This window comes from Tiliqua scincoides, chromosome 4 (genome assembly GCF_035046505.1).
Source record: "Tiliqua scincoides isolate rTilSci1 chromosome 4, rTilSci1.hap2, whole genome shotgun sequence".
Lineage (NCBI taxonomy): Eukaryota > Metazoa > Chordata > Lepidosauria > Squamata > Scincidae > Tiliqua > Tiliqua scincoides.
The window spans coordinates 181,882,771-181,954,143 of record NC_089824.1 but is presented as its reverse complement, the minus strand read 5'-3'; the positions used below and the strand labels follow the sequence as shown (position 1 = coordinate 181,954,143).

The 71,373-nt window shown below is 44.0% G+C and overlaps 3 protein-coding genes across 3 annotated transcripts; 2 read left to right on the top strand and 1 right to left on the bottom strand.

Moving 5' to 3' along the window:
* Nucleotides 1–38,138: 38,138 nt before the first annotated feature.
* On the top strand, nucleotides 38,139–40,165 carry LOC136648554 (adenosine receptor A3-like). The gene is made up of 2 exons (XM_066624670.1): nucleotides 38,139–38,473; nucleotides 39,565–40,165. Exons 1-2 carry the CDS (start codon nucleotides 38,139–38,141, stop codon nucleotides 40,163–40,165), a joined length of 936 nt encoding a protein of 311 aa, XP_066480767.1.
* Nucleotides 40,166–44,908: 4,743 nt separating this feature from the next.
* On the bottom strand, nucleotides 44,909–53,401 carry ATP5PB (ATP synthase peripheral stalk-membrane subunit b). Its single transcript, XM_066624781.1, has 7 exons — nucleotides 53,291–53,401; nucleotides 53,164–53,206; nucleotides 51,444–51,589; nucleotides 50,480–50,643; nucleotides 48,483–48,608; nucleotides 46,733–46,912; nucleotides 44,909–45,047 (listed from the first exon to the last, which is right to left on the bottom strand). The coding sequence occupies exons 1-7, from the start codon at nucleotides 53,319–53,321 to the stop codon at nucleotides 44,976–44,978; spliced, it is 762 nt and encodes a 253-aa protein (XP_066480878.1). The 5' UTR covers nucleotides 53,322–53,401; the 3' UTR covers nucleotides 44,909–44,975.
* A 2,267-nt stretch (nucleotides 53,402–55,668) lies between these two features.
* Nucleotides 55,669–68,015, top strand: WDR77 (WD repeat domain 77). The gene is made up of 10 exons (XM_066624979.1): nucleotides 55,669–55,829; nucleotides 57,824–58,009; nucleotides 60,105–60,246; nucleotides 60,329–60,378; nucleotides 63,107–63,177; nucleotides 63,413–63,467; nucleotides 64,535–64,606; nucleotides 64,705–64,813; nucleotides 65,155–65,223; nucleotides 66,297–68,015. Exons 1-10 carry the CDS (start codon nucleotides 55,697–55,699, stop codon nucleotides 66,457–66,459), a joined length of 1,050 nt encoding a protein of 349 aa, XP_066481076.1. The 5' UTR covers nucleotides 55,669–55,696; the 3' UTR covers nucleotides 66,460–68,015.
* Nucleotides 68,016–71,373: the final 3,358 nt, after the last annotated feature.

Here is a 71,373-nt window from a genome sequence, read left to right as displayed (position 1 = left end):
TGCTTCCTCTTGCTCTTTTCACTGTTACCCATATGGGTGTCTGTCTGCAGGCCTCTTTGACATTTTTCAACCATGTCTGTACAGCTATACACCACAGAGACAGGAATAGAACTTTCAGCTTGTACCTGCACTATATGCAGGAATGAGCACAAGTCCTTCTAGTGTTCACACTACAGAAAGTTTTTTTAAAACGTCATGGACAAAAATGTCTGGATTTTGAAATAGTCCGGATAACAGGTAATCTACCTGTATACTGCATTTAAAAAAATTATTGGGGATGTCATGCTTTTCTTTGGTAAACAGAAATTATTTGATTTTCCTTGTTTACAGGAGGGAATAACTGGATTGGGATAATGGTGTTGGGGCTTTAACCCTTTGCTTCCATCTTTTTTCTGATTGGGACTCCTTGCAGCTGCTGTCCATTTGGCACCAATGGGAGGTTTCTTTACAGGTGAAATAGGAGCTGCAAGTTGGCATCTGGACTGGAACCACAGCAAGGTCAAAGAGACCCATGCTTTGGTCTCATCTCAGTCCCATATTGCATACCCCCCCCCCCCCGCTGCTATTTAACAAAGAAAAGTTAAGCACAATGCTCCCAGTGATACATTTAAAGTAACATATAGTTTGATCCCTTCTTGTTCCCTTACCTGGAGGAGACTTCTGGGGCCTGAACCTCCCCTGTGGGATAAAGTGTGCACCCCATTGGCATGGATGCATTGCCTCACAAAGAGTTACATAGGACTGGGCTACACATCTACAATTAACCCAGGGCATTCAAAATATTGGCCTCAATTAAGGAATGGCTTAATTACAAACATAACAGCCACCATCTGCACATTTCTTGGATGTATTCAAACTGAATTACAAAACAGCAATGCATTGTAAGCACAGTGGTTTTGGTTACTTCCTCTCTTTTTTTTAAAGAGTGTTTCACCTTTTGCATGCATTCCCAGCACATATGCTAATAGCAGCTCAATGTGTAGAACAGGTGAGCTGGCCAAAGAAGGATACACCTGAGGAATAATCACAGGTGGTCTGAAACACTTTATGGTAGGCTATTCACTTCCCAACCTCCCAAAGGCTGTAATTCTATTCACACTTACCTATTGTAAGGCCTATTGAGCTCAATGGGACATACAGTACTTTTGGGTAGAAGTGCAAGGTTGCACTGTAAATAGTGCCCCAAATCAGAGGCAGGCTACCTCTGATTGCCAGATGCAGGGGAGGGCGCTGGAGGCAGATTGTGTCTGCTGTCTTGTGTGCTCCCTGGGGCATTTGGTGGGCCACTGTGAGATACAGGAAGCTGGACTAGATGGGCCTTTGGCCTGATCCAGCAGGGCTCTTCTTATGTTAATCCCATCACCACCTGTAATCTTTTTTCAGCATCTGATTGATTGCTGTATTAGAAAGGGATGTTCTCTGAGATTAGAACATACAGATTGATTGCTGTATTAGAAAGGCATGTTCTCTGTATTAGAAAGGGATGTTCACTAGCCACTCTGGCTACTGGCTCTGAGGGGCATGTTGCCTTCTTGTATAGTTTACCCACTTCCATGTATCATCTGAAACTCTTTGAACATATGCCTGTTCAAAGAGCCATTGTTCCATCAAACTCAGTAATACTGTTAACACTGACTACAAGTGGCTCCCTAGGGTTTCAGATGGGGGTCTCTCCCAAACCTGCCTGGCAATGCCAGAGATTGAACCTAGGACTATATGCAAAGTATTTGCCATCCTCTTTGCTTTGTGATGCACCTTAGTTATTTTTCACATTTTTATACCACCCTTCCTCCAAGGAGCTCAGGGTTGTGTACATAGTTACTCCCCTCCTTTTGTCTTCACAAGAATGCTGTGAGGTAGGTGAGGCTGAGAAATAGTGACTGTCCCAAGGCCACCCAGGAAGCTTCAGGGGTCAAGCAGGAATTTGAACCTAGATCTTCCAGGTCTAAGTCAACTTCTGGACAATTACACCATTCTGGTTTTGCTTGCTCTGTAGTGGGTTGGAAGTTGAATGCCTCCACCTCTGAGCCAGCAGGTTGGGCTAAAATGTCATTTTGATCTTATTCAAACAATGACAGGACATATCTCTACCTATCAAGAAAACATTTTATAAATTGGCAGAACAGTTTTATTTGGGAGGTGCAGGGGATTATGATAAATATCTCCTATTGAGCTTAAGTCAAATACCAAATAAACTCTTCAGATTCCTGCTGACATTTTCCTCTCTCCTCAACCCCCTCCCCAAATAATCTCTGGAGCAAGATTTAATGAGTCTTCATGTGTGAGTGGCAGCTGTCAGGGCCCCCAAGGAGCATTTGTTTGCTGCCTCTTGTGGAATACATGATAACAGGTAAATGGAAAGGCGTTCAGAAAGAAATTGAGAAGTAATTTCCTGTAACATTATGTAGGAGACAAGCGCTCCAAAGCTATTATCACTTGATGGGTTTTGTGACTACATCTGAGCAGCTAGCAGAAGAATTACTGGGGGGGGGGGGAGTACTGTGACAGGAGCATTAGAAATGAGCTGGAAAAAGAAAGACAAACTATTATCTTCTTTTGCTTGAGTCTTCCAAAAGAACCATTTGTTTATCAGCATGCCAGATGGATTTGTATGGATATGACATTCAGACAGAAAGGAAAAAGATATTCATTACTTTAGATATCAGTATGGTTGGCAACCTTCAGTCTTGAAAGACTATGGTATAAGCCTACAGCACCCAGTATTCCCAGGCAGTCTCCCATCCAGGTACTAACCAGGCCTAACCCTGCTTAGCTTCCAAGATCAGACAAGATCAGGCATGTGCAAGGTAACAGTTGCTGTCTGTTCTTCTGTACTTCTGTACTGCAGCGAGTCATGGACACTTCACTCACAACAGGAGAGGAAACTGAATGCTTTCCACATGTGCTGCCTCCGACGTATTCTCGGCATCACCTGGCAGGACAAAGTTCCAAACAACACAGTCCTGGAATGTGCTGGAATCCCTAGCATGTATGCACTACTGAAACAGAGACGCCTGCGTTGGCTCGGTCATGTTGTGAAAATGGATGATGGCCGGATCCCAAAGGATCTCCTTTATGGAGAACTCATGCAAGGAAAGCGCCCTACAGGTAGACCACAGCTGCAATACAAGGACATCTGCAAGAGGGATCTGAAGGCCTTAGGAGTGGACCTCAACAAGTGGGAAACCCTGGCCTCTGAGCGGTCCGCTTGGAGGCAGGCTGTGCAGAATGACCTTTCCCAGTTTGAAGAGACACTTGGCCAACAGTCTGAGGCTAAGAGGCAAAGAAGGAAGGCCCATAGCCAGGAAGACAGACCAGGGACAGACTGCACTTGCTCCCGTTGTGGAAGGGATTGTCACTCCCGGATTGGCCTTTTCAGCCACACTAGACGCTGTGCCAGAACCACCTTTCAGAGCGCGATACCATAGTCTTTCGAGACTGAAGGTTGCCAACTACTAGATATCAGTAGCAGAGGGCAAACAAGAACTGAGACCTCCTCCTGGTTCTGTTGATTGTTCTTGAGCACGAAGGTGATATTACTTAAACAGCACTGGGGCACAGCAGACAAGAGTGAGCCTTGAGACTTCTGAAATAGAAGAAGAGCCTGCCATGAGATCAGGTGGAATGCTGGGTCCCTGTTGTGTAGAACCAAGTGAGGAATCTCAGGAATGAGTAAGTCAAGTCTTCCTCTCTTCAAGGAGGGGATGGGATTAAGTTCCTGTTAGAATGGAGAACGAGACAGATAGTAGATGAATCACCTTTGGGGTATATAAAGTTCTGCTTTACATAGGTGAACCTTCTTTTGGGTATATAAAGTTCTAATTTGATATGAGAACTTTTATATGTAGGTGGGACCCATTGGTGGATATGGCAGGGCTTCAGTAGGAGGTCGATTTCTTTGCACCCTGTTACCCAAAGCAACAACTTGATATGGGAGACGGCTGTGCTAATTTTTAACATGTTCAACTGATACTTTTAATATAGCCAAACTGCGATGCTGAGATTGACACCATACCTTGTGTATAAGAAAATGAGCCCAGCTTTTCCGTTCCTCCTTAGTCTCACTTCTCTCTCCTACCACCACCACTGCCTACTGCACCACCATGGAATATTGCTTGCAGGTCCATGATTGTTATTAATTAAATAAAAATTAAATAAATAAATAAATAAATATTCCATCTTCTGTGAACAATTATGAGGGCAGTTCACAGCACATAATAAAAAAAAACCCAACATAACCATAAAAACAAAATATAAGCAACAGTAAACAGATATTAAAATCTTTTTAAAAAAGAAATTTAAACACATCACATGGATTTCCATGTTGCAGCTGGGTAAAAACGACTCTCTTTCCAACATGTCACCAAGTTTCCGCTTGGAAGCAGCACAGATCGGGGAAAGAGTCACAGTTCAATTCTTAATCCCCCATGTGAGCAAAATCACAACACAACACAACCAAGCAGCCAAAGTTCTTTGCAGGGATCTTATCAATGTTTGTCTATATGAGGTCTAGGTATCAGTTAATGGGCACTGTAGCTTTTAAGAGTATCAGGCTTACCAAAGTTAAGAACTGTAGAATCAGGCTTGTTAAATTTCCACAGTTTCAGCAGAAGCTGGTATGAGTAGTTGGTCTGTATTTTATTTATTTATTATTTTATTTTTCACATTTTTATACCATCCTTCCTCCAAGGAGCTCAGGGTGATATACATGGTTCCACCCCTCCTTTTGTCCTCACAACAACCTTGTGAGGTAGGTGAGACTGAGGTTTGGTAGGTGAGGTAGGTAGGTCTGCCAGGTCTAAGTTCAGCTCCCGAACCACTACACTATTCTGGCTGTATGATCTCCTTAGGAACCTGAGTAATCCTAGGCCTAGGTGGAATAAAACCAAAAGACACCCGCTGTGCCTTTTGATATTGATCGAAACTTTGTGCATAGGGATTTTCCAGTGAGCTGCAAGCAATAAATATAGAATTATAGGGAGCGACCCAGTGTGTTGCTGCTACTCTCATGTATTAAATTATTACAATGAGGGCTGCCAACAGATTAAAGATGTTTTAGTTGACCATATTCCTTAACAGATGACATTTAATCAATTAATTAAATTAGCATATTACCAAAACCTCAATATATGTGCCTTTTGGGATCTGGAAGGGAAATAACTTTCAGATTAATAAACAAAAGCCACTACTCCCTGTCATAAGGAAAGGTCACCGCTAATCGTTTCTTTTTTGTTCCCTATTGTAATAACACAGATCAAAAATAGCCTCAGAAATCAAAAGTAGGCCCTTAACTCGCAGCCCACCAATTAAAATTTGCCCTGACTGATCAACAAAAGCTTTAATTGATTAACCTACTGATTAAAGCTTGCAGCCCTCATCAAAACAGAACCATAGCTGATTAAAGGCTGTAATCAGATGATGGTGCGCTCATTGCAGAGGTGTCACCCTCTCCGGAAAACTCAGTACAGCTCATTAGCGGCAGGACATTTGGTTACTATACATTCAAGAGGCAGAGTGCCCTTTCAGCAGCCAGGTATATAGATGCATCTTTAGCATGACCCACGATGACATGCTGAGGCTTAACATTCAAGAACATGGTTTCATGCTCACCACTTGAAAAGTTTCTGAAGCAGCACTTCTTGGAGTTCAACTTCCTTTCAAGGAAGAAAGACCAGAGACTTGTGTTTTTGTAATATTTGCTTTATTGCCTTCACACATCCCAATAAAGCATGAGACAAGCAGATTTTGGGATGCTCAGAGCCTGTCATCCGGGCAATACCAATAGGCTGTCACCATACTGCTTCCTTCAGGTTACAGACAGGTGAGGCGAAATGCCAGCCTCCTACAACGCCTTGTGGTTGGTTCAATTCCCAAATATACATGTTGAGCATCTATGGAGGCAAGCAGCATATGCACAGTTGCGACACTGCCTTGCCTTACATTTTTAGAAAACGACATGCTTGTCTTTGTTTAAAGCTCAGTGAGCTTTCTTGGAATTTATTTATTTAGCGTGCAATCCTGAGAACTACTTGCACCAGCCCAGAAGGGTCGCAAATATGCCATAAAGCACATTTGCGTCTCCTTGAGAGTAAGCTGCGCTGATGCATGGAGGTGCACCAGCCTGCGGAGGCTGACACAAGTCTCTGTGCTGGCTTCCTTGGCCTGGCTGACGCAAGCCTCTGGGGTGGGCAGGGAGGAGGCGGGAGGGAGGCATTCCTGGGTGGGGGAGGGTGGGTGGTGGGCAGCCCTGGGGGCGGGCGGGTGGAGAGCAGGAGGCGGGGCTGGGATCCAGCAGTTATGCTGGATCCCAATCCCCATTCCCAGGGACTTTGAAGCAACTTCAAGCCGCTCTACTCTCCTTGGACTTGTGCTACCTCAGGAGATAACACAAGTCCGAGGAGACCCATTAGGGCCAGGGCGCCTTACCCAGGAGTAAGGGGAAAAGTTTCCCCTTGCCTCTGGCTGAACTGCTTTGGACCCGTATCCTGCTCTAGATACAGCGCAAGTCTCTTGGCTTGCCTGTTCCAGCGCAGGATAGGATTGCACCCTTAGTTATTTAGTTCGTTAGGCAGTTATTTACCACCTTTCTCTGTTTTTACACAGTATTCAAGGCAGTTTACACAGGCAGGTGAATCCTAAACCAACCTTTTTCAGTGGGGTTTTTACAATATTGTACTATGAAAGGAACTCACAGAACCCTCAGTTCACCAGGTGTTTCCCTTCATAGTGTGGTCATCTCTTTTAGCTCTGTGTCATCAAGTTTCTGCTGGTAACTGTCAATCAAGCCCAGGCTGGTTCTCCAAGCTCTTATCCATTTTTGCCAGTTGACCTCTCCACACTTCCCCACACTCTCACTATGGCAGCTCATCAGTAATTCTGTCCTCTCATAATGAATTATCGCAACTTTGTCAGCTTGTGTCTCCCCTCCAGAGACTGGAGAATCTGTTGGGTATTTTGGTTTTCTTTTCCCTCTGCAGAGAAGAACATAAATGTTCTTTTGGTGAGTCTTTTTCATGTAAATTTTAAAACTTGTGGAGATTTTGTCTCCTCTGTTTTTTTTCCCAGTGACTCTCGCCTGTCCTTTTTCATAACATCAAGGAGAACATCTAGCTTTGCAACAGATGGAACATTCATCCCCCATTCAAAGAGGAAGATATCGCCAAAGTCCATACATTCAATCTGCAATAACATGAGAGAAGAGTGGTGGAAGTTCTTCCCAGACAGGTAGTTTGAACCGGGTTTTTGGCATGAACACCCCATTCTGCAAAGTCCCAGTTTGCACAGTTTCTCCTCCTTGAAAAAGTTAATGAAGCAAAACACACAATCCAAGCCTCTGACACTCTGGCCAAGGGCCTGGTTTAACACTGGGTTCTCTGCATGGTGAATGGGGCTTGCTGTACTACTGCATTGCTCCCTCAAAGAGAATGTCTGAACTGAGTCATGCAGGGAGAATGAGCAATTTGCCCCAGATAGAAAGATACAATGTTCAGAAGTTGGTTGTTACAACAAAAGAAGTTCATATGACCCATGATCAACGGCGGTGCGACCTGGAACACTGCCAGATGCCATCTTGAGTCCACCACCTCTGTGCTAGAGAAAAACTCCACAAAAGCTAAAATCCTTACCCTGCTCCTCACTTACTGCTATGAAACCTGGAAGTGTGGAACGTCTAGTTTCATGTATGGGGACAATTGCAAACTCTCTTACTTTCCATGTAAATGAAACCAGCAGTCTCACACTTCCAGGTTTCACACTAGTGTGCAAGGAGCTCAGTAAGAAAGGGAATGATCAGCTTCCTACTTGAGTGAGTGGGAAGCAAATCAGTGAGGCATCCATTGGCAGTAGGTTGGATTGAGGTAGTGGCAGCAGACTCGAAGTGAAAGACACCCTGAATCAAACACCTCTCAATCTGCCATTGATGCAACCCACATCAGGTGACTGCATTGATGGGCTGGCTCTCCCTGTGATGAGGGCCCTCTATGAGGCTCACAGATTATTGTACCCTCTATGAGGTTCATCTGTAAGAGAACCTTCTCCTGGTTGCCTATCCCTAGGAAGCAGAGTTCCTTGGACTGAGAGATCCCCCTAGTCTGCCAGCCTGTTAAATGAGATCTGGCTCATTTAGCATTGTCAGTTTTGCCTTTTTTTAAAATCTCACTGCTGTTGTAGCTTTCTCTGCTTCTTTTAGTATTGTTTTCATGTTATATTTTTGCTCTTTGATACATTTGATTTCATATTTGCTTGCTTTTTATATCTACATAAGCTGCCTTGACTTTCCTTGTGTCATATTATTTATATATTACACACACACACACACACAAATGCACGCACTGGATAGGTAAATTTATTTCATTTCATGGTAATTGGAGAGTTGATCTTTAATTAGAAAGAAAATACTTGTGCTTCATTTCCATTTTTTTGTAGGGCAAGAGAAGCATATGTGTATGCGATGAAAACATTATTTACACTGTGTTTAATTAGGGTGTTTTTAGAAAACATCTCATATCATAAGAAATAGCAAGCCTAGTTCAACAGAAGACCCACAGTTCTAGAATTACCAAATGAGTGTAAATATACAAGAATTCCCTCTTCTTAACAAGGAAAGGAAAATCATGCATTTGTTCTTTGGGTACAGGTGTGAACGTTTGCAGTGGAGGGTTGGAATTTCAATGATGCAAGCCCCCAGTGACACCTGCTCTCCATCTGGTACAGAACAGAAGTATGCAATATAGCCTAAGGAAGGATTGTACTTTCCACTTGATTTCACTGGTGTGACATAATGCAAGAAGACAAGGACCCATTCATCTCTGTGTGATGTGTTGCAATGCGAAACATCAGCTTGTACTAATGGAAAAGGAAAAATATGGCCTGAGGAACTGGAGAGGGTGTTAGCTACCTGCTGAGATGTAGGTCAATAGTGTGCAAAGCCATTTGGATGTTCTTGGAAGCACATACCAACCGTGTAATAGAACATGCTATGCCATCACCTTTCCCTGACTCTAAGAGAAACTTCATGGTCCAAATGAACATGGATAAACAAATAAGTTTATCTAGCAATGAGCAACTGCCCCCTCCCAGCTTGAACCTGATTGGCTTAGATAGAAACAACCCTGAGCTATTCCTCTCAATATAGGAATATCTTTTGATTCACTTCCAAGCCAATATGAATTTGGATTGTCCGAACCAACTACCCCCATAAGCAGGTTCAGCCCAAGACCTCCTGATACCTGAGGTGCCAAAAGCTGCCCCGCTTATCCAATAGGCACCAGCCTCTTTTCCTTCCACTGTCCAATGCTCTAGCTCAGCTCTCTTCTCCCCTCCACATCTCCTCTTCCTCTCGGTCTCCCTTTTCCTTTTCCAATCCAAGGAACGTAAAGAGGAGTCATTGTAGTCATGGTAGGTAGTTACAAGTCTTGGTAGGTATTTACAAGTATGTGGTAAGGTATGTGCAAGGTAGAGGTAGGCTGCCTCTGAGTACCAGATGCATGGGAAGCACAAGGTCACAGGTTGTGTCTGTAGTCTAGTGTATTTCCTGAAGCATTTGGTGGACCACTGTGAGATACAGGAAGCTGGACTAGATGGGCCTTTGACCTGATCCAGTGGGGTTCTTCTTATGTTCTTATGAGGAGGAGCAGTGGAGGCAAGTAGACAGACAGAGATGGGCACCTCCCCAACACGCTGCCTGAGGCAACCGTTTCAGATGGTCTTGTGGACGGGTGTAATGGAAGATCAGAAGATCATCAGGTGGATAATGTGGTGTTGACAACGATTCCATGTTTTGATAGCTGTTTGAAAGCTCTGGGAAGGGCAGGTTTGACTCCACAGCTGTAATCAATCAAGGCCAATGGAGACCTGGATGGACGCCTGAGCTTCATTTGACCTTGATGGGACTTTGAATGAGCTAACAAGGTAGCTCACAGCTAAGCTGCATTTGGACTTAACAAGGGGCTGCAGGATAAAAGGCAGCTTCAGAAGGAGCAGGGCTACCTAGCCAGACAGAGCTACCTGACCCAGACCTATGGGAGATGGGGAATGCCAGGACCCTGCTGGAGGATGCAGAAGAGAGGACTGTCAGGACCCTGCTGGAGAAGGCACTCTGCTCAAGAGATGCTGCTAGAGAGGAGGGGCTCTGCTGCAGAAGACTGGATTGGGAAGACTGGACTGTGCTTTGGAGACTGGATTGGGCAGACTGGAGGCTTCAGACCTTTACCCACTGAGTTAAGTGGAGTTTTGGGGAGGGGAAGCCTCTGGACAAGAGGACTTGCAGGGAGTGTGTGTGTTTGTAGCAATACATTCTTGTTAATTGCTCAACTGATAAGGAGTCCTGTTCATTTTGTTGCATACCACAGCTGTTGTTCTTGGAAAAGGAGGGTGTTAATTAGCCAAAAAGTGGGTATTAGAAGGGAGTTGGAATATTTGGACAGGACAATGGGCCACCTCACCCATGAGTCAAACCCCCTTTCTATCACCCACCCACCAATACTCTCCCCCCATACTCCTAAGAAGTCTAAGAGGATTTCCTGCATCAAAGAGGGGTTGGACTAGATGACATTGTGGGGTACCTCCCAGCTCTATGATTCTGTGATTCACCCCAAGCTTGCCACCTTCACCTCTTCCCCCGAGCAGCAGGTGCAACCTGCACTTTTCCCCTGATAAAAGTAAGCAGAAAGTGGATCACTTGCCTCCTTCCCTTGCTCCAGGCACAGTTTCTTCAAGCAAGTCCATTCAAACTCCTTTGGCAAAATTCCCTTATATCAAACCAGAAGTCCTGCACTACAGCAACTGAAGAAACTGCATGAGGCTGGGTTTTTTCATAATTGTGTAGAGACAGCAAACACAAGGCTACACCAGGCAGCATCCAGATCACGCCACAGCTGGTTATAACGGTGTTAAAAGTGCTACTTTAGGACAACCCCATTCCTGCTGTTACTGACCAACTACCCAAAACATACTTCCAAAGTTAGGAAGTTTTCCCAGTTCCCATTTTCATCTGATATTTAACTAAAGGCAAATTGTGCACACATAGAGAGTTGGCAAATAGAGAACCAAATAGGTGAGTCCTTTTCCCAGAAGAAAAATGGCCATGACAAGATATTGCTGGCTGTGGCAGCTGGCACAGAATTGTTATCACTTATGAGCAAGTGTGTAAGAGAAAAAGTTATTGCTGCTGTATGTGTGCGTGCCATGCTGTTGTTTCTGCACAGAGGAAGAGAATTGAGTGAAAGACTAAAAGGGGCCAAGTTGTAAGCTAGCACAATATATAGGACAGTAGACCACATACCTGATTACCACTTGTGTGGTGTGGAAATTAAGGCAGGCTCCTTAACTTACCATTTTCACAGGGCAGAGATATGCATGAGTGACTCTGTAAGCATCTTGACTGTGTCTTTAAACCGGGGATCTTTTTGGATCTTAAGAATGATCTTTCAAATGCCTTACAAGTTTTGCTTGTGCTTACAGGACGGGAAAATACCAAGGCATGGGCAGTGCAGATGGCTGAACTTTCTCAACTGTCAGAGCAAGGGTGTCCAGGCTCTCCAAGAAAAAATTCTAGCAGTCAACCATTCTGAGTGTTATAGTTCTTCCCTGGGAAAGAATACCATCTCCCTACATGGAAACTGCAATGCATGTGCAGGTCCCCTGTACTTACAAGGAGCTAAGCTCAGTTAGGAGTGGAGGCTGTGGCTAGGCCTGCCAGTCCGTCTCCTGGAGGATCTCTGCCCCAATTCACTTGTATAAAACTTCTGTTCATCTCATTCCCATTCTGCCTTTACTACAAGCCTGCTCTATGTCACCCAAGCAAACAGTTTTTGAAAAGCAACACATTGTCAGGCTATTAATCTCTCCCAGGCCCCGCACTCTGCAAAAATCCCTAGGGAGCAATGCAGAAGTTTCTGCCATTGTTTACAAGGCAAATCTTTCCAGGGAGGGACAACTTTTGCCAAGTTCTCCAAAGTGTTGTACTGTATTTGCTAAAAAGGGAAGGGTATGCTTGCAGTCTCATGGTGTCACAGTACCTTATCTTGACACAGAGCTCTGACTGGAGTCCCGCCAGGAGGAATCTTTCATGACATACACACTGCAAGTCATCTTACAGCACTCTTAGCAGCCTCTAAAGAGCTGATGTGGAAAGATAACTTCATTCTGCAGTCTTTTGCAGGCTTCTGCGCCAGTTCAGGGCCCAGCTTCTTTGGAAATCAGAGGTGAATGAAAAGCAAAGCCAGTGACTTGTGTTCGTTCTAGTTGAACTACCTTTCCAGCATTGTTCATTGATCCCATTCACAGAACTGCCTTGTGTCGTGGCAGCTGTGTTTCAGACTGCCATTGCTGATGTCTACCTGCTTCACTATGGATGGAGGTGCTCATATGACTGCTGTCTGATACACAAAGCACTCTGTGCCTGCCGGATTTTGCAGTGAACCACAACTGTTGCTTTGAGGACAATCAGGAATTACTGCTAAAATCTGAGCCATGCAGATTGAAACAACCTGTTGTCCTATTGGATGGTGATGGTTTATCATTTGAAGGAATCCACCATGCTCTATAGCTGCTATGCCTTCTTAACCTGAGGAAAGAAAGAAGGAAGGGTGCCAAGAACATGCCCATTTTGGGTAGAAGTCCTAGTGAGAATTACCGTAGTTTGGTCATCAAACGTCTTATGATTCTAAGCCAACACACATATTCATAGGTATGCATGGAAGGTATATGCATGGAATATATGCATGGAAGGTATGCCTGGGCCAAAAAAATGTGGCTGTTGAGAGCCTCATTAGTAACTGGAACATTAATCTTCCAAAACTGAGAAACTAACAGTCCAGTCCTATCTAACTCCCACCTACCGATGAAGCTGCACCACTGGAACGCATGCTGCATCCTGCAGGGGTAGTCCCAGAGGTCTCCTTTGGGTATGGGAACATATATTCCCTTACTCAGATGTAAGCCTCCAATACTGCAATGGGTCTACTTGTGCCTGAGTCAGCGATTTGGCTGGCAGAAGTCAAAGTGGACCCGGGAAGGAGGATCAAAGCTGGGAAAGAGGATAGGATATCAGCAGCACTGCTGCTGATACTGCCCCCTCCCCGGCCTCAACACAACGTCCTTCCCACCCAGGTCCCTACCCCAGTCATCTTGAGAAAAATAATTAGAAATTCTAAAAGATGCAGAAATGGGGGGGGGGGGGTTATTTGATCTAGAGGAGAATACTGTGGAAAACTAGGAGCTTAGGAGCCACATGTAACTGATATTGGTTGCCAGAGTGTGCTGTCCAACTCAATCCAATGGTCAAAGAAAGCACAGACATTACAAGTATCCAGTGACTTATTCTCCAAAGGAAGTCCAAAGCCGGGTCATGCTGCAGCTTCAGGAACTTCTCGTCACTCGAACTGAAGTACATAACAAGAGATTGTTCTTGGTGCTCCTTTGCAATCTCCTTCACTCCCATGACTTTCTCATACCAGATGTTTGTACAGGGCCAAAAATGAAATGGCTTTGGAGCCCTGCATGACTATTTCAAAAAGTCCAGCTTCACAAGGCTCATGCACTGTCATGAGAACAAATGAGGTCTGAACCTAGTCAGGATGGTATAGTGGTTCAGGAGGTGGACTTAGACCTGGAAGATCCAAGTTCAAATCCCTGCTCAGCTATGAAACTTCCTGGGTGACCTTGGACCCATTATTCTCTCTCAGCCTCACCTACCTCACAGTATTCTTATGAGGACAAAAGGAGCTATGTACACTGTCCTGAGCTCCTTGGAGAAAGGGTGGTATAGAAATGTAGGAAATAAAATAAATACTTGAAGCGTCATCTGTCAAAACAGTTTTCCACGTCTTAGCATGCATGGAGAGACTGCTTATTATCAAACAGATCCTGATGTATCATGTGACAGTCTGTATGAAAACAAAGGGACATAGTGATCAAAGTAAAATATAACGTCACCAGTATCATTAGTGCATTGAGCAAGAGCAGTGTGTCTCAAACTATGAGTTGGGACCCACTAGGTGGGTTGCAAGCCAATTTCAGGTGGATCCCCATTCATTTCAATATTTTATTTTTAATATATTAGACTTGATGCTACCACGGCATGTGACTGCTTTGGGGGAAATGTTACAGGCCTGTACTTTTAACAAACTACTATGTATAATCTTTTAGCAATTATAGTAAATGAGACTTATTCCTGGGCAAGTGTGGGTAGGATTGCAGCCGAGGATTGTGAAAAATTTTCCTGCTTCATGATATCACTTCGGGTCATGACATCACTTCCAGTGGGTCCTGACAGATTCTCATTCTAAAATGTGGGTCCCAGTGCTAAATGTGCGAGAACCACTGAGCTAGAGAGAAGGTGTAGCTAAGAACCCGAGCTGTTTATCAAATGCCCCTCATTTGAATCTCACCTCTGCCATGAATTCATGACCTTGGGCAAGCCACAGCCTCCCATCCTCAGTATGAAGGTAATGCTATTCACCTTCCAGCAGTTTGTAACTATTACAACAAGGTAATGCATGGGATGCACTTTGAATGCTCAAAAAAGCAATATGCAAATACTAAGTAATAAGGCTGAATGAAAACTCTCCCAGATGCAAAAACTTAGCAGGATATATTGTAAATGCAAATATTCAGTGTCATAGAACAGCAATTCTACAGTACTACAAGGGCAATATCGCATTAATAATGTGGTCCATCCCATGGAGAAGTCCATTTTCAAAATTCTGGTAGGAAAAAAAAATCATGTCACTCTCATCCTATGACTAAGAATTCTTTGCACTGGTTAGCTATGCAGGGAGTTATCCTAACAAATACTTGTCACAGAATATGCCCCATATACACCCGTTACTACAATTCACAGCTTGAGTTATTTCTCGAATGTGATTCATTTGTCTTTAATTGCCTGTTCTGTTGAGAGAAGACGTGAAATGACTTGTGCATACAAATATTCCACTATTTTTAGTGTTCCGTATCCTTTTCTGCCACCCTGAGTGTTATGCTCCACTTACATCCACTGCGACTCTCTAACATCGAAAGATGTCATGCGACAGGAACATGAGAGAAACAAGGGACAAATGCTTGGCTGGTGGAACTCTTCCAGAGGGGTAAGTTGTGTTTGTCCATAGCAGCAGAAATGAACAAAGAAGTCACCTGTACACCCTGGTTATTCTTTAAGTTGCCAGAAAACTTGCCAATTTGTTGGAATCCAGTCCACAAAAACATCACGTTCAATAACTTTGTTAGCTTTTTAGGATGCCACAAAACTCTTTGAAGTTTTTTTTAAAATGGAAATCTGGTGTCAATTAGTGGAAGTCGAAAGAGAAAAACTCAGTTATTGAAATCAATGAAGCAACACCCATCCCTGGCACCAGCTGTAACTTTGGCTGGATGCTCAAACAAAGCCATGTGTCTCAATTCAAGCAGGGCGTTGGGGTACAAATTACATTCTTTTAGCCAACACGTCTTATCTGCTTTCCTGTAAGTGCAGCTTGATACGATGGTTGGAAAACGACCTACAGGATCTGGAAAGAAAAACTGGGGTCTGTCACACTTGTCCCTGATAATTGGGGCAACTGCATATTTTTCCCAGGTTCTCTTTTTACCGTACTCTACTATAGGCTTAATTAATTTGCTGCCCTGACTGTTCTATTTAAAGGAGGCAGAGCCAAATTACAAACAATTACACATCTCTTTAGCTGCAGACCTCTAGCCATACTTAGCCAGCTTTAATGTCATTGTGATAATTTGTGAGTCGGAGGGCTAGCAGCATGTGGACATGTTGGATTCAGCTTTTGCTAACTGTGTTTACATGTTTAGAATGTCTTCTGCTGATGTAAATCACGGGTGACAGTGCAACCAATGTCAATGGGTGCCTTTTTTATTCTTTGTTTGAGGCCTGAGTCATCTGGTTTCAAAACTTTTTTGTCTACAACACAGAAGTTTGAGTGATGTTAACTTGGGAACAGCTCCCATTTAATATCACGGGATAAGTTCAACCAATCACTATTATTATTATTAATGTATTAGTGTTGTGCCTCCAAGCTTCCAGTTTTTTCCTCTCCCTCTGCAAGCGTCCCCACGTGGCACTTCCTGCTACTACTAGGGTCCCTGAGTTAAGAGGGCTGAGGGACGTCAGTAGGGAGAAGGGGTTGGGAAAGGTGTCTTGCCTTCCCACTAGTTCCATGACCACTACAATCCAGATGTATCTCATAATAATTAACAATAATAAAAGTATGCATACACCATTCAACAAAATCAGCTCTCAAAGCTGTTGACATAACCAAGGAATAAGGAAGTGATTCCCTGTCCAGAAGGTGATCCCTTGTCCCTGGCCAGAAGGGATTCACACTCCAAAACTAAGATGCTAGAGAAATACCAACCAATAACCACTGAAGAAGAGGCTCTGCTGGTGTGAACAGGAACACTGATCTCTCCTCTATTAAATATAAGAAAACCATCACTCAAAAAGTGTTTCCCAGTCCAGTTAGTAGGTATAATCGTTCTTATAACACGTGTCTATAAATGACCCAATCCTATCCAGGCCTTGCCCTGATAGAACCACTCTGAGTCAGAGAAAGGCCCAGGCTGCTTGTGCAGCACCTGCTGCAGTAGCAGCTGGTCCAGCGGTGGACCTCCCCAGCCCCATGCCCGGGGCAAAGATCTGTGATAGCGCCCTCGTGGGCTGTAGCCACCCCCAGCACAAAAATCCACCTCCCCTACTCACCTGAGACTCACAGAGTCTCATGCGACCCAGGACTGTGTCAGGGAAGCCTCTCTGAGGTTCCCCAATACTATAAACAGTGTGTTATGTATGCACGTTATGCAGGATCGAAATCCTGCATAACTGATTGGCCCAAACTTATGGCTGGCCAATTGGGTGATGGATCGAAATCCTACCATCCAATTGGCCCTCTAGTTAAGGTTTCAACTGCACCAATCATGGGGAGTCTGGGCGGAGCTAAAGGCTATAAAAACCAAGGGTGTTTGCCTTGTGTTTCATTGCCAGGTTCTGTTCTGAAGATGGAATAAACATATTGAGCTGTTATCTCTATGCCTTCCTTTATTCGCATGGACCCACTATATAACACTGGTGATGAAGGTGGGATTTGATTCCTCTATGCTTAACAACACTAGAACCAAGAGCTGATTTGCTTAGAGCTGATTCATCACCGGGGAATTGTTGCCCCAGACGAAGAAAGAAGGACCTGCTTCCATAAGCCTGCTGAGCTGCCACAATGACCACCTGAGGTCACATCGAGGAATTTGATCCAGTGTCCCCAAAGCTATGGGACACTTATGCAGAACGTCTTGAGTTCTTCCTTGAAGCCAATGCAGTCAAAGATGCTGCCCTAAAGCAGGCCACCTTGCTCAGCATCTGTGGCTCTGCCACTTTTGAAATCGCCCAGAATCTTGTGGCACCAGAAGAATTAAGGGCTACCAGTTATAAGGACATTGTGGCCCTCCTGAAGAATCACTTCTCGCCCCAGCCGTCCCGAATTGCACGCCGCCATGCCTTCTACAAGCGAGATCAGGCTGCCAGTGAGTCTGTTCCAGCTTATGTGTCCATACTTCATCATCTTGCACGAAGATGTGAATTCCAAGACCTGGAAGAAATGCTTCTCGACCGGTTCATATGCGGCCTCCAGGATGAAAGGATTCAGAGGAAGCTCTTTGCAAAGGAAGAGCTGACCTTTCAAGAGGCTGTCAAGGAGGCACTGGCGTTTGAAAAAGCAGAAGCAGCAGCAAGGGAGATTCATGCCTCTTGCAGCCCAGCCACAACTCGAAGAGCCGAGGCAGTCCACCATGAGGACATGGCCTCAAACCGTTTGGAAGAAGGGGAGGTACTATGAATTAATCGAGGTATGTCAAGACGCAGTGATCGCCAGGAGCCACAAGCACCTAGACCCGGAGCCCGGCAAGCCTCCGATGTCTTCAGCCAGGGCCCTTGTGCCAGCTGTGGGGAACCACATGAACGTCGGAGTTGCCGGTTCCGTGATGTGACTTGTCGGGCCTGCGGAAAGAGGGGCCATATTGCCCACGTTTGTCATAGTAAGCCTTCTCAGGCTCGGAGCCAGAAAGTTCTTCAGGGGTCTGTCAGCCAGGAAGAGCTCTACACTACTTCAGTACACCCCATCCAGAGCATCCATTTGCCAACCAAGGAAAAGATACATGTGACAGAAATTCAAGGATCTCCCTGCATAATGGAAGTGGAGTCTGGATCAGCGCTCTATATTATTTCTGCAGAGACTTTTTGGTGCCTTTGCCCTAGAAAGGGCCCCAGCCTTGAGCCAATTGGACTTTTGCTTACAGATTTTCAGGTCAACCGCATCCCCATTCAGGGTGCGGGTAAGTTTCAGGTTCATTATAAACACTTTGATGGGCTCCTGGATCTGGTGGTTGTCGAGGGCCATCGCACCAGTCTCCTCTGACTTGCGTGGTTTAATCCTCTTGGCATCCAGGTAACTTGGGTCCAGAGTATGAGCAAATGAGACTTTGATGCTGACGGCATTCATCCTGTGCCAGACAGAACTTCGGAAAGACCACCGACTTCCAAGATACGAGAGGCCATTCATAGGTTCAGCCTGAGTGACCAAGTGTACGTCTGGAACTATGCAAATGGCCCAGCATGGATAACAGCAACCATCATTAGAGTCACCAGACCTGTCTCATACGAGGTTGCCATCCAGGACGGCCGGACTCTCCGCCGTCCTGTGAACCAGATGCACCACCACCTGGCTGACTCAGCACCCGCCACACCAATTCCAGTCCCTGGTAACCAGCATCAGGTTTTGCCACAGACCGGAGAGGCTATCGTTCCTGATGTGTTACCATGGGAACCGGAGACCTCCCTGGACTTATCTGAGCTACCTGATGTCAGTGCACCTATGGGGAATCCCTCTGCCATAGCTGTGCCAACCCCAGAGCAGACTAAGGAACCAGAGGTCCTGATACCAAAGCCTCGCTGCACCTTGTGAATGAAGGCACAGCCCCACCACTCTGAGGACTATGTTTGTTAACCTTGAACTGTACTTTGGTGGGGAGGGGGTGTTATGTATGCAAGTTATGCAGGATCAAAATCCTGCATAACTGATTGGCTCAGATTTATGGCTGGCCAATCGGGTGATGGATTGAAATCCTACCATCCGATTGGCCCTCTAGTTAATGTTTCAATTGCACCAATCACAAGAAGTCTGGGCGGAGTTAAAGGCTATAAAAAGCCAGGTGTTTGCCTTGTATTTAGCTAGGCTCTGTTCTGAAGATGGAATAAACTTATTGAGCTGTTATCTTTATGTCTTCCTTTATTCGCATGGACCCACTATATAATATGTGCTTCTGGGAAAATGGAAGCACAGTTTACAACTCCGTCGGGAGCAACAGAGAGACTTCCACAGGGTCCTAGCGGCTTGCACCTGGGGCATTTGCTCCATCAAACCCAATGGCAGGTCCGCAACTGATCTGGTCTGGGTTGCCAGCGCAAACAACTGGAAGCTCTACACATGCACCTCCAGGGTGCCAAGCACTCGCTGGAGCAAGAAGATCAGTGGAGGGTACAAGCCGGTTCTGGGGGGAGGACTGCTTTGGGGATAGGGCCAGGCCGGGGCATGTTGAGGTCAGGCTTGGGGGTCAATATCAGTAGCAGTAGTAGTGCTGATACCCTATGCCCCCAGCCCAGGCTTGATGTGTTCCCTTGGACCCACATGGATTAATTGCAACCAAAGAGCTGATGCAGATTCAAGTAGGCCCACTGGGGACTAGGCAGTGATGAAGTAGGTAAGTACAAATTTTTTTTAAAACTTTTTTACTTATTTCTCCACCATTGCCTGGTCCAGGTCAGCCCAAAACATGCAGAGGGGGCTATGTCAGCACACACTGGGCCAGCCCAGGTTGGGATCAGGCTGCATGTTACTTGCCTTCAAAATACCAAGACTCTCCAGTTAGGTGATTCTGTTCATACACCATCCAGTCATTCCACATGTTTTCCAACCCAAGATTTTCTTCTTTGGGAACTTATGAAAGCTTATAATTTCCTCTCCTAATTATGGGTGCAATGAGGGAACACTCAACCTCTGTTGGGATGCTCCCCTGACAAGTATATAAGGGCTTGTTGATTGGGACTGGGGTGAGGGGGAGACGAGACACAAATGTCCAAATGTGAAGAAGTCTTCCTGCATCTTATCTTCTAATACTTTACATTATGTAAGTGTTTCAGACCCCATGTAACCTGAAGGACCATGGGTCATATGTTAGTACACACCACACATGTTGCAAAACAAAACAAAACAAAACAAAAAGCAAAAATGGCACTAACACGCATGTTACACTCTTTCAGCAACCTCAGCAATCACAGTTGTTCCCTTCCCAACTTGATACCAAAGCAGCTGTTTTGATGATATCCTGGAGGCAGCTTTAGATTTGTGTTTATGCACTTGTTACGATCAAAGAATGAAAATATTTTCTGAGAACCTGACAGCAGGATTAGTGTGTGTGGTGATTTATTGGCAGGTAGTAATTAATGGGATATTAGGAAGTGGAGTACTCTATCACAAACCAACCTTTCCATTCAGCAAGCATAGCCAAGTGCCACAACATCTGTACTGCAAAATGTTCAAGGTTTGAAGAGTTTCCCCCCCTGCATATTCAGTGTATTTTTCCAAGGAATACACACTTGTTATGAACTTCTCATGGGGTATCAGAATATTTTTCAACATGTTCAGAACATAATTTTTTCTTTTTGGGGCTTTCACATCAACTAGTGTTTTCATGGTTACTTGGACTGGCAACAAGAATATATTGTGTGCATGTCTTTGGTTTTGGTTGCCTTATGCCAGCAGTTTCCCAAACTTACTGGCATCACAGCTACCTTATTCTATGGCAGGGGTGCCCAAACCCCAGCCTGGGGGCCACTTGTGGTCCTCGAGGACTCCCAATCCAGCTTGTGGGGAGCCCTCAATCTCCAATGAGCTTCTGGCCCTCTGGAGACTTGCTGGAGCCTGTGCTGGCCCAATGCAATGTAAGGGCGACTGCTCAACCTCTCGCGTGAGCTGTGGGACGAGGGCTCCCTCCACTGCTTGCTGTTTCACGTCTGTGAAGGAAAGGCCGACCTTGCTTTGTGCAAGCTCTTTTATATACCTTGAGCTATTGCAAGATCTTCATTCATTCATACAAGTGCCATCTCTAATACATTCATTTATGTAAATTTATTCAAATTTGAAATGTAAATTAATTCTTTATTTCCCCCAACACAGTGTCAGAGAGATGATGTGGCCAATGGTGTCACTAGCAGGGTGCGGGGGGTGCGGGCCGCACCAGGTGACGCTCATTGGGGGGGTGACGAACTAAAATCACCGTCGTTAGGAGTAACCACATCATATTATATACCATTGGATGCGGAATTTTGAGCAGAATGCATTGCAAAGACCAGATTGAAATATCTCCTTTCCATCAAAAGTTATGGCCAAAACACTGGAGAACAAAAAAATGCATGGATCCCTATGGAAAGTGAAAGTGAGCTGTATCACGCATTTACTCACAGGTAGGCGACCTTGCCTTAGTTCATCAGAAAGGACAGGTTGAGTGGAATCCAACAACACCAGAATGGTCCTCATCCAATGAATGCAGCCCCCAAAACACCTGAGAAGGAAGTCCCTCTTTCAAAGCAGATGAATGTATTGAGCCCTATGGAAAGCAAAACTAAGCCTCGCTGTCGCGTTTACCCGCGAGAAAGCAAACGTGCTTTGGCTGGTGTGGAAGATCAGGTGAAGGAGTGTGCAAGGCTACCAGAATAGTTCTGATCCTATGCACCTGGAGCTAAACAAGTGCTCCAGAAGGCAGTCTCCCCCCCCCTAAAAAGGATCAAAACAGAGGCTGCAGCTGATAAGGGGAATCTTTTTGAGACTTGCAAAGCCAGGTGGATCCTGACAGTGATCTGGTTTAAACAGAAGTTCTTAAATTGAACTGGGCACTGGGTAGGGCTGAAAACCTTACTGGTTTTGGAGGGGGGTGTTATTGCAGGCAGGCTACAGAGGAAATTCACTTGGTGAACCAGGGCTGGCTTCTACTTATTTAATTATTTGTTTTACTTTAATTATTTATACTTATTTATTTTAATTTGCCTGATGACGTCACTTCCATCATGACATCACTTTTGGTGGGTCTCGGACAGAATGTCACTCTAAAAAGTGGGTCCCAGAGTTAAATGTTTGAGGACTGCTGCAATAAGGTGTTAGTAAGTTAACACCCTGCGGGGGGGTGTGTGACACCACTAGTGACCAAAATAATAATTTGTAGGAATAATACCATCATGTTTTAATCAATCATATATATCAATCAATGCATAATTTCATGCAGAATGTGTTCTATCTTTGTTCTATCAAAAGGTACAGCCAAAAAACCAGTGGGAGTGGAGTGATAGTACATCACCACGCCCACCACCTGGGGTATTGCCCTGCACACTGCATGGGGGGGTGACATGCTGGCATCCTGCACCAGGTGATGTGAACCCTAGTGACGCCACTGGATGTGGCCCTCCTGCCAAAAAGTTTGGACACCCCTGTTCTATGGTATCCTCTTCCTGAGTGCCACCATCTTGGATTGCACAAGTTCTTGCAAGATCTCTCGCTATTCTTACGAGATTTCATGCTATTCTTGCAAGATCCAAAATGGCAGCACCTGGGAAGAGGGTGCAGGGAACATCCCACGATGTCCCTGTGAGTAGCTCGCCGCTCCCTTTGGAGCTAAGCCTCACAGTTTGGGAACCACTACATCCACTAATGGCCAGCAACCCAGTGTCTGTGCCATACTGAAAACAGTTTGATGTTTTATTTCGTGTGGGGCTAGAGATAAACGTGCTCCATGCTGTACCAGTCCACCAGGCTCACTTCTGGAGCTTGTCACCATGTGTAAAGCCTGTCCCTGAAAGCTTTGTATTTACCAACCTCAGTGATGCAGCAAAGAGCCTTGACTGATGTGGAGATGCTGCCTAGAATCAGATGTTGAACCAGGAGCTTAAATATACACATCTAAATGCCACATGAAATTAACTGAAGGCCACTATGTTCCTTCCTGCAAGGCTACAACTGACAGGGAAGGATTTTCCTTCAATCAACAGTTTGTGAGATGTTGTGTAAGAGGAAGGAAACGACTGCTCCATCGTCCCATCCAACTCTCTGATGTTCAAGCTTGTATACTCATGTGCTCAGCAGTCTGCACTGTTCCTTTGTTAGGGAGTGATCGTTCTTCAGCCCAAACATGAAGTAACTAAGAAAGGAAGTGGGAGAAAGAACCATATGTAAATAAATTTGATATCCTCTTTTCAGAAGACAAAATTGCCAGCAATTAGAGGAAGCGACAATGTGAGGTCTTACATAAGACAATCCAGAACCTACAAGCCTTAGCCCAGTGATTTTCAACCAGTGTGCTGTGGCACATGGGTGTGCCACTATCAGTACGCAGGTGTGTCGCAGAAGATTGGGAGAGGGTCATTTATTTGATGGGCCATTGAGAAATGTGAACCCCCATGTGTGCCTTGTCAATTGTCAAAAAACCGATGGTGTGCCTTGACAATTTTAGCGCCTTGTCAATGTGCCATGAGATGAAAAAGGTTGAAAATGGCCGCCTTAGACCAAAGACTTCCAGCAATCATGCTAAGACCCTCTATTAGCTGAGTTAACCAACAGCACAAGCCTATACTCAGAAGGAAGCCCCACTAAATTCAATGGGAGGTACTCCTAGAAAAGCATATATAGGCTGCAATCCTATACACCAGTGTTGTTCAAACTGTGAGGGAGGCGCTCTTTAGGGAGGCGCCAGGAACTCAAAGGGGAGGCTCGGGATGTCCTCTCGCGGTGATACAGTCACACCCCTGGGCAGAATACAAGCCCGTCTTCTGCCCGTCGTCTGCACTTTTTTTTAAAGCAGAAGAAACGGGAGTTGCTCAGCTGCTCCCTCCGAGAGTGACTGCGAGAGTGGCTGCTACCGCCCTGCCCTCTTCTCCCTCCACTTCGAGGCTGCCGCCTTCTGTGTTTGCTGCATGTGGTTTCCAAAGCTCTTTGACTCCAATCCCCATCTGGCAAGTGCCGAGCATGCTCAGCTTGCAGTCCTTGCCCTTGCTGACCGTCAGAAAGAAACCCTCCTTGATCCTTGTCTGGTTGGTTCTAGTTCCCAGCCTGGGATCACTTCTCATCAAAGTGAAATCTCTCTTTTCAACCCCCTCCCTCTTCCACTCCCCCCTTTCGATCTCCAAACCTTCCCGCTTTCCTCCCCCTCCCCAAATAAAACGCTCCTATTTTGCCAGTCACCAGGGGGTCTTAAAGTTGTTTCCATGCAGTTGGTAAAGGGGGGGGGGGGAAGAGAGAGAAGCACACACTTTATTTTGCCAAGAGCAGAAAAAGGGAACAGTTTTTAAAGTGATTTATTAATCTTGTTGTTTAACTGAAGAGGAGAGGCTGTATTTTTAAAGTGATGAATCTTGCTATTTGAAGGGAATACTTATCAGCCATTGATTAAGTGACTGCCAGCCCAATCCTATCCACACTTTCCTGGGAGTAAGCCCCATTGATTCTAATGGGACTTACTTCTGAGTAGACATGCATAGGCTTGAGCTGTGCATCTGCTAATATAGGAGACAAATCAGCTTCCTAACCAAACCCTTATCAGCTCTGATATATTTTCATGGTCTATTTTTGTTTTCCCCACCAGCTGCTGGAAAAATTAAATTAAATTAAATTAATAAAGGGTTCAATCCTATGCAAGGAGAATGGGAGAAATGACTAGTTGGATTGGGGTCCACAGGGGTGCGTGTGCGTGTGTGTGTAATGTTGGTCAGACTGGTTGTTCACAAAGTTCATTTGATAAAACAATTCTATTGGTATGCTTTTAAAATTAAAAAAAAAAAAGTGTCTTCCTGGACCAGACAAAATCTACCTACTCCAGCATCCTGTCTCCATCAGCGATCAGCAGCTGATCATTTATAAAGCATGTATATTGCTGTGTATTAATAATATAATTTAAGATCTGCATTTAATTAATGATATGATAAATATAATTAATATTAATATAGTTAATATATTTAATATTTAATATTAAAATAAATATAATATTATATTTAATATAGTAGTTAATATTTCTGGCCACTTCCTGTTTAATGATGTCACTTGCAGCCCCCAGGAACATGATGGGGAGTCATGGCCAACAGCCGCAGGGGTCAAGGGAGCCACTGGCCGGAAAAGTTTGACTACCACTGCTATACACACTTACCTGGGAGTAAGCCTCATTGAACATAGTGGGACTTCCTTCTGAATAAACATTATGCTATAATTTCATTAGCTAGCAGCAGCAACTAGCCTGCACCCCATGGCCTGAAATGACAGCAAAGAATCACATGTACCGCAGATGTTATATTCTTCCATAAAGAGTTCCAAGATTAAGTTTAATTTAATTGAAAGCCAGTAAAGGAGTGAGTCCATTCTCAGCTGCCTGATTGATTTAAAAGGCCCATTTGATGAAATCTATAACAAGGAGAGGAAAGATGTACAGGAGACAGTTAAACGGAGGAACAAATTAAGTCTGCTCAAACTCCATTGCGCAGAGCCAGGAGAGTTCTTTTTTTCAATCCTCTTTTTTGCAAGCGCACCATTTCTAGAAGCAGCGAAGAAACCAGAGAAATGGGTGCTTACTGAAACAGGAAGTGTGTGGCCTGCAGGCAGAGAAGGCACAGCACACTCACGCGGTGGCAACAGGAATTCCCCAAAAGCACCGTTAAAGGGAATATCCAGAGAAGGGTGGGAAAAGCAAGTCCAATAACCGGATTGTTCAACTCTGAGCAGGAAACAGATGCTGCCTGACCGAGGAAACATCTGTACAAAAGACAGGCAGTTTGTGTTCTACTTGCCAAATTGATAGGAGACAGTGGGCTCTTTACATTTGAACTTAAACTTAAGCAGTTGCAATTGCATCAGGTGTTTGGGATGCTGGCTGGAAGATGCAAAGAGTCCACAATTCATTCTTTTTTTCAGTGGTTTGATTTTGCTGCCACTGAATTGCCGAGCAAGTCCACGATGATATCTGGGATCTGCTTCCTTCTTGTACCCTTCTGTTGAGCACAATGTTTACTCTTTAGTTACTTTCAAAAGTTGGCTACCTACCAAGACACTGTTTTGAAGAGTCATTGCTTGAAAAAGAATCCCAAAGGGGCGAGGAGGGGGTCGATTTGCAGTGCGAAACACCTGTAGAGAAAAAGTGAAAGAGAACACAAAAGATCACACAAAGATAAATGTTTCTACATTAAATTATCAAAACAAGGGACATTGTGGAGGTGCAGTCCAAGAAACATTTTCAATAATAAGCCATGGCCTGGCCATCTGTTTCCTAACGACCTTAATGCAGGTTACATGAAACAGGGATGTGTCATTTTTATGTTTGTATTGTTGGCTTGTTCCTAGATTTGTAAGTGCCTTGTGCGTTGTGCCATCGTCTGGGAAAGTTTAACATTAGCGTAGGACCTTTCATGCTCTAGAACCATGGACTTCAACCTTTTATGTGCTATGACCCCAATATACAGGCTGAGACTAACTATTCCTGTGGGTTCCTTTCCAAGCACTCATGTGGATGGCAAAAAAGTTTCTTTGCTCTGGTGATTGAAAAACAGCCTTGCTGACCTTTGTGATGTTAAGATAGAGTCATTAAGAGGACAATCCAACCATCAGTCTCTCTCAAGGTGCTTAGAAATGCTTCACTCTGACCCCTCCCTTCACCAATGCAAAGTATCTTTCTTTCACTCAGAAAGGGGGCTCAGAGGCAAGGGAGGTGTCAGCTGGAGAGAGAAGGACTGATGGATTGTCAGCCAGCTGCCCTCTCTCTCTCTCATTAAGGAGGCTATTGTTAAAGGACTGTTCAGTTTTTTAAACTGATTTTAAAGGGGTTCATTTTTCCCCTTCTCCAGGGATCAGCACATTCCTACTCATTTGCAGTGGCCATTCATGTTGAGTCAAATCCGTGTATTAAAAAATCCATGTATAAATAGGCTGGACCTGTATATATATAAAAAGTATGAGACTGGAGACCCCACTGTCAATCCCGTTCCCCTTCCAGGACCCTGTCTGCCCATCCCCATGTCTGTCACCACCCACTCCCCACCCCCATAATGCCCTCCCAGCATTGTTCCTTGTAACCAAATATTCTTATGAGAGAGAACAAAAAAATTACCTTGAAGCCTGACACTAGTGAAAGCTATTTTAGCACAAGTAATAAGAACCTGAGCAGGCCTGGGACACAGTCTTCTGGTACCTGAAGGGTTATAGAGTTTTCAATGAAGTATAATAAGTTTCAAAGTAGAATGAAGTGGCAGGAGACCTATATATATATATTAATTGCATAGTCTTGACGGGGCATGGCTTTGAGGGCATGGCTATCAGGGGTGCCAAGACAAACTTCTGTACTTCAAAATTTACCACTACACAGTGGTGTAGCTAGAGGGGGTGCAAGGCACTAAATTTTGCAGGGAGCCTCACCGTGGCATGCAAGGGGCCTTTCCCCCTCCCCTTCGAAGCCATTCCAGGTGGTGGGAGCAAAACGGAGGCGTAAGTGCCCTGCACCCCCTCTAGCTATGCCACTGCCACTACACCTCCAATACAGAAGGGATCAAAGGACCAAGCAATACAAGGAGCAGCAATGGAGAGGTTGCTATGTACAGAAATAAAAACAGCAGGAATCTAATGTTGTGCTGTACATGGGCACATGTGTCCTGGGACCACCTCTGGAGCAATTACAGAGAAAACATTGTACACATTCCAGAAAGTGCAAAAGCAACCCATCCAAAAAGAAAGTGGGCATGAAAGGCTGGTGGGTTGGAGGAAGGCAGTACACTTGTTGTGCCTTTTGGAAGTTGACAGACCAGGAACTCAGTGTGTCCAACTCAACTGAGTTCTTCAAGGGAAGAGTTAACAGAATTCTGGCTTCCTGTGAGAAGTTGCTGCCACCTTGTGGTCATTTACTTTCAAGTACTGTAACTTTTTCCCTCCAATGTGATGAAGCAAATTGTCTTTAGGGTGAGTTCCTTTGCCCTCTTGATTGACACTGATGTGAATGGACTGTAGATCAGGATTTTGGAAAAGTCCCTGAAAGTTAAGGAAAAACCTGGCTGTGTTTTGTAAATATGATAAGATCTGCCAGTTCTTGCTTTGCTGCCATCTCTGTGATTCAGAAGAATTGGAAAGGAGAAGCTGGCAAATGAGAAATGCTAAAATGAAGGCGAGATTAAGCAGAAATCTGTCCCACCCCTCAGCAAGAGTGCTCACACATCTGAGGTAAGCGGCTTGCTTCTCAGGCATCATGTGTGAACCAGAAGAATCTTCTTTTTTTTTTTTCTGGAATGCAAGTCACTGCTGTAGGGCGATTGGTTGGCCATAGGTGACCTGCAAGATCTTGAGAAGTGGTCCATGAGGTCTCAGGAAAAAAAATAAAAAAGCTTCAATCACTTCCAGCATCTTGCCAAGTGAGCGCTCCACATGGACCACCGGAAAGGGGGGACAACTGACCGCCTGTAACTGTAGCCAGCATATGAAGCAGCAACGCACAGAACTTCTCTATAAATAATATATCTCTAATAAATCTTCTCTAATTTTTACAAGTTTTTTGTATGTGAGTGAGTGGATGGTGGGAGTGGGTGGTTGCATGTGGTTCATGACTATTTTGCCTCCTGGTCCATGGGCTTCTAAAGTTTGGGAATCACTATTCGAGATGGAGAACATCGCTAAAGTGGACAGAAATCTGGTGAAACATAGAAATGAGGCAGGTCTAGTTCTCTCTGGAAACTATAGAGTGGTGTGATTATCCCTAGCGATGAAAAGCAACCAGACTCACCTCCATGAAACTGACCTTCCCCCTACCCCGTGGCTCATGTCTAGCACACCTAACATTCTCTGATGTACAAGATCCTACTTGCAGCCATCAGCAAGATGAGTTTAGGTCATGTCACAAGTTGTTTTATCAGCAGTGGGAGGCTATTTAGCTGAGAGTCCTCCTGAGCTGAGAAAGCTGAGTGAGGGGGAAAGAGAGGAAAGCATCTCAACTGATTGCTCTGCTCAGCTCCTCTTCTTCTCCCTCTTTCTCATATGCATGTTTGCTTTCAATAGCCTCTCTGGGTGGCATTGGCTCCCAGTGTTAAGGCTGAAGGAGACACAGATGCAAATTGTTTTTAGTTTAAAGACATAGGCAGGTTGTTTAATCAAAACAAGGGTAGAGGTTTCTTGGAACTTTTAGGGTAGAGGTTTATTGGAACTTCTATTTTAAAGGCAGAGGAAAAGGGAAAACAGGAGGTAAACAATCTGATTCAGGGCGCAATCCTAACCCCTTATGTCAGTGCTTTCCAGCACTGGCATAGTGGTGCCAATGGGACATGTGCTGCATCCTGCAGTTGGGTGTCACTCACAGAGGCCTCCTCGAAGTAAGGGAATGTTTGTTCCCTTACCTCGGAGCTGCATTGCCCTTATGTCAGTGCTGGAAAGCACTGACATAAGGGGTTAGCATTGGGCCTTCAATAATAGAAATCAGAGGCAATGCTCAAAAGAAAATATATCAGTTTTCTAACGAAGAACTTCTCTGCCTGATGAAGTTACATCAACATACCCTGCACTGGAAAGCAAGAGTTCCTAGACATTAACGTTGACTTGGCTAGACAAAATTGGTGTTCCTTTTCACTTGAGCACATCTTGCAGTGGGCTCTAGTGGATCAATTTCTTTTTAACCCTTTTAGGAGAGCCTGTCCACTAAGCTCTCATAGGTTGGTTCAAATTTAATGGACACCCAAATTTCTCACTTCCAAATCAGGTTGATGGTCTTAGTCAGGGCTTTTTTTCTAATGGAACGCGGGGGGACGGAGTTCCGGCACCTTTTTGCAGGGGCCCCTCCCCTTTGGAGGCATTCTAGGAGGGGGAAGCAAAACAGAGGCAGAGTAGACAGGCACAGGATTGGACTCTAAGGCTGCCATGCTATCCACAGTAAGCCCCATTCACTAAAGTGGACTTCTGAGTAGACATGCATAGGATTGGGCTCTTAGGCTGCAATCTTAGGCGCTTTCCTGGGAGTAAGCTCCATTGACTAGAATGAGACTTACTTCAGAGTAGACATACCTAGGATTGGGCTCTTAATCCTGGCAGAGATATATATCTGCACCCGTTTTCACTTGCTAAGGGCAGGTGAAAAGGGATTCTACATGTGTACAACATGCTGTCCAGCCTTGCCAGAGATCTTCCTCGTCCTTCCCCCACAAGCATGCCCTCCGCCAGCCAGCATTTGCAGCTCCTCTCCAGCAATGCACAGCAGCTGCTCAGGGCAGCAGAGAACATACAATTGCATGCCAGGTGCCTTCCCAAAGACACAGAGTATTCTGATACCTGAATTAAACCATATTTAATCGCTTGTTTGCAAACGTAGCTGTTTCTATGTGCACCTAAGGACCCCTCTCATGTAAGAATTTCTTTTTTGTTCTTACTCCCACAGTTGCTTAGAGTAATTTTACTACATGGAACTCATGTAAGCCATTTTTTTGAATCCATTCACTGCTTCCTCTCCTCGAAGTAGTGCCACACTGCATACTACACGCTATAAGTGCACCTGTACAGTATTTTTCCCCATGTGTAGAAAAAATAGCTAGGGGGAAGGGGATGTGGAGATTGACAGCCCAATCCTATGCATGTCTACTCAGAAGTAAGTTCATCTTTAGGGGGGAAGCACATAAAAAATATTTTATTTCTCCAATAAAAAATGGCTTAAAAACAAACAAACAAACAAACAAATAAATAAATCAAAAATAAAAAAAAGATTAACAAGTTGTGAGTTCCTGCACCTTTTTCCCCACAAAAAAAGCACTGGTCTTAGTGCAATGGCTAAGTGTGGTCAAAACTGAGCAGAGATCCAAGGGGTTTCAGCTAAGGTTTTTTGTTCACCTTGGTTATTGCAAACGTACAATCCACATCTTAAGCAAATTTAGCCTGTTTTAAAACAGAGGTCTTGATGAAAAGGAGAAGGGGACAGACTGGCTTCTAAGTTAATATTAGTGACCTCAGAAGGAGTTGTCAGGGATAAAAAAGGTGTCCATTCACTACAAAAGGACAGGGAAATATACACTGAGTGGGGTATTTTTCTGAAAATCTGGATCAGGTTACATGATGTGCTTTGAGAACTGTAGGTGCCTTTACCAAGTGCTCTGTTTCTCAGCACATGAGCTAAGCACATTATTAACAAGCTACCCTAGGTCTCCCGTGCTGAAATCCAAAGGAAATTTAGAGTGCAATCCTAACTCCTTATGTCAGTGCTTTCCAGCACTGGCATAGCAGTCCCAATGAGGCATGTGCTGCATCCTGCAGTTGGGTGTCACTCACTGAGGCCTCCTCAAAGTAAGGGAATGTTTGTTCCTTTACCTCAGAGCTGCATTGCCCTTATGGCAGTGCTGGAAAGCACTGATATAAGGGGTGAGGATTGAGCCCTTAATGCAGCCATTTTCAACCTTTTTAAGCTCACCGACAAGGCACTAAAATTGTCAAGGCACACTACCAGTTTTTTACTTACATTAAATCACTACATTACAATTAATTTTTAATTCATATAAATACAATTATATCATTACATGACAAAGGAACTCACAAGAAGCTTGGAGAAGAATGTATATGTGATTTTGGAAAGGATGAAAAATGCTATTAAAGTGTTATGCCAAAAAGTGTTGGCAAAGAGAGGTCAGATTGAGCACACAGTGGAGAGGTGTGGGGTGACGGGCAATGAAGAGAGACTTGATTGAAACAACCACAGGATTCAGCTGGAGTGGGGGGGGAGAGAACTTGAGGCAAGTGATTCTGGACCTTTGGAAGGTGGGGACGAGTGAAGGGAGGGACAGTAAGAGAGGTGCTGACTGCAATTATGAGATTTGGGGGGTGAATGTGCCTGTGGGAGGGAGTGGGGTGGGGAGAAGTGCCAATTGCTTGCTCCTATATTTAAGAAAAAAGAGTGCAACCAAAAGCCCAATTCTAGGCATGTCTACTCAGAAGTAAGCCCCATTACAGGAGGGCAGGAGGTCTGGTCTAGAGGGTAGAGCCTCCGTTTGCCTGAAGATAACATCCGCAGGTCGCTAGTTCGAGGCCACCGGCACCGTGCAACCTTGAAGCAGCTGACAAGCTGAGCCGAGTTATTCCATCTGCTCTGAGCGTGGGAGGATGGTGCCAGAATGTTGCAACCTGATCAGAAGGAAACATCTGAATGTTGGGGTTTTCTTGAAAGATAGAACCTACTTTCAAATAGTAAAAATCCCTACTGGGATTTAATTAGCCTGCCTATGTAAACTGCCTTGAATAAAGCCCGAGGAGAAATCTGAGGACCAAGAAAGGCGGTATTGAAATACCTCTATTATTATTATTATTATTATTATTATTATTATTATTATTATTATTATTATTATTATTGTAGTCAAAGGCGCTTACTTCCAGATAAGTATGGAGAGGGGATTGTGGCCCAATGCACATCCCCTAAAAGGCAAAAGGCAACGCAGGGAGGGTCACTTTGGGGAGTTGCAGGGAAACTGTGGCAGGAAAAGGGACTTTCCAGGATCCTTTGAGCCAGCCAGTTCTTAGGATGGTGGCCTCAGCAGACTCGCTTCACTTCATACCTGCTTGCCTGCCCCTGGCTCCCTCCTTCTCACTCACTCCGCCCTCCTCCAAGCTTCTCTGGTCTCCCAATCAGCACGCAGAGGAGGCAACACAGACTTAATTCCCGATCCTAGGCGTGTCTACTCAGAAGTAAGCCTCATAATAGTCAACGGGGCTTACTCCCAGGTAAATCAGGATCAGGTTGCAGCCTTCGTCTTGCTCAGGAGCAGGAGCAAGCCGACAGCAGGAGGTGCAAAGCAGCCGCGACCAGCCCCTTCGCTGGCTGCCTGCTCCATTTTCTTCTGCTGCTGCATGAGGCTCAAAGTAGCTGCTTCCCTTGTGTGCACGGCTGCTGCCTGTCTGCTCTGGTCTCACAGCACACTATTGTGCTGCAGCACAGCGGTTGAAAACCGCTGCCTTTTGTAGGGGAATAAATCGGTGGTGGATTATAACTACAACTACAACTTGGGTGTGGACTAAAATCCAGAATTATTTTTGGACATCATTCTTATTAAATCTGAAAGAGTTTTGTTTTCTTTGCACCAGAATATTAGAGATGGTGAGATTGTTTTTCTTTCGTTTTGCCTCTCTCTCCATTAACCATACTGGACTGTTATCTGCAAGAGATAAGAACGGAACATGTGGTTGGCAGAGCAGTACTGACATGGTGGAAGTAAGGAGAATAATATGCTGTGGACATCTAGTGGACTAGAGAGAAATTGCAAGAAAAAAAAAATGATGGAATCAGTCTCAGAAACTTGGATACATATAATGTTGACAAACATGGAGAGATTGCTTGCAATGGAACGACAGCAGCGGAGTCGGTCTTCGCAGATTCAAGCCAGTTTGGAGACTTTCTCCCAACAGATAGATGTGTGCAAGGAGCAATTGGAAGATGTGAAGAAACAAGCAGAAGATAAACAAGGGAGTAAGAAAGCGGAAAGGATGATGGTGAGAGACAAAATCACCATCAGAAGAGTGGATACGGAAATCAGAAGAGTGGACACGGAAAGAAATCAACGGGATGAAGTGGAGGTGCTGATGAAGATCAAGATAGACAAGATAGAGTAACATGGGTGCACAAAATACAAAATATGCTAGAACAAGAAGGAGAAAATACATCCCAGTTAATTGGAAGAATGAACACACCCTGTACAAGAAAGTGTGGATCTATTAAATTCTGTTATAGAGATAAATTACTAAAGATATTACAGGAGAAAAAATGGAAAGTAAGAAAGAAACCTGAGGATTAACCTGAGGGTGAAAGAAAACTAGAGGATTTACTCATGTTTTATATGTGGCTATTATGTCAAAGAAAAAAAATGTAACTAGAGTGGAGAATGGTAAAGAATACATTATAAGAGACTGTTGGTTTCATCATAGTTTGGAAATCAGATTATTTTTACTTAATATTAATGAGTAATTAAACTAGTTGAGGACTGATAGAAAGTGAATATTTAGAAAACATATTATAGGGAATTTGGGAAATTTTACTATATATGATATAAGAAATGCATAAATGATTATAAGAGTTAGAAGCAGATGGAAGAATTGTTTTATATGTGGTTACTATTTTAAAAAATACAGAATGGAGTATAGTCAGGAACTGATTATACTAGATTGTTGACTTTGTCATATCTTGGTAACTAGATTATTTTTTCTTTAATATTAATGAGCAATTGAAGTTAGTTTACGCTTGATAGAAAGTGAATATTTAGAAAATATAGTATAGGGCATTAGGAAGAATTTATTGTATATGATATAAATAAATGGATAAATCAATAAAAGGTGGAAGTAGATGAGTAAGTAGATTAGAAGATATAGTATGATTAATTAGTAATGGTATATGGTATTTAGCACTCCTAAATGTATGTTATATGTTTGTATGTCTGTTGTGTATTAATTTTTTAAAAAATTAATAAATATTAAAAAAGAAAAAAAAAGAAAACCGCTGCCTTAATGTAACACTTCTCCAGAAGCTTCTTACTTCTTGAGGAAGTGGAAGTGCGTGACAGAATTTTGAGATGAACAATCATTTTGAAACCACAGGTTCCTGGTCAGTATTGCTTAACCACATGTTCACTGGATGTAGCCCTTGAATCTGCCCCAGGCAATTTGTCATGAAGTAATATAAAGGACTGTATAAAGGACTACTAGTGCAACTGCGTCTCTGCCAGGCATAAGGCAAGCAATGACCAACCATCAAAGTGCAACATCAGAAAGGCAGGGTGTTTCTTGGGACACAAAAAGGGGGCATCATGTTACCCACCCTCAAAAGCAATCTTTGGACTTTTATTCTGAGCAGAAGAGAAAAGACAAGGCAGCTGGTTCTCCTGATGAACCAAACCTCCAGTATCCCCTACAGCTCCAGAATGAATTGGATTAATTGTGCAGAGGATTAGCCCTAGTTCAAGCCACACCCATCTTTCTGAGGTCACATCTCCGGATTTTCTTCAGTCCCACGCCAAGGCCCTATGGCAGTGCTTCCCAAATTTTTTCAACTGGTGGCTCCCTCAATCTACTGGACCGTTGGCCGCAGCTCCCCATTAGAGCTACAATCCTATATACAGTATCGGGCAGCAGGTTTTTTGCAAGGATTCCACTGCTCCCCTGGCAGCTCCCCTGTTTCTGCAGCTCCCCATGAGCATGGCTCACAGTTTGGGAACCACTGCCCTATGGTGTCTGAGTCTGGGAGGTAAGGTACCAACCCCCATAGGTTTTCTTTTCTCCTCAGTGCACAAGTTTCCCTCCTTTCTCCCCCTTTCTCATTTCTTTTTTTTCTTCCTCAGCAGCAAAGTAGGTATACATTATAACTCAGCACTCACTCACCATCTTGAGGGTACGCCCTGTAAGTAGAGGCAAGGCTGACTCAAGAGCCCCTGAGGTGCCTCATGACAAATCTTGCCCACCTGATAATGCACCAGCCTCTGCTCTTCCCACTCACCAGCGTTCTAGCTTAACACTCTCCTCCCCTCCCCATTTCCTCTTTCTCTCTGTCCCTCTCTTTCTTTTCCTATCTAGGGAATTGAAGGCGGAGAAGTCGTGGAGGCAAGGAGACAGAGAAGGGCACCCCTCACCAATCTGCTTCCTTAGGCGACTGCTTCAGTTGGCCTCATGGATGGGCTGTTCCTGGGAAGGGTGATAGAGTCTGGAGAGGCTGAGCCTCTACCTGCATTTCACCTACCCGAGCACAGCAGATTCAGAGGAAAGGAAAATGAATGTCACTGAACCCCTGAGAAGATGCTAAGTAACCTCCATAGGGGGTTAACGTGCCTCAACATCATCTGATGCCAAAAGCTCTGAGGAGAGTGAAGAGAATAGGAAACCGGCCACCATCACCTGCTGCTGCGGCCACACTACTCCTCCTCATGCCCCTTCAGCTGGTCCTGCCATGATGCCTCCATTGTGGGCACTGTGGCTCTTGGCAACTCTTGCATCCAGCCAGTGCTTTATCCCCTTGGTCACCAGTGCCACACTCTGCTTCTTCAGCAGGGAAGGAGGCAGGCAGCTGGCTGGAGTAGCAGTGGCAGTGGTGGTGGCAGCAGTCCAATTAGGGACATCAAGTGGAAGCAGGAACCACCTTGCTAAATTTTCACCAAGTCCTGAGGACCCACTGGGGCTCATTAGTGGACTGATTTCCTTGCATTCTTTATGAGCCAATTTCCAAGAACTGAACATTAAACTGATGGCACAATGCTCCAGTCTGGCTCCACAGATTCAGTGCATTGTATTCACTATATTACTGGGAAAATTTCAGCCTTTTAGGCACATATACATGTGGTTAGTGGGAATGCAAATCAGCCTTTCAAATCAAATCAGCAAATCAACCTGACGATCAGCCTTAAGAAAACAGAGGTCATGGTTCAGGATGTGGACTCACCTCCCTGCATTACAATCTCTGCGCATGAACTGGAGGTTGTCCATGACTTTGTGTACCTTGGCTCAATGATCTCCGACACTCTATCTCTCGATACTGAGCTAAACAAACGCATCGGTAAAGCAGCTACCACGTTTTCCAGACTCACAAAGAGAGTCTGGTCCAACAAGAAGCTGACAGAACATACCAAGATCCGGGTCTACAGAGCTTGCGTCCTGAGTACACTTCTGTACTGCAGTGAGTCATGGACTCTTCGCTCACAACAGGAGAGGAAACTGAACGCTTTCCACATGCGCTGCCTCCGACGCATTCTCGGCATCACCTGGCAGGACAAAGTTCCAAACAACACAGTCCTGGAATGAGCTGAAATCCCTAGCATGTATGCACTGCTGAAACAGAGACGCCTGCATTGGCTCGGCTATGTCATGAGAATGGATGATGGCCTGATCCCAAAGGATCTCCTCTATGGAGAACTCGTGCAAGGAAAGTGTCCTACACGTAGACCACAGCTGCGATACAAGGACATCTGCAAGAGGGATCTGAAGGCCTTAGGAGTGGACCTCAACAGGTGGGAAACCTTGGCCTCTGAGCGGCCCGCTTGGAGGCAGGCTGTGCAGCATGGCCTTTCCCAGTTTGAAGAGACACTTGGCCAACAGACTGAGGCAAAGAGGCAAAGAAGGAAGGCCCATAGCCAGGGAGACAGACCAGGGACAGACTGCACTTGCTCCCAGTGTGGAAGGCATTGTCACTCCCAAATCGGCCTTTTCAGCCACACTAGACACTGTTACAGAACCACCATTCAGAGCGCGATACCATAGTCTTTCGAGACTGAAGGTTGCCAACAAGAAGTGGGAATGCAAAGTGGTACAGAACGACTGGGATTTACAGAGCAATCCTATGCATGTCTATGCAGAAGTAAGATCCATTGTGACCAATGGGGCTTACTCCCAGGAAAGGGTATACAGGTTTGCAGCCAAGTAGTTCTGTACCACTTTGCATTCCCACCTACCATGTGTATATGTGTCTAGATGGCTGACATTTTTCCAGCAACTTAGTGAACACAATGCATTGAACATGTGGAGACAGATTGGAGTGTTTAATAAGCAATTCTTGGAAACTGGTACATACAGTCATCCTGAAAGTGGCATGTCATGGCACCTTCCGTTGTTGTGTGTCTAATTTATCCTTCAGGTTCAAAGCAAAACATTTTAACTTCCCTCATTTAGAGATGTGCATTTTTTCATCATTCGGTCCTGGAAACGTATGTCTGCTAAGCACCAGTGTTAGATATTTATGTACTGTATATAATAGAAGAGGGAAAATATGTAAACGCATCCCTGACATCTTTTAATTCTGTGAAAGCCTTCAAAACTCAAAGGAAAGATCTACAAACATGTGACTTCCTCTTCAAACCTTCAGCCCCGCCTTTCCATGAATCTAAAAGTGCTCAAGAACAAAGAAGATGTGATCATTTGTTCTGAGTTCAGAACTGATAATCCTGCAAAGGAGGGACAGCTCTCTCATTATACGAAGTTAGTCAGGAAGGCACTGGTCAAAGCCTCTTTTATTCTGGTGTCAGAAGGTAGCTCTCATTTCAGATTTTTCACACTGGACTCTCCCACCTTAAAGCTGAGGTCTTGGCTTCCAAGATGCTGGTGTTAGGTACTAGTGACATAATTTACATTGTCTTTGAGGTGGTGATTGCAGTGTTTGCCATCCTGGGTAACATTTTGATCATTTGGGTGGTGAGCCTAAACCCAGCATTTCAGAAGAATGTCTTCTACTTCATTAGCTCCCTGGCAGTAGCTGACATTGCTGTTGGGCTTGTCATGCCAGTGGCCATCGTGGTGAATTTCGAATTCTGGATGCCGTACAACGCTTGTCTCTTCATGTGCTGCCTGCTCATCTTTTTTACTCAAGCCTCTATCCTGTCTCTGCTCGCCATAGCCATCGACAGATATCTGATCGTGAGGCTACTCACCCGGTAAGTCATGATTCTTAAACGACCAATTTTTCAAGGATGAGTATCAAGTTTTGAATGCTTGGGTGATATTTAGAAGACTTGGATCATATGAGTGATATATACTAAATGAATGCCAGTGTATGTATTTGACCAAATGGGTTTGTATTTGTGCATTGATATCTTATAGGAATTGGTGTAGATTAGGTTGAATTTTGGAGTTGGTTTAGAAGAGGGCAAACTTTTACACTTCTGCTTGTTCTGTATAAAATGTTTTGCTTTCCTTTCACCATTCCCTATACAACAGTAAGCCAATGGCAGCCTATTTTATGTATCAGACAAATCCTAGTGTTCCTTTAGACATTAAACAGTTGCACACATGTGGCAAAAAGCAAGCAGCTGTAATTGCACGGTTCAGAACATTTCAAAATATTAAAAAGAGGGGGATCAGAAGCACCATTTAAGATGGGCAGGGGAAGAGATTACAGGAAGCCCAGCTTCAATGCTTCCTTTAAGATCAAATTGGGGAAACAGCAAATTTAAGAGCAGGTGTTGCGATGACTTTCTCTCTCTACTCACTCACTCACTCACACACACATACACAGAGAGAGAGAGGGGGGAGGGGGGAGGGGAGAGAGAGAGAGAGATTCAGGGCACAGTCCTAACCCCTGGCAATGCAGCTCTGGGGTAAGGGAACAAACATTCCCTTACTTTGAGGAGGCCTCCCTGAGTGACACCCAACTGCAGGATTCAGCACATGGCCCATTGGCACTGCTATGCCAGTACTGGAAAGCACTGACATAAGGGGTTAGGATTGTGCCCTAACTGTGGCAATCACTGTCAGTCAGTCATTGTGCAAAACACAGCAAAATGATCAGAAACATAGTCTGCAAGTGAAGTAATGTGTAGTCTACAACCCTGCCTAAATGGTCTCCTGTGGACATCCAAGCCCATAGTCATGGTCTTCCTGTGCTGCCTCTGTGATGAAAAATATAATGCAGCAAAAGTATCACCTACACCCTTCTGTCTGATCTATCTTGTGTGTTCAGAGCAGCTGCTTTAAAGAGTTTCATTTCATTTACATTGGGATTTTACTTTGCCACTTTTAAATATAGGTACCAGATTAAAAACAGTCAGAAAAAAATCTATGTGGCTCTTGGAACAGTTTGGCTCCTCTCTCTGCTGGTGGGATTTGTTCCCCCATTTTTGTGGGGAACAGGAAGACCTGCAAATGGTAGTGATGTGGAGTGCAAATTCATCACTGTGATGGACATGAAGTACATGGTCTATGTGAGCTTCTTCGTCGGCACCCTCATCCCATTGATCCTCATGTGTCTCCTCTATGCAAGGATCTTCTGGATCATCCACACAAAGCTGAAGCAGAGGTCAATCAGCCTCAGGGGGTCAAAAGCGTTTTACAGGCAGCAGTTCAAAACAGCCAAGTCTTTGACTCTGGTACTGTTCTTATTTGCAGTGTGTTGGTTGCCTCTGTGTATTCTGAACTGTATCCTTTATTTCCACCCTGCCATTCAACCCAATAAGTGCATTATGTACGTGGGCATCCTTCTCACCCACTCCAATTCCGTCATGAATCCCATCATCTATTCTTTCAGGATACAGAAGTTCAGGAAAACGTGTATTCAGATTTTAAGAACCTACATCCTGTGCACAGACTCAGACCACAGCGTATCTCCCTCCACATCTGAACATACGTAACTGCCTTATGTAGCATCAGGTCATTGCTCCATCTAACCTGCTATTACATAATGGGAGGGACCTGTGGTGGCTTCTCAAGCTTTTGGGCAAAGGACTTTCCAGAGTCTGAAGTGGAGATAGTAAGGATTCAAAGCAGAATCCTATGCGCATAGTGCATGTGCTCTACAACTGAACTAGCTCTCTTCAGTACATAAGGGTACTGTCCATTCAACAGGCACTGCACCTTCAAGTGTTGCTCAGTGTATTAACTCCTGTGCTCGTTTGTCACCTTGGTCTCACCTGTAAGCTCGTTTTGCCAGGGACCTGTCATTATTGCTCACTTGTACATTGATGATAATATCAAATCTTAACAATGACAAAGAAAGGAGTGGTAAAACTGAAATCTTGGGCCTATATATGGAGCCATGATGGTGTAGTGGTTCTGCTGTTGGACTTAGAACTGGAAGACTCAGGTTCAAATCTCTGTATAGCCATGAAGCTTCCTGGGACACGTTGTTGTGAGAGCAAAAGGAGGGAAGGAACCATGTACACCACCCTGAGCTCCTTGGAGAAGGAAGAAATGTAGAATGTAATAAATATAGAGATGTAATAAATATATTTAAATATAAGCCGTTTAGTTATTTGATTTTTTTTTCTTCTCTAAACCACTTTATGAACTTTTTTTTGTTGAAAAGTGGTATGTATATAGATCCTGGGATGGTTCTTGGTTTTGTATTATACTCAGCAGCTAAAACATTTTGACTGTTACCTGAGAAGAGGAAACATGCTTGGCTTCAGGTAACTCAGGGCACACTGGGTTGGAAACAGGCTTCCACACACTACTGGAAGAGGATCAACCCCTGCAAATGAGTAGAGTTCTCCCTTTGGGCTAGTGGCAGAGAACTTGCCATAGCATCAAGATCCTGTACTGAGGCAAAGAGCAGGGTTGCATTTCAATTTCCCTTTCTTATGAATTCAATGGCTGGTCTCCTTGCTCATGCAAGAAAGAACACCACTCAGGCCTGTGTTTAGATCAAACATGTTATGGATGGCTTGCTCTCCCACCCACCCCTTTTATTGTTAGGCACCTTATGCAGGCGTGTACTGCTTAACAACTGTTCGCTTAACAACAGACCACACAGACGGTGGACAAAAGTACAATAAAGATGTTCTTAATGAGGCAATTGCATCTCCAATAACCTGCAGCAGAGTGTCTGTTTACACATCAAAGAGTCTCTTAATGCAAAGGAGAGGCAATCTCTTTTCAGTAGTCTGTGCAACTAGCTAGTGTCTGGCAGGGAGTGTCTGTTTAAACAACAAAGGCAATGGCTTGAACTGAATGTTCACTTAATGACCTAATTGTATAACAACAGGGATAAGAGAACGTATGCCTGTCGTTAAGCGGTGCACACCATTACAATATGAACTCTGGTACCACCACCATCATGTGCCAACACCAATGGATGCCACTGTGGAAGGTGAACTATTTTCTCAAAATCTCTCTCTACACAGAATGGACAGTAAAGGCATTATAACTCTGGCATACAAGCTTTATTTATTTTTTTTCAAAGAACTCTAGTTGTGTGTGTCTGGTTGCTTTAGTTTTAGTTTCAACTCATCCAAGATTAGATTTTCAAGTCTGAGTGGCTGTTTCAACCAGTTCTGCAAACTCTGCTTTGCAGTACATCAGGTGAGCTTGCAAATCCCTGGCTGCCTTTTTAAACAGCAGAGCTGCTGCAAGTTCCACTAGAAAGGTCACACTGGTGTTTTCTAGGACAGCTGTTGCAGACCCATTCCTGAGTGGTATCTGGTAGTATTCCCCTAGTTCTACACAGACAAGGACTAGTCTTGTGTGTCACAGAACTGTAATCTTGCAAGGGTGTCATAAGTTGTTGAAACAGACAACAGTTACTGGTGCTAGATAATGCTACTTCATCTTGGAGTCTTAAAATATTAGGCAAACGCTTCTGAGCTAGGATCTGGTGAGGTTAGTAACTGACCAGAAAACATTAACAGACTGCTTCCTGTGCAACTTGATCTGATGAAATCAACAGAGAAATGTTACACTAAGAGGAGCATTATCATTTGCCAACATCTCCAGGTCAAGTTCCTGATGAAGACACAAGAGCAGCTTCTAGAAACTAAGTCAATAACCCTAAGATTTGGCATCATAAGTATGCACTAACATGCACCTGTTTGATCCAACCAGATGCCTTCAAATGTGTGCCAACACTAGGGTTAGGTGCCCAACACATAGTTTGTGCATAAGAATAAAGCTTGCCTACCAAGTTTGCTTAGTTGGACAGCCCCACACCATCTGTCTCAACGGTCAGTACCTTAAACACATAGCTAAGTGCATGAAATGAAGTGACAGAACTGAAAAGTAGTACCCAAGTTCTACCTGTTGTGTTTAGAATATGAACAGAAGTCATATACAACAGCAGAAGTGAGAAGTTACTTTAAATCTAAAATGGAAAACACCATACATATACAGAACTATAGACATAAGGAAAATTAAGCATGTGCAAAGCTGCCAGTTTTGGAAAAGGATCCACCAACATGACAAAATATATTTTCAGAATGTTGATTGCAACTATGAGCAATATCGCATTATGGAAGACTGTGTTGTAAGAGTCAATTATTCACTGCCTTTACTAAATACTATGAGCCCATCATTTCAGCAGGAAATTTAGAAAGCTTTTTAGACTGAGCTTTTTGAGGACAAAGAAATATTTATCACTATCCTGTGAACTTTTTTGGTCGAAAAGCAGTACACAAATCTTACTACCTTTCTGTAAACTTAATCAGTAGGACTGTCTTGCTGCTACCTCCCCACTACAGTGTTCATGCATGCACATGGACACAGACAGATCTGCTCCAGGTTCAGGGGCCCTTGGAAGCAAGGTGCTATGTGAAGTGAAGGAGGTTGCATGGAGACACCTTCTGCAAGGTGTGAGAAGCAGTATTGTAGAGTTGGCAGCAGGGTTTATATGGTCTCTAGCAGGGATTAAAAACTTATGTCACTTGACATTTAAAGAAGGGAATAGGGACCTCCTAAGGACCTTTTATCTTCTGCTACTGCTTTAATGTTATTGCTTTTATGTTGCTGCTGTTTTTATATTTTAATTGGCTCCTGTATAGCTTTTTAGCTGTTTTTATGCATAGATTTTTACTGTTTTTATGTGCGCACCACTTTGAGCACAGTAAAGGCAATATATATCTCTTTCTTTTAAACAAATGCAGCGGTCATTGCTACACACATCCCACTCCAGCCATCGTCTCTTTCCAAGCACATTGTGGACTCCTTCACATGGCACCTTGAGAATACACTTCTGGACCCCAGTTTGTACTGATTGCCCACAGCTACATACAAACATAACACTGCCCTCTATGCACACAACCACACAGGTGTGGAAAGGTATCAATGTGTATCAAAGGTATCAATGATCAATGTGTCATTAAAGTGAAGTTTATCAGACCAGAAGGTTCTTGCACTCTGGGCACATCCACAATTTATATTTAGTTATTTGATTTATACTCCACATTTCTCCCCGAAGGACACCCAAGGCACCCAATTTACACTGAACTAGCAGAGACTACAAATCAAAATAGAGACCAAACTATTGCTGTGTTTCCTTTTATGCTTATAGTTAGTGAGTGCCAGTTCTTGATCAGATCCAAGACCATGATAGAAATGCTATGATGATCTTCTGCTCCAAAGAACAGAACCGGTTCCCAGCAATCACAATATACAGCTACAGTATGCTGCACTGGTTTTATCCCCTTCCTGAGAAGCAACAGAACAAGATCTATAAAATTAAGAGCATGATACGCTGGCTTAAGTTGCAGAGTTTATGCAGGATCCTGAAAATGTCAGCTTTTCTCGGTACAGTGCTTTCTGTTTTGAAAGCACATAGAAATCGTGCCAACTGTCTGCTGTGCAAGGGGTATGTTATTTTTCCCATTTGCCTTAATGGCTACAGATGAAAATAAGAAAGCAGGGAAGGCTGGATGACAGAGCTAGCTGTGCTACTACACCCCTTGTCCTGTTTGTCCATCTTCCAATCACCACTTTTGTACTTCATTTGGTTTATGCTTAAAAGCAAAAATAATCTCATCCCAGAGTTGAGAAACCATAAAGTCACAAATGGTAGGCTTAAAATTTGAGAGAAATAGGACAAGGGTCCTATTTCCTATGTGCAATAGCAAACCATTACTCACAAGGCTGTTTTGCAAAGGGGAACATAAATGCAGTTGCCAAAAGTGAGTCTCTTTGGGTGAGCACCCACAACAAGAGAGGGGTTTCTTTTAAGTGCCTCTGAAACCCAGCAAGTCCTTGCTCATTTACCAAGTGCCCATCCCATCTTCTTAATTTAATTCCTGGAAGGAAGACAGAGCTAAATCTAGTACCACATTATTCAAATGAATTAAATGTACCCGCCCAGCCCTAAAACAAGTTGCATTTTTTAAACTTGGGCTCAGCCATATCAAATGATCAGCCATCCTGGCTGCTTTCTCACACTAAATATAGAAAGGAGTAGCTCCCCAATGTAATTTAAATTTAATAGTCAACTATGACTAAATTGTAATGTGTGCCAATGTCCATTGCTTTTCTGGGCTGGAAACAGAAAGAAGATAAAAACAATTTCATTCACTATGCTTATTTGTATCTTCTTCACAAGATATATACACTTTCTTAATGCAAATTAACCTTATTTCAATGATGGCAGTTTGAATGTTTCACTCTAGTAACTGTAGGCAGAGTAAGGACAAGAAGACTACATTTTAATTAAGAATTGCAACCATATGTTTTAACAAGTAAATGCTGCATTCAAACAGCTGCCCGTGCAGACTTTGACAGCGTCTTCAGGTCCAAGATGCACTTGGCAATGCTCTCCTTTTCCTGCAATACAAAAGCAAACACATGCACTCTAAGATCATCTTAGGTAAAAAACAACTTTGAAAAATAAGTGCAGAATTTGTCAGTTGGTCATTCTAGGTAATAAGGTGGAAATCAAATCAATCTAATCTGCATGTACACTGCTTTGAAATTACATTTTATACATTACTGAATAACAGCCCAATCTATCCATTCCCTCCATTTCCTGCTAAGGCAGCTGCACCACATTGTGGGGAGGGGGAATCCCAGAGGTCTCCTCCAGATATAGGAATGTTTGTCCCCTTACCTAGAGATAAGCCTCCCACGTCAGAACTGGTCTACTCAGACCATGCCAGCAATTTAGCTGGCACAAGTCCAAGTGGACCCTGGAAGATGGATCGTATATCACAGTGGTTCTCCAACTGTGGGTCCATGGCCCATGAGTGGATCACAATTTTTTGGTGGTTTGCAAAACTGACAGGGCAGATTAGGCTATGTGCATCAAGGGTTAAACACTCTGCCACTTGTGGGGGGGGGCACTGCTGCCCAAGCACCATTATAGCCACAGAAGCTTGAGGGAGGTAGAATGAAACTTTTTTATTTAGGTTTGAGAACCTCAGGTATATCAGATACCTCCCTCTTCCAGGTCTTGTCCTGCCCCATTCTTCTCCTTGTTCCTCACCCTCTCTGCCCCATCCTGCCCACCCCCTAACCCCTCAGACTCATGTTCCCAGTCCAAATGTTGTCCTCTCACGCCGACTGCAGCAGAGCTCTTAAAATGGCCACAAGTGGCATTCTGTGCACACCACCAGAAGCCAATTTACAACAGTGGAACGACTGGGCAGTAAATCAAAAATATTCAACATTGTCATTAGAGTCAAGTCCAGAGTTTCTTAAGCTTTTTCCATGTAAAGTTCCTAAAAACAGAGTGTAAAGAAGAGCAAGATGACTGGCTACTGTTCAGCTTTTTAACAGTTTCCTAGTTCCTTCACACGCTGTGTAGAGAAGCAGAAAAGAGAACCAAGGAGGCCTCTCACCAGTCCGGCATGTCCTGACTCTACACACCTTGGCCATAATACACCAGAGCCAAGTATACCTAAAGCCATTGAAATACAAAAATGGCTCAGCTCTGCTGGAGGGTAGCCCTGCTTTGTAACAACTTGAACCATCTTAACTAGAACAAGTTTTATAACAACATTTTTAAAAGTATCACTTCCAACATTTTGTATGTTGCATTATTAACTGATCAATATGTGCACAAAACCAAGAGTTAATCAGTACCAGTAAACTCATGTAGCATGCACAGAGCTAGAAGACAAATTTCCATTATTAGAGCAACTTTGCTCCAACGGTAAGACATAAGACTGTCCAGATTAATATTTATATAGCCCCATCTATGTACATCGTAAGCAGGAGCCTTGAACTCTAGGAAGCAAGTACAGGTTAAATATAAGCAATGGAACTTAAGAAGAAAAAACCCTACACAAGAGCCTGTTGCTATTTCAGACTTATATCTAAAAGCAAAAGCATTCCTCTCTTCCACTGCAATCTTTGAAAAACAGATGTAAAATATACTAAATATTGCTCCAGTACTTCAGGTGCATTTCTGTTTTATGATATGGAGATAAAGGGGGAACTCAGTCTTCCTAGCAACAAAGTATAACCAGTAGTCATGCACAAGTACCTACAGGGCAGCATTTTATAAGTACCTGTTGGGGTGTAATACTCTGTCTGACACTTCGTTCAACCCAGCTAATCATGTGATCTTGCTCCTTGCGTCGCTTGAGATGTTGCATAGCCATTTGATAATCTAGTCGCTTCTTCACCTCGGTGTATACATTGAGCAACCTTTCCCTGTAGTTAGTCTCCAACAGCATAGCAACATTGTTCTAGAGAAGAAAAAAATATATTTTGCTTTGCCATGGTAATTTCTGAATGAATTCACTTTGCAGAAATGCCACATTGCTAAGGCAGTCTCCTGTTTCCCTTCTATTTGCAGATAACATCAAGTCCACAACCTACAAAAGCTAAGTTTGAAGCAACATCTTTTTTCTGTATACTCATTCACAAATATAATTAGCAAATTTGGACATAACCACACATCCTCTCAGTCTCAGACCATGTCTCTCCTTAAACTAATGTTAAGTGTTTAAGTTAACCATATCAGGTCCCTCCACATTGTCATCAAAGTTACAGCCTAATCAAACTGGATGTCTCTCCCCCCCACCCAGGAGTGTTCAGTGCCACTAAACACACACTCAAATTGTTTGACAATGTTCTAGATAAAGTTCTTCCTTATATTTGGACTGAATGTCCTAAAATCCAGCCCATCTATTGTTTATTTTCCATCATTGATTCCCAACATTATGATAGATTTTTTCAGTTTGCCCTTAATGATAAGTGCGTCAAACTCTGATCCCATTCAGATGTCACATGGACCCACTATCCTGGCTTCACACAACATCTCCTAATTTGCATGCAAGAGAGGAGGAAAGCTGTGCTTCTGATCCTGGTTTAGACTAACACAATATTTAGACTCAGGAAATTCTTGCTTGTTTTTAACAGCATGTGCAAACAAGTCAGGATCTGATGCTGGAATGTACCCACACTTTGCATACCTGAATGCTAGAGGCTAGGGGACACTCCACAAAAGAAAGATTAAACCATGGTTCCATGTAAAGTCTGAACAGGACCACTGGCTTTTTTGGAAGACTCTTACAGAATAAAGCTTCCTAAATATAACCTAATCGTTGGTTGGTTAGAATGTTATCTTTTTTGATAGCCCAGGTCAGAATATTTTCAGCCCAATATTATGATATACAGCTGACTCCTCAGTATCCACAAGGGATCCATTCTCGCCCCCCCCCCCATAGATACCAAAACCATGGATAACCAAATCCGCTGTTTAGGCACCTTTAAACCTTCTGAAGGCGACTGGAACCCAGCTCCTGTTGCCTCTGGAGGGCTTTCTGTAGCCGACAGAGGGCGTGTGCATCTGTCTGCAGGCTTCAGAAAGCCCTCCAGACACAACTGGAGCAGAGCTCCAGCTGCCTTCAGAGGGTTCAGGTTGAGCCAGATCTGAAGATATAAAATCAGCAGATAAACAGGATCAACCTGTACTGACTTATAGGCAAGATATTAGTGGATGGTTAGCCTCACAATTATTCCAGATGTCCAATGATAATGCTATTGCTCTCCATTTCTAAAGGGATTTAGAATATTTTTTCCATTAGAGTTCCAGAAAGTCATGATGGTTTTATTCAGTTGCAACATTATAGGCGCATAAAGACAAAATAAAGATATCTGATATATTTAGAGAACAGGCAACAAACTACAACATAGCAGTTTATATCAGAAAGAGTGCTTGCCATCATCATCCAGAAGTTGTTGTTTAAGATTGCCATTTTAAATGTTAACTAATTCTGCACTGATAATGCTAATATATTTTCAATAGTGTACCCGCTTGGCATCAAAAAGATAGTGGCGACCCTCAGCCCTCCACTGCTCTTTCTTCTCGTCCTCAATTGCCTTCTCCAATAAGTTTATCGAATCATTTTTCACAGCTGTTGCAGCAGCAACTTTTTCCTGAAAGTAGAAGAAGAGAAGCTGATCTAATCTTGAAGTCCAGTTCTGTTGAATGATTTATCTGATAGCCTTGATGCCATATTTAGAAATTACAGAAAGTCTGTACATGATATATGATGAGATATAAGACTAAGTAGAAGGATTCATGACAATGAGTACAAGCTATTCAACACCCAGCAGATATTTTCAAAACACAGCATAGTATCTTTAACTTCACAGAATGTAGTATGTTGCACAAAGGTCTCTGTCTGGTTTTACACAAGTTTAGTCAGAAGTAAATCCCATTTTTTCACAATAGCAATAAATGTGTACAAAATTTCAGATGAAACATAATTCAGCGTTAATTTCTCAATTCATTTAATTGTGTAATGTCATATTAAACTATACAGTTGTTTCTCTCTGAATATTCCAAGTGCACAGTTTTATTTACAAGATTTATATACCAGCTTTCCTATGCTCAAGGCAGTATCCAACATAATAAAAAAAATAACAGAAAAGGAACATGAATAAAACCATTAAAAACAATACTGGAGCCAATTGAAAATATAAAAGCAACATAAAAGCAGCAACAGAAGAAAAGGGGTCTATGGGAGATTTTTGTTTGTTTTTTAAGCACATCAGTGCTGAAGTTAAAGAAGGACCACTGAGAAAATGGTATTACTGCACTAAAGTGTACTACCAAACTGAAGGAAAGATGAGAAGTGAAATTAGAGCTATTCATTGGGTTACACTGCTTCCAGGGGCAAGAGATGCAATGCATACTCATCACAGTAAAGTCATACTCATAGTAAAGTCAAAAGAGATTTGACTTAATTTAGTCTGTTAATGCAGCCTAGCATTGCATTAGCTTTTTTTTTCCTCCTAGCATAACTGTACACGGCACAATTTCATTAATTGTATCTTTCAGGCTCTTTATAATGTATACATGCTAAGAACTCAGAAGCAAGGTACAAAAGACAAATTATGCACCAATAATAAAAATTTATCAGTGGATAGTAGAGTTGAGTTCAAAAACCTTTATTGGCATTGAAACAGAATTTTTAAACAGGACACATACAACAGGGTTCTGATCACAACAAAAAATTCAAGTTGGTGGGACAAATGAGGAAATTTTCCTTATAACAGCTAACAAATAGTCAGCAACCAAATCAGTGGTAACCACAGAAGTATCTTCCAGAAGGGAACGCAGGGAGTCATCCAGTGAACAAGAGAGGGCAGACAGAATTGGTTCTAAAAAGGTAACACGAAATGTTCGGAGAGCCAGGCAATGGCACAGAATATGAGCCACTGTATCGGGTTCCAAGGAACAGAATTTGCAAGTCCTGCTATCAAACGGCACATTATGAAATCTTCCCTCGAGAACTACAGAGGGAAAGATATTAAATCTGGCGAGCATAAAAGCCCGCCTCTTGCTTGGGTTGATAAGTTCCCTAAAATAACTGGCAACACGGCTGGAAGATGGTAACAGACCAAAGTAGAAGGGGGAGCAGGTGGAATTAATATTAATAATAACTTGGTTACGAATTCCAGGAGTTTGGTCTTAATGATGGAATGAGCCTGATTGAGACCAATAGTGGTGAGTGATTCTAGGGTAATGTCCAGGGATTGGAGTTTGGCTTCGAAGAGTCTGAACCAAATAGAGATATAGGAATCTTTTAAAAGATCATGGAGAAGGGAATCAGGCTGAGAATTTAAATGAAAGCGCAACCGGTATTTGAAGGCTAAAGACCACGCCATGGTAGAAGGGAGATGGATTCCAAGGCCATGGTCGATAATCTGATCAAATCTGGCACACCCAAAATACGCCTAAAAAAAGTGGACGCTACCTGGTCCAGGTCTTTATTCACAGGAATAGTAGAGAGTCATCTCACCTCAATTAGCTTGTCAGCAAATGCTGCTACATCAGCACCATACTTCTTAACTCCATAGATGAACAATCCCACAATACAGACTGCAGCTATTGTTTCATGGTTTACGATATAAATTTCCTTAGAGAGAAGATAGAGCAGAAGCCCAGTTCCAAACATGTAGGGGCCTAAAAGCAAGCAAAATGATAACATTACACAGAAACAGACACTCAGCTTTGCAGACAACGGGCATTAAAAAAACCTTGCAGGAATATCAGTATCTTACTTTCCCTGCATATGTGACCTGTAAGAATAGAGAACTCATTCAAACTGTGACAAGAACTATATCGTTCAAACTGTGAATGATACTCAGGGCTTAATGAATCATCAGAAGTGCCATTTAAACTCTCCAAATTGGACCCAGATTCAATAAATACAGATTTTATTTTCTCTATCAATTTGTAGCATGGACTATACCTGTGGTACAAACAGTATGAGTTTGCAGCATGCCTGAACAAGAGTTGAAAGGTTCACAACCTGAACTATGGTGGAGAGTCAGGCCAGACTCCTGTTTTACCAGCTTAGTACATACAGTACAAAACTACATCAAGACACAGGATGGGGACGAAACTGTGTGAATACATGTCACAATCACATGTATTCCAGAATGGCACTCCTATACTTTAGATCTGTCTTGCTAAAAAGGCTAGCTCATTGCTCAAACACTGGCTCACACAGTCATCATATATAGCTTGCATACACAGTATTTTCAATGCAAGTCAGACACTGAACACCAATTCACAGAGATATGAGCCCATTTTTAGGTACTTCTATTATTTGCTGACTGCAATAGTTAAACACCACATCAGAACACGATGCAAATTCCCTAATAGTAAACAAAGAGAATGTCTATGAGCCACATTATGTTTTTTAAAAAAGTTTGTCAAGAATTGGTTTTTATTTCTGAGCAGACATGTAGGACACTGACCTGTGACTCCTGTTTTAGGGTACAAGAACTGGAAAAATTCTTCAGGGATTATGCCATGACGGACTTTGCCTCCCTTCTCTGGCAGAGGCGGTACAGGAGCCAAGTGCTGCTGTGTTGTGTGAAGTGGTCTTGATAGATGCACCACTCTGCAATAAAGACAAAGATCAGCAATGCCTTCAATTTTTCCCAAATCCTACAGGCCAACATCCACAAAGTGGAAGAAATCTGCCTGCAAGATAGCTTTACAGAGAAATGCATTTTCACTATGTGTGCTGACAGGGAGATTTGGGGACTTGACCTACCACTTTCAAAAGTGCTCCCTCTTGCGAGGGTGATATGAGAAGTCAGCAAAGTTGGGCAATGGTCTACAACCAAAATCCAGTTGGGCTCATCCTGGTAGAAACAAAAGCCTTGAACACACCACTAGGAAACAAGCATGGGAATGGAGTCAACTAGATGGTGTAATGGTTCTGGAATTGGACATGGCCATGAAGTTTCCTAGGTGGCTTTGGAACAGTCATTAACTCTCAGCTTAAGCTACCTCACAGGCTGCTGTGAGGACAAAAGGAAGGAAGGAACTTTATACACCACCCTGAGTTCCTCAGGTGGTATAACAATGTGAAAAATAGACAATCCAGAGGAAGGTTGGTGCAGGGCTTCACCCCAGGGCAGTTTCACCCTGAGAGCACCTAGAAATCCCATATCTACACTGCCTCGATCAAGCTTGCCTACTGACCAAACCCTGATGGCATTATGAACACGGCAAACCCTTCAGAAGAAACTGCTTTGTAACAGTGGAGAATTGCAGAATTCCTTTCCCCATCCCTAAATGGCCTTCACAACAGAAACAGGACCAGGAGAAATGCAAGAGGAGCAACTCTTCCAAGTTAAGGGGTCAGGGAGTTAAGCCTGTTGACCACACCAGATGGCCTGTCTCCAGAGTCTACTGCTGTGTTGCTCAACATTTCTTTCCCCTGTACCACTTTGCATGGTCTGCATACTGGAAGTACAGTACTACTGGAAGGAACTGACGATAATGCCATCACCAGTTGCTTCTGGACTCATAGACCAGATGCAACGTGACAAACACCTGCAAGAGGCTCACAGCAAACAGGAGGGTTTTTTCAAGAACATGAAAAGTGCATGCTGGAGCTCTACCTGCAGAGCCAAGCCTCCTACTGCTGCTGCTTGTAGCATTGAGTTGCCAGTCTTGCTGCTAGGTGGCAGGGGCTGGGATTGGTTCTGAACAGTTTGTAACAGATCAGGAGAAGGATCTAGGGGTGCCTGTGGACAGCTTGATGCAAGTGTCGACCCAATGTGCAGCAGTAGTAAATAAGGCCAATTCCATGCTTGGGATTATTAGAAAAGGTATTGAGAATAAAATGGCTGATATTATAATGCCGTACAGTCCCATTTTGCTCCCCCCGCAGGTAAGACTCCGAAGGGAGGGGCCGCTTGCCCACCTCGCTGAGGCTCCCCGCCAGCCTGAGTGCTCCGCCCCCTCCAGCTACACCACTGCAAAGGAGGGCACCAGGTGCAGGTCTCTGGTGGTCTTGTGTGCCCCCTGAGGCATCTAGTGGGCCATGTGAGGTGCAGGAGGCTGGACTGGATGGGCCCTGGGCCTGGTGGAGACACACTGGGCTACTCCAAGGGGGGCAGTAGGCTCCCAGCCCTTCCAGTGCGGCCCACAGGCCAAGGTGTCTCCCCCACCTGTACTCACCCCACGGAGAGGGAGGGCAGCTGGCTCCTCAAGGCGGCCGGGGCTGCGAAGGCAAGAACAGCGAGTCAAAGCACAGCCAAGCCCCTGCCAGCCGCCCAGCGCCGCCCCGCCCGGGGCCCTCACCTACCCAGAGAGCGCAAAGCCAAGCGGGACAGCATCGCCTCTCCTACACCACTGCCCTCTCCGTCCCTGTGACCCCCCGGCAAGATGGCGGCAGCGAAGCCTCGCGAGACCTGGAGAGCCCCACTCCCCCACCTCTGTGACCAAGAAGCCCTGTGAGTCCGAAAGTCACAGCGGGAAGCCACGCGAGAACACAAGGCGGGGAGGAAGGGCCATCGAGTCGAGAAAGGAAAGAGCGGCACACAGGCAGGATTTATACGGAAGCAGCGCTCTGTGGAAGACGAAAGTGGCGCCGCTCTAGCATTTCGTCTATATGGAATACACCCTATTGAGGCCGGGCAGGGTGCCTTGAATGGCAGAAAGGGCTGCCTGAGCATGCTTGTTCAGCAGGAAGGCTCCAGTCCTATCCACACTTTCCTGGGAGTAAGCCCCATTGACTGTAATGGGACTTACTTCTGAGGAGACCTGCATAGGCTTGGGCTCTCAGGCTACAATCCTACCCACACTTTCCTGGGAGTAAGCTCCATTAACTCTAATGGGACTTACTTCTGAGTAGACCTGCATAGGCTTGGGCTGTCAGTCCTATCTGTTCAATGAGGCCTTCTTTCAATGATCCCTAGGCTGGCGGCATCAAAGTCCCACCCATGGAAAATGGGTCACAGGGATAGGAAAAGGCCAGAGTGAGCATTCAGTTGTCTGCAGATGGAATTTCCAGGTTTCCTTTGATTAGGGTGACCAGATCCAAAGGGGGGCAGTGCCTATTCCTTGAATCATTACATAGAGGAGGCAATCTGGGAAGGTTCGGCTTCTCAAACGCATCCATGCTGAGCTGCACCTGCCCAAATTCCCCCTTGTATGCAGTGGTTCAAGGTGCAGGCACTCCGTTTTCCACTGTAAACAGGTACCCTCTCTGGAGCTCAATTTAGATTTGCAATCCAGAGGCTGATCCAATGCACATTTTCCTTGGAGTGGGCCCCATTGAACACAAAGGGACTTACTTTTGAGTAGCCCTGCCTGGGCTTGAGCCCAGGAAGAAAAAAAAATTATATTTGCAATGCTCCAAATTGTCCAAATAACATAAAGAGAAGGGAAAGCAGAAGAGCACTCAGAATTGGTTTAGGAAGGAGGAAGTCGGCAGTAAGAGCAAACTACAGCGCATACAGATGTCCCCCTTTAGAGGGCTCCCTAACTCCGCAATCCCAAGCAAGAAAGGGGGATTTTCCAGTTATCCCAGGTCAGCCTGAGTAGTATGTACAGGAAATTCCCATGAGTAGGGTGACCAGATACAATGGAGAACAGGGTGCCTAGACCTTGGCAAGAAGAGCCTGATCATGGGTGGGGTACCCAGGTACAAAGGGGGTAGAGAGCCTATACCTTTAACCATTGACTTGAAGAGGGAATTTTGGCAAGTGTGGCTTTTAAAACCTTCCATGTTGAGCTGCACCTGCTAAAATTCCCTCTTCTCAACAATGGTTCAAGGTGTAGGCATTAAGAACATAAGAAAACCTGTTAAATCAGGCCAAAGGCCCATCTAGTCCAGGCTCCTGTATCTTACAGTGGCCCACCAGGTACCTCAGGGAGTACACAACAGAACAAGAGACCTGCATCCTGGTGCCCTTCCTCGCACCTGGCATTCTGAGGTAGCCTACTTTTAAAATCAAGAGATTGCACATACCCATCATGGCATGATGGACTATTCCTCCAGAACTTTGTCCAATCCCCTTTTAAGGGCATTAGGCCAGATCCCATCACCATATCTTGTGGCAAGGAGTTCCACAGACTAACCACATGCTGGGTAGAGAAATGCTTTCTTTCATCTGTCCCAACTCTCCCAACACCATGGCTTGTTCTCATACATCCCCATCATGGCTTGTGACCTGTGACGGACTTTTCCTTCAGAAATGTATCCCAGTCCCCTTTGAAAGGCATTCAGGCCAGATGCCACTGCCACATCCTGTGGCAAGGAGTTCCACAGGCTAACCACTCTGTCCCCCTTTGTGCCTGGTCACCTTCTGTCTCCTTGAATGGAAAGGGACTGGCTCTTAGGTGAGCCTGTACAGGACTGCAGCCTAAGCTAGGGCTGCAATGCCAACCACACTTTCCTGGGAGTAAGCCCCATTGAACTCAATAGGGCTTACTTCTGAGTAGAGCTGGTTAGGCTTGTGCCCTCTGGCTTCTAACAGAAGAGCTGAGAGGGGTTCTATGCATCGAGGCTTACAGCAGCCCATCCTGCGCAGCCCCCCCCCCCCCGACACGAGGCCCATTGAACTGAACGGGGCTGCACTGCAAGAGCCTATGGGGAGGAGGCAAGGAGGAGACGTCGCGAGAACAGGAGCGCGAGAGCTGCGGGGGGGGGGCCGGCCCGGGAGCACGTGGGCGCGCTGGGAGCGAGTTTGGTCCTTCGCGCGCCGCCATGGAAGGAGCCGAGCCGAGCCCCGGGCAGCCGCCGCTGGTGGACGGAGAAGGCGCCGGGCCCGAGTGGAGCATCCCTCCCAACGCGCCCGCCTGCATGGAGCGGCACCTGGAAGGCGCCCACTACCGAGCAGGTACTGGATGCCCAGCCTTGGGCGGGAGTCCCTGCGCATCCCTCAGCCCTGGCACGCTTTCCTGGGAGGGAGCCCCACTGGCTAGAATGGGACTTGCTTCTGAGTAGACGTGCAGGGGGGGCTTGGGCTGCAAGGCTGCAGTCCTGTCCGCACTTTCCTGGCTGTAAACCCCACTGACTAATGGGACTTACTTCTGAGTGGACACAGTCCTAGGATTGGGCTGCAATCCTGCCCAGATTTTCCTGGGAGGAAGCCCCATTGACTCTAATGGGACTTACTTCTGAGTAGATAGGCATGGGGTTGGGCTCCGATACAGCGGTCCTATCCACTTTCCTGGGAGTAAGCCCCATTGACTCTAGTGGGACTTACTTCTGAGTAGACCTGCCTAGGATTGGGCTCTCAAACCGCCTTTTTGCACAGAGTATAGTATTGTGCCCGCATGTTGACCAAGGTCAAGTCCAGCAACCACTGGAAGAGGCTCTTGGCTCTCCTCCTCCATTCATTGCCCCCAAGGTGCTGTCCCCAGGTGAGTGTAGCATCCCTTATCCCCTCCCTCAAAATTGCAGTTCTTGCCTTAGGGTTGAAGGGCTCAGCTCTAGGTGAGCCTGTGTTGAGTTACTTACTCAGTTGTACTCCTGTGATTTTGCAATCTCAAAGTTTTCTTACCTGTAGTTAGCCTGTTCGAGTCTCCTTATGCCACCACGGGCAGCCTGCCTCCATGCACACCTGTTTTCTAGATTTTCTGAATTTTATACCAGTGTTTCTCAACCTGTGGTATGGGGACCAGTGGTGATACTTGAGGCAGTGTCTGGTGGTGTGCGTGGGACCCCTGGACACCTGCTGCCTGGTAGCAAGACCAGCGAAAAGACACAACAAATGGTAGGAGGCTTGGGTCTTCAGGCAGAGCTCCAAAGCATGCTTTCTGCATGCTCAGAAAAGCCCTTTCATCTACCCAGAGCCTCTCACTGGTGTTTGTTGCATCGCATCTGGCCTCCCTACCCAGACAAAACTAGCAGTGTTGTCACCAGTTACTTCCAATAGGTGGACCATGCAAAGTGGTATGGCAGTGGATAAACGGTGGGAAACACTGTTCTATACTGTAGTACCAATCAACCCTTGTCAAATTTCTGTTAACTGCCTCACTTTTATCATTTCCACCCTTGCCTTACCATCTCTCATTTCCACTCTATCAGTACAGACTTCAGCACTTAATGGAGTTTTGATATCTGAGGCACCTTCACTCACTCATTATGAGTGAGTGGAAAGGTGGGAAGTAGAGGAGGAATAAGGGTGTCAGAGATACAACCTCAGTGCGAGGTGGTTTTCTGCTTGAACATCTTGGCATCTCAGATTGCAGCAAAAAGTTTTAAACCTCAAAGTGCTGATTTTGTGGGTGCTTCTTTTCTATGCCTGCATGTCACGTCTTTAGATCTTGCTATATGTAAATCTAGCTTCTCAGTATTTCTCACTAGGCATTATTGTTTCTATAAATTAATGAGTTCTCATCTATTTTCTTGTATGTGATGTCATTTAGTCATTACTGCCTCAGTAATGTTAACCTGTGTACCTTAAGTTGTAACTACTTACCTGGTAAGTCTTGCTATATTCTTTTCTGCTGCAGTTTATTTAACCTTTTCCCCAATATCCAAATCTGTTCCAATTATAGTGATTAAAAATGTTTGATACATTAATCATCAAGTAGGATTTTTGTATCAAGTGTTTTATAGTTGAGAAATTAATCTTGCCAATGCAAGGGTTTATGTAGTCTTGATCCTGGAATGATCCCTGAGCAGAGTTTGACCTTTAATTGTGCTGGTAATCTTTGCATTTGATTCTCTGCAGATGAACTGTGTTATTTTAGTTTTTCAGCAGCATCTAGCTCAGCTTCAGCATTTAAAATGTTCTTTTGCTAGGTTTTAGTTGTTCAGCATCCTGTAATTATTTCTCTGCAGCTTAATTCTCTCTCTCTCTCTCTCTCTCTCTCTCTCTTCCAGATGGTACCCTGCTCCTGGGAGCATCCAGCTTGGGTGGACGTTGCTGGGTGGGTTCCATCTGGGTATTCAAGGATCCATCTAAAGCACCTAATGAAGGATTTTGCTCTGCGGGAGTTCAGACTGAAGCAGGCATTGTGGATCTGAATTGGGTGGCAGATAAAGGCATTTTAGTTGCCTCTGATTCAGGTGAGCGATTCAGGGTGAGCATCTACTATAGAGAAAAAGTAAGGTTTCAAGTGTATGTTATGTGGATTCTCTTACGGGCAACTTCAGCTGTATAATTTTGTACTAAGATGTGGGTAAGGTGTTCATGGAAATACTTTAGCCTTTTTCAAAATGTTGTGCTTTAGCTATTGTTGCATTCATCATTCTTTCTGGTTCCCTGTTCCTGTTTTAACTGGTGACATTACCAAATCCTAATTGTGTGCGCTTGCAAGCAAGCAGATTGTAGCTATGTGGGAAGATTGCAGTTCACCAGCTCCCAGCTCATCCCATGTTTCAAAGGAATTTGGGAGGGTGCAAGCTGACATAATGCATGTAATAGTTAAACATAAACTGTTATGCTTATGCATAAGCACTATTATGCTTATTATGCTCTCTCACAATGGAGAGAGGTGAAAAGCGGTGTGCCCCAAGAATCTGTCCTGGGACCAGTGCTCTTCAACCTCTTCATAAATGACCTGGAGACAAGGTTGAGCAGTGAGGTGGCGAAGTTTGCAGATGACACCAAACTTTTCTGAGTGGTGAAGACCAGAAGTGATTGTAAGGAGCTCCAGAAGGATCTCAAACTGGCAGAATGGGCAGCAAAATGGCAGTTGTGTTTCAGTGTAAGTAAGTGTAAAGTCATGCACATTGGGGCAAAAAATCAAAACTTCAGATATAGGCTGATGGGTTCTGAGCTGCCTGTGACAGATCAGGAGAGAGATCTTGGGGTGGTGGTGGACAAGTCAATGAAAGCGTCAACCCAATGTGCAGCAGCAGTAAAGAAGGCCAATTCTATGCTTGGGATCATTAGAAAAGGTATTGAGAACAAAACAGCTAATATAATGCCGTTGTACAAATCGATGGTAAGGCCACACCTGGAGTGTCCAGTTCTGGTCACCACATCTCAAATAGGATATAGTGGAAATGGACATGGTGCAAAAGAGGGCAAGGAGGGCAAGGTTATCAGGTGCTCCCTGGGGCATTTGGTGGGCCACTGTGAGATACAGGAAGCTGAACTAGATGGGCCTATGGCCTGATCCAGTGGGGCTGTTCTTACAAATAGCTACTCCTGACAAGTAAAAATGGACTTAAGGTGATTGGGCAAGGAAGTTTGTTGTTTTTTAAAGCTCCTTAGGCTAAAGCAGCACTCCTCAAACTTTTTGGTTTCTTTAAACTCTATCTAGGAGTCTAAAGGGCTTCAGCAAATTGCAAGAAATCCCTTTCCTATAAGAAGTGCACTGAGAGAGGTGACTTCACTCAAAGTTTACAGTTTTAGTATAGAAGAATAAAGATAGAAATTTTAGTAGTGGTTGCTTTTAATGCAAAGTGTATTTGGTGCATCTGAGGAGAAATAACCACTTTAAGGGAAAGGATTTTAGGAGTTCCTGCTCTTCCACCCAGCTGCTAACCCCTAGAGCAGCGATTCTTAGCCAGTGTGCTGCAAATGGTCTGCAAGTGTGAGAGTTTGGGGAGAGGGTTATTTATTAGTAGGGCCGTTGGGAGATGTGAGTCCCCCCACTAGCAGCATGGTATGCCTTGTGAGTTGTCAAAAAACTGAAAGCCTGCCTTGACCATTTTAGTGCCTTGTTAGTGTGCCATTAGATGAAAAAGGTGGAAAATCACTGCTCTAGAGACAGGAAGAAAGAAGGGAACAAAAAGGGAGGGTGGCAAAGAGGAAAATTAAAAGATTTCCAAGTGCCCAGTCTAGTGACCTGCTTCATTCAAGAGGGTATGACATAGGCATTAATTAGAAGAAATAAGAGGTTGATTGATAATGGGATCACTAACAATTTTACAATGAACATGTTTGTTTTTGGGTTTTTTTGCAAGTGTTTGGAGGTTGCCACCATCTTCTGTTTTGCTACTGTTTGGGTGCTGCTGCCCTTTTTTCTGTAACAGTGGCCAGCTACGTGCCCATGAAGGCCATAGATATTTTGGGATGATGGATATGATCTTATTTACCTTCTAGAGGGCCTCTTTAGGTTTACCAAGAAGATATAGTAATGGGGAGCCACCTCTTGTGCATGTGGCCTTCCAGAAGAATCCATCTGTTGAATTTGTTCCTTTTCTTGTCTAGGTGCTCTGGAACTTTGGGAACTCGATGAGAACGAGACTCTGATAGTGAACAAGTTCTGTAAATATGAACATGATGATATTGTGACAACCTTGAGTGTCTTCACCAACGGTACGCAGGCTGTTAGCGGCAGCAAAGACTTCAGGTGATCCATTTATGGTGCTGTTTTCTACTTAAAGTACAAGCATCCATTTCTTTCCTTAACTTGATCTGGGTTTCATATCTAGTGTGAAGATCTGGGACATCCCTCAGCAAACCGTGCTCAACTCCTACCGAGGTGAGTGCTAAACTTGGTCTCTTTTGTTTTATTACTTCTCTTTTAGCCTCTTTCCTCCCAGGGAGGTCAGAGCAGCATATTGTCTCTCTCTCCCTAGGCTCCTGTCAAATTTAACTCCACAAACTGTGTGAAAGAAGTTAGGGGCTAAGAGAGAGTATGACTAATCCAAGGTTATTCAACTTCAGGGCTGAGCAGGTCATGAGCCAAAGTCTCCCCATCCCATGCCTAGCATTTTTGTACACGACATCCTACTGACTACCACCTACCAGTGTTCAGTTCAGAGCTGTGCCTGGACTTTAGTACTATCATCTCAATAGGAAAGTAGTAGTTTTACTGGTCACTATAACTTGCAAATGAAGCAGGATGAAGACCATATCCCACCAGATCATGTAGTGACTTGCTGCGTGTGGTAGTCTTGCTTGTCCATATGTTTTGCCACACTGAATGCTTTGGTTGCCCACCAGAAGTTCAATAGATTCGGTAGATGGACATTTTACACTATCTTATGCGTACAATTATGTGCCAGCGTCTTTGCAAAATTAAATCAAAGTAGTCTGTGCTGTCAGCTGTGCTGACAGCTACTTTTCATTTTTTTAGATGAAAAAAATGGCAACAGGAAGAATACTGATATAAATTCTGATTTGTTATCTGATTCTGATTAAAGACATATTGTTAAGAACAGTGCTGTTATCTGAGTGTATCAGCTGTTCCCCAAGTGTGTGTTGCCGAGGCATTCAGGATGCCAGCTGCCCAGCAGGGATACTGTGCCACTCAGATAGTGGTTGGAGGCTTAACATGGTGGGAAGAGCTTCAGTGCACGAAAACCACACGCTGAAAAAAGCCATCCTGCCCACCTTGGGCAGCATTTTGGACCTGTAAAGAGATAGTTGCTAGTCACTTCCAGGAGTCACATGCTACCTTCACAGTGCAGGAGCGGTGGGGGGAGGTGTTGTGGATCCCAACAGTTTGGGAACCACTGGGGTAGCGGTTCTGAAACTCTCAGAGAGTTTGGACACCTTGTGAGTTCCTGCAGGGGCAAAGGCAGTGATGCAATGGCTACGATCACACAGCTGCTGGGGCAAAAGGATTTTTTATAGGAACAGCCTTTTGTGCTTGGGGTCCTGAAGGCTGAAAAGTGAAGTGAAAAGTTTTTTCAGAGTTTTGGACCACATTCAGCAGGCTCAATGCGGCTATAACTACCATCCTTTGTACTCTGGCATCTGCCTGGAGAGGGCTTTTATTTCCATAGTCTGAACTTTTTAACTTGAACTGCATGAGTGTTGGTGTCTTAACCTTTAGCTGGGGCTGTTTTAGTTTTTACCAGGAGATCAATTTTTAACTTTTCGGTTGTTTTTAGTGCTTCGATTATACCCTACAGATGTGAGGGTGAAATGCTAGGAGAACTTAAACCTGCTGAATGTGGTCAAAAGCCCAGGAAAAACTTTTTACTTGAGGGTTTTTTAACTTACCTGAGGCAACGCTGGTCTCATGGGGGTTCTGGGGAACCTGTGGACCCCTCTGCAGGGCTTCCCAAGTCTCCAAACTGCTGAAAATAGTAAAAAAAACAGCCACTTCTGATTTTGCAACGAAAACCAGAGGTGGCTTTTTTAAATACTATTTTCAGCAGTTTGGAGACTTGGGGAGCCCTGCAGAGGGGTCCACAGTCTCCCTGGAACCCCATGAGGCCAGCGCTGCCTCAGGTAAGTTTTTTTAAAAAAAACCCGTCTCCAGCAGTGGCTCATTCATAGCAATCGCCTCATTGCCTTCACCATTCCCCCAAGGGGTCGGAGACAGGGCTTCCCTGGCTGGGCCATTGCAGTATTTGGGAACCTCTGTTCTGGGATATGGCATTTAATAAAATAAAAAGAAGCCCAATCCTTTGCATGTCTACTCAGAAGTCCAGTTATAGTCAATAGGGCTAACTCCCAGGTTAGTGTGGATAGGATTGTTGCCGAAGACTGGCTTCCTCTTATGTGCCACTTTTGGGAGACTCAGTTGCCCTTGTGAAGATGGCCCCAGAAAAGTTCTTTTACTTCATGATCATTATCCTTGTTATGGTGGATCTGGTGGTCTAAAGACATCCTCATCCCCATCAATTAAAACTTCAGGCAGTTAAGGAGAAGTGTCAGGGTGACCTCATAAAAGACTGAAGACATCTGGATGTAGGAACACAAATTAGTCCCTGAACTGGCCTGTTACACCAAAATGCATTGTGTCTAAGGTTTTGTAGGAAAGTTTGCATGTGCAGCTAAGCAGCCAAAGCATTTCTTATTAAAAGTAACCTTATAATTGAATTCTAAATAAAATTCCATGAGGTCTTTTTTTCAAGTGCAGGTAGGCCCTGACTTATGGCTGACCCGACTAACACATGTGCAGTTTGGAGCAGCTGCATGATAGCTCTGTTCCAGCTTAAGTTGGTTCTGACTTCCAGACAAATACCTAGATTGGAACCTGTACCTCTTTGTACATTTAGGAAAACTCCTTAGGCCTCTGATTTTTTTTCAGGCTTTTTGGGATGTTATTTTAGGATTCAAGTAAACTCACTGCATATGAGTTTCAAGAACTAACTGCATATGGGCCTGTGGCATTTTTCTTCTCTGAGTAAAGTCTTCCATGAAAGGCTCTTATCTGCAATGATGTTTTCTTCTATCCACAGTACATATGACCTTGACCTCCTAAACATGTATACTAATATGGTATATTGTGTGTTTTGTTTAATTTTGTCTAGCTCATTCTGGTCAAGTGGCATGTGTGGCCTCCTGTCCTGGAAAAGATACAGTATTCCTATCTTGTGCAGAGGTAAAGCCAACATTTTGTTTCTGATCCTTCAGAGTTATCATGTTCATTTTAACAGAAGAGTGATAGTTTGGTAGCATCTGATATTGTCACTGTAGGCATAAAGGAGCAAGGGAGGAACAAGGTAGATCTGGATAAATTTGCTTGTTAGGGTTGGAATTGTGGCACCTAATGATGATTTTGCTTTTAAGAATATTTTCATGTCATTTCATTTTTTTTGTTTGTTTTAAAAACTTAGGACAGCAGGATTTTACTTTGGGATACCAGAACTCCAAAACCAGCAACTCGGATTGGTATGTCTTACGGCACCAAGTTATTTATATTTTGTTTGATTTTGGAAGATGGTATATTTAATAACTAGTAACCCTCTTAATTTAAACCATTTTCATCTGGAGCAGATGTAGTCATTTAGTTTATCAGTTCGGCATGAACTACCTGATTACCAATTGGTGATCTAGAGCAGGTAACTGTTCAAGTTTGTGTGTCCTCTCATTCCCTTTTTCATACAAATTCTGCACTTCTTCTGGAAGGATTACTTTATTGGCATTAACTATTGTTGAGACTAAGCAAGATTGTCCAGAATTGTAGTTTTCAGATAGTAGCTTTGAACAATCCTACATAGTTCATGAGTCATAGATTATGTCAAACTGTAGTTACGGTACACTGTGGTGGGCAGAGGGGCGATAACTGTACACAAGAGGTGAGGATGAGCATGTGAGCCTGTAGCATGTTCAATAGGAGTATTGTGTCTGCACCAGACTCATTGGTTTGCTGTATCTCCTTCAGACTCCCAGCCAGTCAACATTACAGTTTCTCACAGTGTAACATACTGGACTCATTTGAATCCTTAAATTCCATGGGGGGAAAAATCCACAGTGGTGGTTTGTAAGTTGGTTGGTTGTTCCTGAGATGCAAAGCTTGGAAAACAGACTTGAATTAGTGTTATTGGAAGGCTGTTGAATCAGCATGGTCTGTGCTCAGGCAATCTAACTTCAGTAAATCAAAGGAATCATAAGTATTCCCAGCCCGACACCTAGATCTTCTGCCTTTCTCCTGCACCTCCTTCCCTCTTCTGAAGCTTTGGCCATCTAAAAAGTAAAGTGAAATACCTTTCGATATTCCATTTATTTAAATGTTCTGGGCCTTCCCAAAAAGTATTTGTAACAGGTTATGAATTGTAATGCCTTTTCCTTATATGTTATTGGGTTATGTTTTGAACAGATTAGCTATATCCTCCAAGGCTGAAGATGATTATAAAATCCATGCATATCATTCAGTCACCCATTAGCTGCAATAATAAAATGGGAAGAGCTTTGAAACTGATCATAGTTCCTTTTCTTTTTTTCCTCCTCCCACACAGACTGCAGTGCCTCTAGTAACATTCCTACCTCACTGGTGTGGCATCCACATCGAACTGACACTTTTGTATTGGGTAAGGAGTATTTCCTGATGCATGCTATCTAGACATTGCAATCAAAGGCTCTGAATGTCTGACTTGGAAATGTTTCTGCTTTTACTGTCATTCTGAAGGTGACGAAAATGGGACAGTTGCCCTTGTGGACACAAAGAACCCAAATTCGGTTGCCAGCTCAGCTGTCCACTCCCGAAGTATCACAGGATTTGCTTTTTCTGCACATAGGTATGATCTCTAGTGTCAATAGAAGTCAGCCTGTGTTGTGTCTATGCACTCTGGTACCTAAATTCAAAATTTGAATAGACAGAATTATTTATGTGAGGGTGTTAGGTGAAGTACAGGGGATACTCCTCCAAGTCTAAGTCTAGTTCTCTTCCAAGGTCAACAGTTGTAATGCATAGAAGGCTCTCTTACCTCTGTAGAATGGGGTATACACTGTAAAGATTTGGGTGGTTGGGTGATTCTTTAAGCTGGCAGTACATTTCAGGGATGTTGAAGGAAGGTATGGTCTACAGGTTATTTGCATGACTTTTGCCTTAACACAAAAGCTTTGTTTTTTCCTTTAGTTCATCCCTTTTGGCTTCCATCAGTGAAGACTGCTCAGTAGTTGTTCTTGACTCCAATTTTTCAGAAGTGTGAGTATGAAATAGATACATCAACTCCTACCCTGCTTCGCTTTCAGCTTGTTTCTTTTCTAGATTCAGTTAAGAGTTGACGAGTAGTTCCCGAGAGTTGACTACTATTTTGCCCTGCTTAGGAGCCAATCCTATCCTCAGTTGGCCTGTGTGATGCAGCACTGCTAACATAGCTCCTACTGCATCCTGCAGCCCAGCTGGAGCCAGGCTGATAGGGAAAGATAAGTAAATAAATTTGTTACTTACGCTTCTGCTGCTCCCTGGTCCCCCATGGGCTTGCTCACATCTGTGCCAACTGTTTTGCTGGTGTAAGTTTGCTAGTCCAACGGAGTATTTCCAGCCTGGAACAGGGGCTCTGGATCTTATGGGTGCTGCTGCCACTGAGATCCACCGTCCAATCCATTGCTGTCATGCAAGGAAGGAGACAGTCCAGGTATTGCTTGCTAGGCCCAGTCTTACTCTGCAAAGGCAAACTAATTAAAGGGCTCTAGTGCAGGAAGGCAAGGTTAGAACTATACAGCTCTCCATGCTCTTTCCTCCATTGTGTTGGGGATTGCATGGGGGAACATTTTGTCTGGCTTGTCACATATTGGGTTCTGTTGATATAGTAGCCTGGGATGAGAGGGAAACCAGAAGTGGACATTTATATGGATAGTGCTCCAGAAACTGCCATTATTTCTTAATTCCTACAGGCATAAAAGTTAAGCAACAGCAGTTATTTTTTTCCTTTAAACAAAGAGCCCAATCCTGTCCAACTTTCTAGCACCAATACAGTTTTGACGATGGGGTGTGCACTGCATCTTGCAGTGGAGGGCAGTCACTGAAACCTCTTCAAAGAAAGGGAATGTTTGTTCCCTTACCTAATAGTTGCATCAGCACTTGAAAGAGGAATAGGATTGGGCCCAAAGTCATTAAAATAGGAATCTCAATTTTGCAAAAGAATTTGGGTCCATTTCAATTCCTTTCCAGCAATGTGTAGCTAATCATATCATAAGGGTGACTTGTTCATTATTTTGTGAATATAGCAGCGTGCTTCTCAAAAACAATCACACAGTGTTTTGTGCCTTTTCCAGTTTCAGAAACCGTTCTCATCGAGACTTCGTCAAAGGCTTATCGTGGTCACCCTCAAACAAAGGCTCACTGACGACTGTTGGATGGGACCATCAAGTTCTACACCACACAGTCCCAACACAGAATAATAACCATCCTTCGGGGAAAAACAACATATCTGCATAATTTTGTATGCCCCTTCTTGGGTCCGTCTCCCTGGAATAGCATCCTTTTTGCAGCCAAGAAGAAAGGTCCTATAGCAATTTCATGTTAGATGAGCCAGGCATGTGTTGCTTTCAGTCAGGAACTGCAGGTAATAGAAGTTTTGTTGTGGGACACAGAGGAATTTCAGCACCAATCTTAAAGGACTATGCTTAAAAAAAAAAAAGTCAAGAGCAAACATACAAACCATAGAGTTCGACTTCATATTCTTTATTCTTTTTAGAACCTGGAAAGTGATCATGTGCATGGGTGTGGCTTTTTCCCCCAGTAGTGCTTGAAGTAGCTTCTGAGTTTACTTGTCAACCTTCAATTAGGGTTATACTTATGACTAAGGAAGTGGATGAAATAATTCTGCTAAAGGAACAGGAATGATCAGTTCACCTCAACAGGGCTTGTTAATACCAACCCCTGGCTGGTCCCAGCTCCACTCTGTCATCTAAATTGTCCCCACTTTAAGATGTAGTGCATGTGATGTAGATTTATCTGGTGTAATGATATCTGGAAAGAGATTCCCAAGTATCCATATTTTAGGTAGGCATTAACTGAGAAGTTAGGGTTTGGAACGTATGCTAGGTGCAGTTTTGGTACTAAAGGTATCAATCTCATATATTCTAGCCAGGGAAGTCTACATAGCTGAAGAATCCATCTCCAGCCTATGTAAACTTTTTGTGTGTGTCTCATTTTTTGTCCTTTAATATCTCTGTCATGAAATACAAAGAGATCATGGCTATGTACCAGCATCACTATCAGATGTTCAGCCCAGGTTTTCTTTGGATTTGTGTTTCTTGCCCCACTTCACCGTGCCCTCATAGCAGAAGACTTGTGAAACGGAGAAGATGCAAACACAATTTGCCATATAGCATGGGGAGTTACTGCTTAAGGGAAAAAATACAGGGTGAAAGCATATGAGCACATCCTGGCCAGTTCTCATTTGTTGTAGAACATGACTTTGAATCAAATGGCTTCACTTAAATTACAAGCTATTTCCAGATAAATGCATTCAGGATTCTTGGTGGGTCCTGGTGGTTCAGGCTGCCTTTTCATTTGTGAGTGCTTACTAATTAGGCTTAGAGCTTTGTTCCTCCTGGTTGATTTTCCCCAGGTTGGAGTAAATACAGCAAGGTTAAGAGGAAGTTACCTTTCCTCCTCTTTGGTAATCACTCCTTTGTAATTTGATTTGGGTCCTTTTGGTGTTGCAGATCTCTTGTGCAAAATTCCATGCCTGATACCCTGGCAGGTAGACTTAACTTGCTACTGTATACTTTATTTTGTTTTCTGGTTTCATCCCTGAGTTTTATGATGACGATTTATTGTGGGCATGCTGATGTCTGACATTGCGGTTTTGTCATGGAATGCTAATTGAAGAACTGAAGGGGGAGTTTTTGTTCTGCTGTGAACTTCTGAAACAAAAGAAGAGGGATTTTGTGCTTATTTGATGTTGGCAATGAGCACTAATCCAAGACCGTCATGACACCTGAAAGGGAATACTTTTTTTTAAATAAATCCCTTTTCATTTTTAATCTGGTGTACAAGACTCTAACTGTCCTCTTTGTAATCTGCTTATGTTTTTTCTATTTTATTCAACAGTGTCTTCATTGCATTGTGTGCAACAATTGTTTTTGAGATGTTCATTCACCCCTCCCCCATGTATAACCAAAAACCTCATGTCACGTTTTAGCAGTGATATGGGTAATTGGGAAAATGTCCAGTTTTCTGGATTGTTTGGCCTAGTATGTTTGGCTTATAATTGGTAACAAAACTTTAAAGGTAGGCCACATTAATTTCATGTGTCATTTATATAAATATCTCAGTGTTCCAATAGCTGAAAGTATTTGATCTGAAATACTTGATTACAAAAACAATTCAGTAAAGTGTGCTTAGTGTGCTTAAATGTTAACACTCAAACAAATTCAAAGCCTGACTTGGAAATTACAACATAAGTCAATAGCATACACTTTCTTACTGTGCTTAAATTTTAAGTCAAAAAAGTCACTGAAAATTAACATTAATATTAACATGCCCTAAGAGCTACATGATTACATACATATGCATGATTTATAGTGCTAGTCTCCAGGAAAATGATGTTTACACCTTGAGAGCTATCCAGTATGACTGGTATTGTTTCCATTTATTATGCTCAGAATCAAGTGTTATGAAATGGTGCCTACTTAGAAATGGAAATTTTTCATTAGAAAAGTATAGCTGAAAACTTTCTCATGATTTCTATATAAAAAACTTTCTGCCCCAAATTACGGCATTTAAGGGAAATTGTAAATCGGTGGGATTTCCAAAGAAACCAGTACTGAGAATATATTGTTGAGTAATAAGATTAGTTGAGACCTACTTAGGTTTGATGCAGAGTAGCAAGGAAGGGAAGTGGTTCACCCCAGTTTATTTAGATGTCCTCTTGTTGATGGATGATTTCTCTGATTTCTTTGGTTAACATCAAAACGGTTCAACAACTGGAAGGCATTAATTCAATTAGAGGTGATGCACTGGTAACCATAGTGTTGATACATCTGGTTTCCTCAGCAGTCTGCCCCTGTAGCACACTCAGTTGTCTCTTTACTCAGGTTGACAACCAAATCACAAAGGTTACAACCAAACCCCATCCATAAACCCCATTGCAGAAGTAGTAAGATGTCTGATATGCTTGCTGAGAAACTGAACTGCTGTACGAATGTGTTCCCATGGGTTTTAGTGTGGCTGCCAATGTAAATGACCATGCATTACCTCATTATGTCTCTTAAACAAATGTGGCTTGTTCTTGGAACCTGCTACTTATTCTAAATCCAAGTGTGTGAAACATTTTTATAAGGGTAGGAAGGAAAAGCTAAGTCTTTCACATTTCCTGGGAAAGGACTAGGCATTTAAAGTGCCTTATTCTTATTGCACTAGATAAAGCCCTGTATTATACCCCTTTTCCCTCCCTGCCCTCAGTTTCAGGGCTGGTTTAGATGTACACCATTTGAAGAAGGGCCAGATTTGTGACTTTCACTCCGTCTTAACAATCTGTAACATGGGCAATCTTGATTGGTTCATTTCTTGTTAAAGAGATATGGGGAAATATCTCAAATCATGTCTCTAGCACCCACTTCACATTAGGTGCATGAAGGGGTGAACCTGCGTATCAGTCACACAAATTTGGTGTGCCTGCCTAATTAGTGTCTGATTAAGTGTCTTAATTAGTGCCTAATTAAGTAACTTTCTTCAGCCTCCTGGTGTTTTGTTTTCGCACCGTCCAGTGAACACTCAAAACAGGCATGGGAGAAAGGGCCACTTTATTTAGCAGTTACAACAGAAGAGGAGGCTGAGACCTGCAGCATCTGAGGCAGCGAAGCCCCCTGTGGTGCAGAGGCAGGACCTCTGGGCGGTACCAGAACACATCTGCCCCCAGACGGGCATGCACCCGACTCCAAGTCGCACCCCGTTGTTGGGCGGCGCAGCTCATCCATGTCTGTCCCTTAAGGGGAAGGCAGCCGGACCGTGGGCTGTGCCACCTCGAGCCTCTGAGGTGGACCCCACGGTCCTGGCCAGGGCCCCGTCTAGGTCCTCGTGCCGCCGAGCCCCTGAGGGCTGAAATCTTTTCGCTGCATCCTTGTCCGTTGAATTGCAGCCACTTAAAGGTGTTTAAGTGAGGTGATTTAATGGGATGTGGAGGGTAGTTTATGACCTTCTACCAGATTTGCACTTAGCAACTCCTTGCTAAGAAGCTTATTGTACCTGCTGCTCATGTTGTCCAATGACACAATATGCAGTACTTCTCTCCAAGGCTACCCTCTGCTATGGACAAAGCACATGTGTTTCAGACTGCGGTGCATGATAGTTTCATGTTGCCCTGACAGGTAGCAAGGGGCTTGATTCACTGGCTGAAAAGCCATATAAGGTCACATAAGAAGGGCAGGGTTCACAAGCTGTGTTCAGAAGAGCCCTTGTGTTGCTTGGAATAATAGCAGGCAAGCTTCTGCAAAAGCTTGCCCTATTGCTATTCCCTGACCACACGCAGTCAGAGTGTTGGGTATGATCTTTAAGATTTATTTTTCACATTTTTCTACCGCCCTTTCTCCAGGGAGCTCAGGTTGGTGTATGGTACATGGTTCCTTCTTTTCTTTTGTCCTTGCAACAACCTTGTGAGGTAGGTAAGGCTGAGAGAGAGTGGCTGGCCCAAGGTCACCCAGGAACCTTCATGGCTAATTGTAGATCTGAACCTAGATCTTCCGGGTCTCACTCGCAAACCACAACGCCATCCTGGCTCTTGATCACAACCCTACTGGATCTGGCCAAAGTTCCATCTAGTCCAAGTTGTCTCACAGGGATTGCCAAACATCCTTCAGAGAAATCCACAAGAAGAGCATGAAGGTTGCAGCCCTTTTAAGCAGCTAGTATGTCTGATTAAACCTGAAGATAGGTTCTGTCCAGCTATTGTGGCTAACAGCTATTGGTAGACTGTGTTCTCCATGATTGTGCAGAGTTCATGTGGGTCAACAGTGAGGCCTAGCTGGTTTGGCAGAATGTATGCTATGGCCCATCATCCTTTACCTGCACACAGGTGTTCCATGGTAGCTGGTGTGGAAAGGGTTCCCTGAAGATAGAAAGTCTGAAAACCAAAAGTGCATGTGGTGTATCTCAAAAGGCCACAGTAGAGTGTGTGTGGAATTTTAAGACATCTTGAATACAATTCCACTGCTGTGCAAGATAAGAATGGCTCCTAAGAGCATACAGAGGAAACGGGATCAGCAGTATTTTTTTGCTGTGTGTGTGTGCAGCTGACCCTGGAGCTGGTTACCTGTGAGTGAGCGGTCCTTAAATATGAGCTGAGTTGACTCAATCAGGCAGCATAGTTGATAATTAAATGGGCAGTGGATGATCTACTCTATC

Bases quoted from the DNA above. Each gene is read 5' to 3' on its own strand.
- LOC136648554 (XM_066624670.1), top strand. From the start codon at position 38,139: ATGCTGGTGTTAGGTACTAGTGACATAATTTACATTGTCTTTGAGGTG. The intron at 38,474-39,564 runs GTAAGTCATGAT...TTTTAAATATAG, and splicing joins ATCGTGAGGCTACTCACCCG to GTACCAGATTAAAAACAGTC.
- ATP5PB (XM_066624781.1), bottom strand. From the start codon at position 53,321: ATGCTGTCCCGCTTGGCTTTGCGCTCTCTGG. The intron at 50,644-51,443 runs GTCAGTGTCCTA...GCTTGCTTTTAG, and splicing joins CCCTAAAACAGGAGTCACAG to GCCCCTACATGTTTGGAACT. The intron at 45,048-46,732 runs GTACTTATAAAA...TTTGTATTGCAG, and splicing joins AGAGTATTACACCCCAACAG to GAAAAGGAGAGCATTGCCAA.
- WDR77 (XM_066624979.1), top strand. From the start codon at position 55,697: ATGGAAGGAGCCGAGCCGAGCCCCGGGCAGCCGCCGCTGGTGGACGGA. The intron at 60,247-60,328 runs GTGATCCATTTA...TTTCATATCTAG, and splicing joins AGCGGCAGCAAAGACTTCAG to TGTGAAGATCTGGGACATCC. The intron at 63,178-63,412 runs GTAAAGCCAACA...TTAAAAACTTAG, and splicing joins TATTCCTATCTTGTGCAGAG to GACAGCAGGATTTTACTTTG.